At 40.7% G+C, this 72,089-nt stretch overlaps 3 protein-coding genes across 3 annotated transcripts; 2 read left to right on the top strand and 1 right to left on the bottom strand.

The window, feature by feature from the left end:
- Positions 1 to 3,589: 3,589 nt before the first annotated feature.
- Positions 3,590 to 30,717, top strand: AMER3 (APC membrane recruitment protein 3). The gene is made up of 3 exons (XM_075863951.1): positions 3,590 to 3,807; positions 19,098 to 21,793; positions 30,601 to 30,717. Exons 2-3 carry the CDS (start codon positions 19,114 to 19,116, stop codon positions 30,636 to 30,638), a joined length of 2,718 nt encoding a protein of 905 aa, XP_075720066.1. The 5' UTR covers positions 3,590 to 3,807; positions 19,098 to 19,113; the 3' UTR covers positions 30,639 to 30,717.
- A 24,379-nt stretch (positions 30,718 to 55,096) lies between these two features.
- LOC142760771 (putative G-protein coupled receptor 148) lies at positions 55,097 to 56,131 on the top strand. The gene has a single exon (XM_075863952.1). It carries the CDS (start codon positions 55,097 to 55,099, stop codon positions 56,129 to 56,131), a length of 1,035 nt encoding a protein of 344 aa, XP_075720067.1.
- Positions 56,132 to 69,789: 13,658 nt separating this feature from the next.
- Positions 69,790 to 70,809, bottom strand: LOC142760772 (putative G-protein coupled receptor 148). Its single transcript, XM_075863953.1, has one exon. The coding sequence runs from the start codon at positions 70,807 to 70,809 to the stop codon at positions 69,790 to 69,792; it is 1,020 nt and encodes a 339-aa protein (XP_075720068.1).
- Positions 70,810 to 72,089: the final 1,280 nt, after the last annotated feature.

Here is a 72,089-nt window from a genome sequence, read left to right on the forward strand (position 1 = left end):
GCAGCAGTGCCATCCTCCACTGGTTAGGATTTTGATGTATGTTGTATGGCTGGGTATTATGGACTCTGAATCCTCGTCTCATCACTATTTGGTCCGTTATCATCATTTGAGGCACGCTTTCTTGGTGGACCAGTTGAACAATGCCCGTATTAAGGTCAATAGGCTGATAGCTGATTTTGTGACGCGGAATGGTGATGTCTGTGTCCAGCGCTGGGATCTTGAGGCTGGAAAAGGCTGGTTTTCGGAGGTAGGATGGGGACCACTTGAACGATATGGGCATCGACGTGCGGTGCCTGGCTTTTCAGGATGGTATTGTGCGGGCACTTTTGATGTGGAGGAACTCGCAAGCTTGAGTGGTTCAAGACCTGCTTGCTGTGGTGTGGGTTGAGTCCGTCGAGTTGGTGGTAAAACTCAGTGGGGAAGGCATCGCGGGTATGTCTCCCACAAATGTAATGGTTTATTAATGATCATGACTCCACAATAAGACAGACTAGGCAAAAAACTGGATTTATAGGACAATAATCAGAAAAAACACTGTACTAGAGTAAGATCTTTGCTTGTCCTAAAAGAGTAAAAAATGGAACCCATTATTCCTGCCCTAAAGCAAATACAGGATTCTACAGTATTAACAGCCAAACACGGCGATGGTGATGATGATGATGTTGGTGGTGATAGTACAGGGAGTCTTTGCATCTGAAGTCCCGGACAGCTTGCTATATTTGGAGGAAACTATGCAAAATAGGTTATGAATCAGGAGCCTAATTCTACTGCAGAAGATTAAGAGAGGGCTAAAATTCCTCAATAACGATATGAAAGGCTGATATCACTTTATAGGTAGCTGTAACGAGGCTAACAGAAGAAAAGTACTCACTGGGTCGCTAACGGATATAACTTAGAGCTAAACCAGGGAGCAGAGTCTAAGGGATTGTGAGTTCTTAACCCTTAATCCCCTCAAGGAGGCATAGACTTTCTTTCCTACAGGGAACCCCCAGGTCAATACCCCTGGAGTAGTCGCCGTTAGCAACAGGTGGTGTGTAGATGGACTGAAGACACCAAGTCACAGTACCAAGACAGCAGGCAAAAATCATAGTCAGGCAGGGTCGATGCAGGCTAACTTAGTGTAGACTGGCAGACGTCAGCATGGGCAGCAGACGAGTACTTGTGGTCAAATATACAAGTTGAAAACCAAGTGAATAATCACATTTGCAGAAATAAGGAACCAAATGGACCTTATTGTTCAGGCAAGGAGACGTAGGGAAAGGGTCCTTAAAGGGAACCTTTCAAATGCAGTCTGAGCTGGAGGAGGTGAGTAGATTGAGATATACATTTGTGGGAAAAGAATCAGTAGAACTTGTAATTTATTGATCTAAACCCCTTCTCATTCTATGCTTAGGAGTCCAGTGAGAGGTCCTGCTCAGTGATTGACAGCCATGTCTGTATGGAAACATACGGGGAAGGCTGTCAATCACTGATTGGGACCATCCACTGGACTCCTATGAACAGGGAGTTATATCAATAAATTGCAAGTTTTACCAAATCTTTTACCACAAAACTATATAACAATCTGGTCAGCTGCTCCTGCTCTATAATATGCGGTCCACAGATAAGCTGGGACAAGGGGTTGTTTTTACGGGTACCATTTTAGGGAACATGCAATGTTTTGATCACTTTTTATTTAATTTCTTGAGAAGCAAAGTGACGAAAAAACAGCTATTATGTCATGGTTATTTTGTTTTTGTTCATTGTGTGCTGTAAATGACATGTTAACTGTATTCTGCGGGTCAATATGATTTCGGCAATACCAAATGTATATAGATTTTTAATTTTTTTTTACTTTTACATAATATAAACATTTAAAACAAATAATCATGTTATTTTTTCGCCATATTCTGAGAGACTTAACTTTTTTATTAGACGGTCTATATTGACTGGCATCTGAGGGATTAAACGGCCGGGATCAGAGCTGGTCCTCATAAAGAGGGGAGCGCTGCACAGGTTCTCGCCACCCAATAGCAAAAAGGATGGGCCCAACCATGGCTAAGCCCCCTCTCTCCAAGAAAAATAAGGGTATGGTAAGCAGATAATTACAAAGCAATGCCTATTGTCAAGGACCCTTGGGCTATGTTCTGGTTGGTTGGTATGTTTCCATTAAGAGGTTATTTATTATGTTTTTGTATTATATTTATTTTAATAAATCTTGGGGGTTGTTTATGCCACAGTTTTTGTCATGTTTGTTATCTTTGGGTGTAGGGTGTGGATGGATGTGATTCAGTATGGTAGGCTTAGTTCTTAGGCACAAACTATATCCTGGTTATATTTCTATCCATTGACAGAAAACAGAGATTTTGATATAACACATCGAAATTGTCCCATTTTCTCCAAATAAAATTTGTCTTTGAACATGAGTACAGGACAACAATACATGGGTAGAGCTTAAAACAAAGATTTTCAGTGATGTGGGGCAACAATGATCCCATATATTTTCACTGGATTTTACCAAGAGCCTCTAAATTTAGGCTAATATTCCATGACATGTACACACGTGGACATATATGTAAAGTATATGTCTACTTTACATATGATCATTACAAATATACTTAGTGATGAGCTAAGCTTAAAGAGGCTCTGTCACCAGATTTTGCAACCCCTATCTCCTATTGCAGCAGATCGGCGCTGCAATGTAGATCAGAGTTACGTTTTGTTTTTTTAAAAACGAGCATTTTTGGCCAAGTTATGACCATTTTTATATTTATGCAAATGAGGCTTTCTAAAGTACAACTGGGCGTGTTTAACGTTAAAGTACAACTGGGCGTGTATTGTGTGCGTACATCGGGGCGTTTTTACTTGTTTTACTAGCTGGGCGTTTTGAATAGAAGTGTATGATGCTGACGAATCGGCATCATCCACTTCTCTTCACAATGCCCAGCTTCTGGCAGTGCACAGACACACAGCGTGTTCTCGAGAGATCACGCTGTGTCGTCACTCACTTCCCCAGGTCCTGCATCGTGTCGGACGAGTGAGGACACATCGGCACCAGAGGCTACATTTGATTCTGCAGCAGCATCGGCGTTTGCAGGTAAGTCGATGTAGCTACTTACCTGCAAACGCCGATGCTGCTGCAGAATCAACTGTAGCCTCTGGTGCCGATGTGTCCTCGCTCGTCTGACACGATGCAGGACCTGGGGCAGGAAGTGACGTCACAGCGTGATCTCTCGAGAACACGCTGTGTCTGTGCACTGCCAGAAGCTGGGCGTTGTGAAGAGAAGTGGATGATGCCGATTCGTCAGCATCATACACTTCTATACACAACGCCCAGCTAGTAAAAGAAGTAAAAACGCCCAGATGTAACACACATAATACACGCCCAGTTGTACTTTAACGTTAAACATGCCTAGCTGTACTTTTGCAAGCCTCATTTGCATAAATATAAAAATGGTCATAACTTGGCCAAAAATGCTCGTTTTTAAAAAAACAAAATGTTACTCTTATCTACATTGCAGCGCAATAGGAGATAGGGGTTGCAAAATCTGGTGACAGAGTCTCTTTAAGGAGGGCTGACTATTGGATGAGACAGCTATGTGCACATCTCTAGTACATTTTACATTGCGGAGCCTATATGAGCAGAGCTGAAAATACATGTGCTGAGACAGTATCAGATGTGATTGGGGTGGATACCAGAGCTAGCATAGGGCAAGCAGTCTCCACATCTAAAGCACTGTTTCCTACATCACCATCTCTTGGGAGAAATCCTAGTAATCCATAAAATAAGAAAATACACTGAACCGAGAGGATCCAGCAAGCTGAACGGTGAGTAGAGAATCTCTCTCCTTCATTTATAAGGCAGATTTGGGATGGAGGGTGTTATATCTAGAAGACAGATTGCATCAGATGAGATGCTCAAAGGTAAACAACATTATCTGTATCAGAGACCATGTAATATATTATACTAGGCCTTTTATTAATCTAACCCTGAAAACTATATATTTTTTATTCCATAAATGCTTGCGTAAACCTTATTCCAAAAATGACCATGATTTTTTTTATCTGATTGATCTTATTATCTATATTTTCAATGCCCGTCATATTGATGCAGGATTCTTGGGTGAAGATAATACATTTACATCTCACATTCCTGTATGCAGCCTGCGTCTCCTTCCCTTGCACACAGCAGCAGAAGTCTATAATTACCCATACAGTTCACATGAGGGGCCCTGCACAGATGAGCGCTGCTGAAGGATGGGTTTTCCTACTGAACGCCTCCTGTTTTTAGCAGCTAGCGTGTGTTCATGATGGTTGCATTTTCATTTAAGAGCACAGATCAATGTAGCTGTGGTGAATTCTGTCGTGTGAGATTTGATGCTGCTTTCTTTGAGGAGAACAATCCTTTGTTTCTGGTGCACAGCGCGCTGATGTTCTACAGTCTGACTATTCAGTACCTGATATTGTGCAGTTTTTGCCATGGGGCATGCTATAATAAGCTATTTTATATTTTGGTGCTTGGTAAAATACATGCTCATTTTTGATTATGAGCGAGATTTGATGTCATGGTCGGCATTAGTCATTGGGAATATTTCAGTACTAAAGGGAGTAATGTACATAGTTCTATGGACCGCAGTGCATTGGACATGTACTGACTGTGTAACAGGCAGCACATCCTGTTGTCTTGTACCTTATGGAAATTAGGGCCCTTCAAATCTAAATTAGAATTTCCTTTAGACATATGTTTTGCAGCAGGTGCAGGAAATTCAACACATGAATTACTGTACTTTCCTATTTTATTTTAGTATATAATCAGTATGGATTCTTCAGAAAGGAATTGTGATAAAAGGATAAGGGACACAGTTATATTTCTGCACAGGAATAATGACCAAAGAGAGCTATCAGCATAGGAATAATAGTCCCATTGATGACACCGTGCAGGGATGATGCACACGATAATTATGGTCACAGTGTATCACTCTATACAGAGATAATGCAAAAAGGGATGTCACAAAACAAGAGAACAAGCACAGTGATATCACAGTACAAGCATAATAAACAGTCACAGCTAAGGACCGCAGTGATGTCACAAATCATGACTAAACAAACACAGTGATGTCACAGTACATAGATCTTAAACACTGTAATATTACAGGACAGGAATAATGCGCACAGTGATGTCACAGGTAGTGGCTATGGACCACAGTCAGTGATGTCATAATATAAGCATAATGAATTAATTGATGTCACAGCACAGGGATAATAAATACAGCATCATAATACAAGTATAATGCACACAGAGATGTCACAGTACAGAGATAATTAATGCAATGCAGTTGCACAATAAAGAGAATAAACACTGGTATTACTTTATGTGGCAGAGTAGGTCCTGGGCCCTGGAATTGTTATACTTCTGGTTTCTAGTATTAGAATTAGATTCTAGCAGCCTGTAGCTTTAATCTCCCTGTCACATAATTTTGTCAGATGACAACTAAGCCCCTCCCAGGTAAGGAATAATTTTACAAAATGACATTTCTCTTTATATATGAAAATCAAAACCAAAGATAAGTAAAAATGTACAAAACTTTAGAACATTATATGTACATTTTATTTGCAACGGAGGTCAATGGCATCCGCCGCATTGAAGAGGTTGACAGAGGGAGGGGGCTCCCTCTGTACCCCCTCTGCCCTCCCCGCGATGGAGCGTGGGTGGCGATGGCTTCTATGGCAACCAGGAAGCCGTTGCTAGGCTTCCTGGTTGGCCATGTACGGAAGCCCATTAGGTCCCGCCCGAGGCAGGGCCTAATACACTAACTGTCAAATGAAGAATGACAGTTACGATACACTGCACTACATAAGTAGTGCAGTGTATTGTACCGGGGATCAGAAGACCAGATCTTCAAGTCCCCAGGTCAGTGTAAAAAAAAAAAAAAGTGGAAAAAGTAAAAAAAAATGTGAAAGAAATAAAGTTTTAACTAATAAAAACAACAATCGCCCTGTTTCCCTGATCAACTCCTTTCTAATTAGAAAAAAAATGAAAACGTGAAAAAAAAAAACACATTATTTTTACCGCACGGTGAACACCGTAAAAAAAATTAATAAAGGACAATGACAGTATTTGATTTTTTGGTCATTTTGTCTCAAAAAAAATGTAATAAGTGATCAAAAGTTGCAAGTAACGCAAAATGGTACCAATAGAAACTACAGTTCGTCACGCATAAAACAAGCCCTCCCGCAGCGATACTAAAACATGATTTTTTTAGAAAGAGTATTTTTATTGTGGGAGCGTAGTTAAACTTTAAAAAAAAAACTATATAAACTTGGTGTCGCTGTAATCGTATCGACCCACAGAATGAAGTTAACATGTTGTTTATACTGCACGGTGAACACTGTAAAAAATAAAAACCGTGCTAGCATTGCTGTTTTTTGGTTTCCTCATCTCCCAAAAAATGGAATAAATAGTAATAAAAAAAAATCGCAGTACCCCAAAATGGAACCAATAAAAATGACAGCTCGTTCCACAAAAAACAAGCCCTCACATAGCTTCGTCACCGGAAAAATAACACGTTATGACTCTCAAAACGCAATGATGCAAAATGATGCTAAATGATGGCCCAGACAAATTTTTTAGGTCCAGTAGAATTTCACTAAATACCCCACATGGATGCAGCGGAGATGAGGACACTTTAGGGCCTTGTGCTGCTTATAGGGCTAGTGAAGAAGTCAAAGATTAGGCAATACTGGAGCGCAGATATTTTGTATAATACCCAATAAACCCGGCCTGTGCATAAAGGATTGGTTCAAAGCGTACCACACCAATCCATGGATTATTCATTCACCCCATTATTACATCATCCTATTATACCCTGATGTACTCCGCACAGCTTACATATACCCTGATGTACTCCGCACAGCTTACATATACCCTGATGTACTCCGCACAGCTTACATATGCCCCCACTGAAATACCAGTAAAACAACAAGCAAAATCTGCGCTTCAAAAGCCAAATGGTGGTCCAACTGAGCCTGGCAGTGTGCCCAAACGGCAATTTATGACCACATATGGGGTATTACTGTATTCTGGAGAACTCGCTTAATAATTTATGGGATGTGTGTCTACGGTGGTACAAGCTGGGCACAACACATTGGGCACTGAAATGGCATATCTGTGGAAAACGGCAATTTTTAATCTGCAACATCTATTGTGTACTCATTTTTGCAAAACACTTGTGGGGTCAAAATGCTCACTACACCCCTAGATAAATTCTTTGAGGGATCTAGTTTCCATAATGGGGTAATTTTTCTGGGGTATACCACTGTACTGGTACTATAGCTAAATGCAACATGGTGTCAAAAAACGAATCATGTAAAATCTCCACTCCAAATACTAAATGACACTCATTCCCTTTAGAGCCTTGCTGTGTGTCCAAATCGCAGTTTATAACCACTTGTGGGGTATTTCCCTACTCTGAAGAAGTTGCTTTACAAATGTTATGTTGCTTTTTCTCCTTTAGTTGTTGAGAAAATGAAATTTTTTTAACTAATGCTACGTATTACTGGAAAATAATGTCATATTTCGTTTTCACTGCCCATTTCTAATAAAATCTATGACACCTGTGGGGTCAAAATGCTCACACACCCCTAGATGAATTCCTCAATGGGTGTAGTTTGCCAAATGGAGTCACATTTGGGGAGTTTCCACTGTACTGCTACCTAAGGGTATGTTCACACGTAGTCAACAAAAACGTCTGAAAATCCAGAGCTGTTTTCAAGGGAAAACAGACCCTGCTTTTCAGACGTTTTTTTACCAACTCGCATTTTTCGCGGCGTTTTCGCTGCGTTTTTTACGTCCGTTTTTGGAGCTGTTTTCATTGGAGTCTATGAGAAAACAGCTCCAAAAACGTCCAAAGAAGTGTCCTGCACTTCTTTTGACGAGGCGTAATTTTACGCGTCGTAATTGCCGTACGACGCGTAAAATTACGCGTCGTGTGGACAATACAGCGTTATACCCATAGAAAGTAATGGGCAGATGTTTGACGACGTATTTGAGACGTATTTCCAGACGTAAAACGAGGCAAAATACGCCTCGTATACGTCTGAAATTTGGCCATGTGAACATACCCTAAGGGGCTTTGCAAAAGCGACATGGTGCAAAAAAAACAATCCAGCAAAATCTGCTCTCCAAAAGCCAAATGGCGCTCCTTCCCTTCTGAGCCCTGATGTATATTCATACAGTACTTTATTACCACATATGGGGTATTTCCGTGCTCCGGAGAAGTTGCTTTACAAATGTTATGGTGATTTTTCTCCTTTATTTGATGAGAAAATGAAACATTTTGACCTAAAGCTACGTCTTCGTGGAAAAAAATAAAATTTTTCATTTTTACTGCCCAATTCTAATGAAATCTATGAAACACCTGGGGGGTCAAAAGTTGATTTCCTCTAGGGGTGTAGTTTCCCAAATGGAGTCATTTTTGGGGGGTTTCCACTGTATTGGTACCTTAGGAGCTTTACAAATGCAACATTGTGCAGAGAAATCAATCCAGCAAAATCTCTACTCCAAAAGCTAAATGGCGTGCCTTCCCTTCTGAGTCCTGCCGCTTGCCCAAACAGCAGTTTATGACCACATGTTGGGTATTTCCAACTCTGGAGAAGTTGCTTTACAAATTTTGGGGGCTTTTCCTCATTTATTTGTTGAAAAAATTAAAAATTCTGAGGTAAAGCTACATCTTATTGGAAAATAATGTAATTTTTCATTTTCACTACCCAATTCTAATGAAATCTATGAAATACCTGTGTGGTCAAAATGCTCACTACACCCCTACATGAATTCCTCTAGGGTATAGTTTCCCAAATGGAGTCACTTTTGTGGGGTTTCCTTTGTTTTTGCACCACAAGACCTCTTCTAACCTGGCATGGTGCCTGAAATATAATTTAAGAAAAGGAAGGCCGAAAAATCCACTAGGTGCTCCTTTGCTTCTGCGGCCTTTGTTTCAAGCCCGTAGCACACTAGGGCCACATGTGGGCTATTTCTAAAAACTTCAGAATCTGGGCAATAAATATTCAGTTGTGTTTCTCTGGTAAAAACCTTCAGTATTACAGGAAAAATTTATTAAAATGGAATTTCTGCAAAAAAAATGAAATTTGCAAATTTCCCTTCCATTTTGCTTTAATTCCTGTGAAATGCATAAAGGGTTAAGAAACTTTCTAAATGCTGTTAAGGGGTGCAGTTTTTAAAATGGGGTGATTTGTGTGGGTTCCTAATATATAAGGCCCTCAAAGCTACTTCAGATCTGAACTGTTCCCTAAAAAAATAGGCTTTTGAAATTTTCTTGAAAATGTGAGAAATTGCTGCTAAACTTATAAACCTTGTAACGTCCTAGAAAATAAAAGGATGTTCAAAAAATGATGCAAAACATAAAGTAGACATATGGGAAATGTTAACTAGTTACTATTTTGTGTGGTATAACTATCTGTCTTACAAGCAGATACATTTGAATTTAGAAAATGCAAATTTTTGCAAATTTTCCCTAAATTTTGGTGTTTTTCACAAAAAATATTGAATTTATTGACAACATTTTTTCACTACCATAAAGTACAATATGTCACGAGAAAACAGTCTCAGAATCGCTTGGATAGGTAAAATCATTCCAGAGTTATTACCACATAAAGTGACACATGTCAGATTTAAAAAATGATGCTGTGTCATTTGGTCCAAAAGTGGCTGCGTCCTTAAGAGTTTAAAGAGGCTCTGTCACCAGATTATAAGTGCCCGATCTCCTACATAATCTGATCGGTGCTGTAATGTAGATAACAGTGGTTTTTATTTAGAAAAACTATCATTTTTGAGCAAGTTATGAACAATTTTAGATTTATGCTAATTAGTTTCTTAATAGACAACTAGGCATGTTTTAACTTTTTACCAACTGGGCGTTGTACAGAGGAGTGTATGATGCTGACCAATCAGTGACCAATCAGCGTCATACACTTTTCATCGTTCCAGCCCAGCTTCTTTCACTGCACACACAGCATGATCATGCTGTGCTGTCACTTACTCACACACTAACTTTACCGAAGTGTCTTGAGAGTGAATAGACATTGCCTCCAGCCAGGATGCGATGTCTATTAAAACTCCCGACACTTCAGTAAAGTTTCTGTGGGACTTACTCACAGCACAGCGTGATCTCGCGAGATCACGCTGTGTGTGCAGTGAAAGAAGCTGGGCTGGAACGATGAAAAGTGTATGATGCTGATTTGTCAACGTCATACACTTCTCTTTACTTTGCACTATGCACTTTTTCATGATATTGTATACCAACGTATATGTGGACATATGATCGCTATGTGAACCCTCTCACGATAATTGTCTCAACGTTTGGCGGGCCTTTTTCTGTCATCTGTGGTGATTCATTTTTAAACAGCTCATGTACTGATTTTTTAGAATTTATGAAATAAAGTTTGTTTTATCTTTTGACTTATAGACTCCATGTTCTCTTTTTTTGGTGCAATCTTTACAATGCCCAGTTGGTAAAAAGTAAAAACACGCCCAGTTGTCTATTAAGAAACTAATTAGCATAAATCTAAAATTGTTCATAACTTGCTCAAAATTGATCGTTTTTCAAAATAAAAACCACTGTTATCTACATTACAGCGCCGATCAGATTATGTAGGAGACAGGGCACCTATAATCTGGTGACAGAGCTTCTTTAACACCTTAAATGCCGAGGTCAATCGCGACCCCTGCATTTAAAGTGTTAGGGTATGTGCACACACAAAATAAAAAATGTCTCAAAATACAGAGCTGTTTTCCAGTGAAAACAGCTGATTTTCAGAAATTTTTTAATCAAACTCACGATTTTTGCTGCGTTTTTAACAGACGTTTTTGGAGCTGTTTTTCTATAGCGTCTATGAAAAACTGCTCCAAAAACATCCCAAGAAGTGACATGCACTTCTTTTTCGCGGTCGTTTTTTTTACGCGGCCGTTTTGAAAAATGGGCGAGTAAAAAACGCCCTGTCGGAACAGAACGCCGTTTTTCGCATTGAAATCAATAGCCAGATGTTTGGAAGCGTTCTGCTTCCGATTATTCAGGTGTTTTTAGAGGCGTAAACGCCCCAAAATACGCTTGAAAACACTGTGTGAACATACCCTTAGAATCAGGGGGGCGCCCCCTGAAACAAGCCATCGGGCCCCCCCCGCGGCACTATCGGTCGTTAACAACGGTTGTTATGGCAGCCTGGGGGCCTAACAAAGGCCCCCAGGTCTGCCATCTTTGTACTCCTTTGAAGCTCTGCCTCCGGTAGGGCTTCAAAGGAGACTGTCAGAATCACGATATACTGCAATACATTAGTATTGCAGTATATCAAGCAAGCTATCCAACGATCGCTGCTTCAAGTCTCCTAGGGGGACTAATAAAAAAAGTAAAAAAACGTTAAATAAAGGTTTTTTTATGTTCCAAAAAAATAAAGCATTACAAGTTTTAAAAAAAAAACCTTTTGACATTTGTTCCCTAAATCAATGTTAAAAAATATAAAAGTTAAAATAACTGGTATCACCGCGTCCGTAAAAGTCCAAACTATCACAATATAGCGTTGTTTAACCCACTCGGTGAAAGTCGTAAAAAACTATATATATATATATATATATATATATAAATAAAACACACAAATTGCTGGTTTTTGGTCACCTTAGCGCACCACAAAAATGAAATAAAAAGTGATCAAAAAGTCACATATACCCCAAAATGGTATCAGTGAAAACTACAGCTTGCCCTGCAAAATTGAAGCCCACACAACGCTAAATTTATGGAAAAATTAAAACGTTATGGCTCTCAGAACATGGCGACACAAAAGATTTTTTTAATTTAGCAAAAAGTTTTATTTTTTTAAAAGTGGTAAAACATAAAACAAAACATAAAAATTTGGTATCGCCGTAATCGTATCAACCTGTAGAATAAGGTGAAAATGTACGCCTGATGGACGCCATAAAAACAAAACCCCTAAAAAAATGCGTAATCGCTGTTTTTTTGCCCATTTCACCCCACACATAATATTTTTCAGCTTGCCAGTACATTATGCGGTACAATAAATGGTGCCATGAAACCTACACCTTAGGGTATGTTCACACGTAGTCAACCAAAACGTCTGAAAATCCAGAGCTGTTTTCAAGGGAAAACAGACCCTGCTTTTCAGACGTTTTTTACCAACTCGCATTTTTACCAACTCATTTTTTTACCAACTCGTTTTTGGAGCTGTTTTCATTGGAGTCTATGAGAAAACAGCTCCAAAAACGTCTGAAAGAAGTGTCCTGCACTTCTTTTGACGAGGCTGTATTTTTACGAGTCGTCGTTTGACAGCTGTCAAACGACGACGCGTAAATAACAGGTCGTCTGCACAGTACGTCGGCAAACCCATTCAAATGAATGGCCAGATGTTTGCCGACGTATTGTAGCCCTATTTTCAGACGTAAAACGAGGCATAATACGCCTCGTATACGTCTGAAATTTGGCCGTGTGAACATACCCTTAGGGTATGTTCACACGGCCAAATTTCAGACGTATACTAGGCGTATTATGCCTCGTTTTACGTCTGAAAATAGGGCTACAATACGTCGGCAAACATCTGCCCATTCATTTGAATGGGTTTGCCGACATACTGTGCAGACGACCTGTTATTTACGCGTCGTCGTTTGACAGCTGTCAAACGACGACGCGTAAAAATACAGCCTCGTCAAAAGAAGTGCAGGACACTTCTTTGGACGTTTTTGGAGCTGTTTTCTCATAGACTCCAATGAAACCAGCTCCAAAAACGGACGTAAAAAACGCCGCGAAAACGCCGCGAAAAATGCGAGTTGGTCAAAAAACGTCTGAAAAGCAGGGTCTGTTTTCCCTTGAAAACAGCTCTGGATTTTCAGACGTTTTGGTTGACTACGTGTGAACATACCCTTAGAAAAGCTGTAGCCCTCTGCCTGCTAAGCATTAAATATAGTAGTCACTGAACGAACAATGATGAATCTTGACAAATTGCCCGGTGCTCCACAAGTTTCATGTCAAGTCTGCTGGTCCTTCAGAATACTCCATCTGTTCTCTGCAGCCACCATATGTGATTCCTCTAAAGACCAGATCTTTTTTTTTGTTCCATGTGATAACTGTGATTTTAGATGAAAAAACATTAGAATGCCATGCACATTTGGCTTCAGGAACATTTCATTACAAGAATTTATTTAATTTTCTTTCTCTATGTCCATTAGGTTTTATTCTACTGGCTATATTAAGTTTTATCCTAGGACATTCTTCCTGTTTTACCTGAGATATTTCTTATACTTATTTTTTTTATTTATTTACTTCCAGGTGCTTGAACAGAGATTTTCATCACTAACATTAATTCCTGTCCCCAATGGGGCTCACAATCTAATTTCTGTCTTCCATACACACACATTATGGCCAATTAGGAAGACAATTGACCTATTAGTATGTGTTTGTAATGTTGGAGGAAACCAGAGAACTTGGAGAAAACCCACCAACAAGAGGGAGAACATACAAACTCCATGCAAATGTTGTCCATAGTTGGATTTCAACCTAGGACACCAGTGCTTTAAGCCAACAGCTAACCACTTAACCCCTTCCCGCTCCTTGACGTACTATTACGTCATGGCAGCTGTATCGTTCGCGCTCCATGACGTAATAGTACGTCACGGGAGTAACGGCCGTTTCGGCCGTCCTCCCGACACATACAGGAGCTGTGACGCTGCTGTCTTGTTCAGCAGCTGTCACAGCTCCTACAGCGGGGACCGATCGCTGTGTCCCCGCTGATTAACCCCTTAAAAGCCGCGTTCTATAGAGATCTCGGCTTTTTAGGGGTTAAGCTGCTATCGCCGGCCTGCTACACAATAGCGGCCGGCGATGGTGACTATGGCAACCGGACACCAAACAATGGCGTCCGGCTATGCCATAGACGGAAGCCTAGTGGGTCCTGACAACGTCACGACCCACTATGCTTGCTGTCAGTGAGTAGCTGACAGTTCTAATACACTGCACTACGCATGTAGTGCAGTGTATTAGAATAGCGATCAGGGCCTCCTGCCCTCATGTCCCCTAGTGGGACAAAGTAATAAAGTAAAAAAAAAGTTAAAAAAAGATGTGTAAAAATAAGAAAATAAAAGATTTAAAAGTAATAAAAGTAAAAATCCCCCCTTTTCCCTTATCAGTCCTTTATTATTAATAAAAATATATAAACAAACAAATAAACTATACATAATTGGTATCGCCGCGTCCGTAACGGCCTGAACTACAAAATTATTTCATTATTTATCCCGCACGATGAATGCCGTAAAATAAAATAATAATAAACCGTACCACAATCACAATTCTTTGGTCACTTCACCTCCCAAAAAATGGAATAAAAAGAGATCAAAAAGTCGCATGTACCTAAAAATGGTACTGATCGAAACTACAGTTCGTTACGCAAAAAATAAGTCCTCGCACGGCTTTATTGATTGAAAAATAAAAACGTTCTGGCTCTAAGAATAAGGTAACACAAAAAGTGAATGATTGTTTACAAAACGTATTTTATTGTGCAAACGCCATAAGACATAAAAAAAAACTATAAACATCTGGTATCGCCATAATCGTATCGCCCTGCAGAATAAAGTGAATATGTCATTTATAGCGCACAGTGAACGCTGTAAAAAAAAAGAATAAATAAACAATAGTAGAATTGCTGTTTTTTAGTCACCACGCCACCTAAAAATAGAATAAAAACTGATCAAAAATCCGCATGCACCCCAAGAAAACTACAATGGATTACTCAAGGGGTCTAGTTTCCAAATTGGGGTCACTTTTGGGGGGTTTCCAATGTTTTGGCACCACAAGACCTCTTCAAACCGGACATGGTGCCTAATAAAAAAGATGCCTCAAAATCCACTAGGCGCTCCTTTGCTCCTGAGGCCGCTCCTTCAGTCCATTACCGCCCGAGGGCCACATGTGGGATATTTCTAAAAACTGCAGAATCTGGGCAATACGTATTAATTTGCGTTTCTCTGATAAATCCTTTTGTGTTATAAAAAAAATGGTATAAAGAGGATTTTCTGACAAAAAAAAATGTAAATTTAACCTCTACTTTGCTCTAAATTTTTGTGAAACACCTAAAGGGTTTATAAACTTTCTAAATGCTGTTGTGAATACTTTGAGGGGTCCAGTTTCTAAAATGGGGTATTTCATAGGGGTTTCTAATATATGGGTCCCTCAAAGCAACTTCAGAACTGAACTGGAACCTTAAAAAATAAATAAATGAGGCAATACTTCGCTTCTTACATTATACTGATAATGAGCCGTGCCCACCCCGAGATGACCCCAGTTTTGACCGTTTGTATAAACGGAGACCCCTATTAGACCGTTCCAGTGCCCGGTTTTCCCAAGCATTCACCCCCGAGAAGTGTATTTCTATTGATGAGTCCCTGGTACATTTTAAAGGGAGGGTTCAATTCCGCGAGTACCTGCCGGGTAAGAGGGCAAGGTATGGCGTGAAGATGTATAAGCTGCGAGAGTGCATCAGGGTATACCTACAGGTTTAGGATATATGAAGGAAAGGCCACCCCCAAACCAGACTGCATCCTGGACTACAATAGGTACATGGGAGGGGTGGACTTGTCAGATCAAATCCTGAAGCCCTACAGCGCCATGCGGTGTGGTATAAGAAGCTGGCCGTGCACATCATATAGATGGCTTTGTACAATGCGTACGTGCTACGTCGATGTGCAGGCCAGACGGGAACTTTCCTGGAATTTCAAGAGGTGATTATCAAGAACCTAATCTTTAGGGACCAAGAAGGGGGGGCACCCAGTACTTCTGGAAGCGGGGCCACACACATCATACCTGGGCGGCAACACTTTCCAGGAGAAGTTCCCCAAACTGGCAAGAAGGGAAAAAGTCAAAAGAGGTGCAAAGTCTGCTAAAAGAGGGCGATAATGGATGACACAATATATCAATGTGACACGTGTCCCGAATAACCAGAGCTCTGTATGAAAGCGTGTTTTAAAATTTATCATACATCCCTTGGTTTATAATTTACCCAAATTTTACTTACCCTGATGCACTCCGCACAGCTTATCCCCCCTCGTCTTTCCCCTCTGGGCCCTGCTGTGTGCCCAGGCAGCTGATAACAGCCACATGTAGGGTATTGCCATACCCGGGAGAACCCACATTACAGTTTATGGGGTGTAGGTCTCCGGTCAAAATGCTCACTACACCTCTAGATGAATGCCTTAAGGGTGTAGTTTTTAAAACGGGGTCACTTCTTGTGGGTTTCAACTGTACTGGTACCTCAGGTGCTTCTGCATACATGACTTCGCACTAGAAAATCCCCAGTAGGCCAAATGGTGGTCCTTTCCTTCTGAGCCCTCCCATGGGCCCAAACGGCAGTTTATCACAACAAATGGGGTATTGCGGCCTTCAGAACAAATTGCGCAACAGAATGGGGTATTTTGTTTCTTGTGAAAATAAGAAATTTTCAGCCAAAACTACATATTATTTGAAAAAAATAATTTTGATTTCATTCCCAGCCCAATTCAAATTAGTTCTGTGAAAAAACTATGGGGTCAAAATAGTCACAACACCCATAAATGAATTCCTTGAGGGGTGTAGTTTCCAAAATGGGGTCATTTGTGATTGGTTTCTATTGCTTTGATAGCTCTGGGGCTCTGCAAATGCGACATGGCACCCGAAAACCAATCCAGCAAAATCTGGACTCCAAAGAACACACAGCGCTCCTTTCCTTCTGAGCCCTCCCATGGGCCCAAACGGCAGTTTATCACCACAAATGGGGTATTGCCGCACTCAGGACAAATTGGGAAACAAAATGGAGTATTTTATTTCTTGTGAAAATAAGAATTTTTGAGCTAAAATGACATATTATTGGAAAAAATAATTTTTTTTTTAAATTTCACAGTCCAATTCAAATAAGTTCTGTGAAGAAACTATGGGGTCTAAATGGTCACATTACCCATAAATGAATTCCTTGAGGGGTGTAGTTTCCAAAATGGGGTCACATCTGGTGGGTTTCCATTGCTTTGATACCTCTGGGGCTCTGCAAATGCGACATGGCAGCCGAAAACCAATCCAGCAAAATCTGGACTCCAAAAAACACACAGCGCTCCTTCCCTTCTGAGGCCTCCCATGGGTCCAAACGGCAGTTTATTGCCACAAATGGGGTATTTCTGCACTCAGGAGAAATTGGGCAACAAAATTGAGCATTTTGTTCCCTGTGAAAATAAGAAATTTTGATAAAAAATTACATCTTATTGGAAAAAATGTCATTTTTTTAATGTCACAGCCCAATTGAAATAGGTGCTGTGAAAAAACTGTGTGCTCAAAATGCTAACAACAACCATATATGAATTCCTTGAGGGGTGTAGTTTCCAAAATGGGGTCACTTTTGGTGGGTTTCCATTGCTTTGATACCCCTGAGGCTCTGCAAATGCGACATGGCACCCGAAAACCAATCCAGCAAAATCTGGACTCCAACAAACATATAGCCCTCCTTTCCTTCTGAGCCCTCCCATGGGCCCAAACGGCAGTTTATCACCACAAATGGGGTATTGCCACACTAAGGACAAATTGGGCAACCAAATGGGGTATTTTGTTCCCTGTGAAAATAAGAAATTTTGATCACAAATGACATTTTATTGGAAAAAATGACATTTTTTTCATTTCACAGCCCAATTCAAATACGTGCTGTGAAAAAACTGTGCGGTCAAAATGGTAACAACAACCATAAATGAATTCCTTGAGGGGTGTAGTTTCCAAAATGGGGTCACTATTGGGGGATTCCTACTGTTTTGGCACCTCAACACCTCTTCAAACCTGGCATGCTGCCTAAAATATATTCTAATAAAAAAGAGGACTCAAAATGCACTAGGTGCTTCTTTGCTTCTAGGGCTTGTGTTTTAGTCCACGAGCGCAGTAGAGCCACATGTGGGACATTTCTAAAAACTGCAGAATCTGGACAATACATATTTAGTAGTGTTTCTCTGGTAAAACCTTCTGTGTTACAGAAAAAAAAATGAATAAAATTGAAATTCCGCAAGAAAAATGAAATTTGCAAAGTTCACCTCCACTTTGCTTTAATTCCTGTGAAATGCCTGAAGGGTTAAAAAACTTTCTAAATGCTGTTTTGAATACTTTGAGGGGTCTAGTTTTTAAAATGGGGTGTTTTATCAGGGTTTCTAATACATAGGCCCCTCAAAGCCACTTCAGAACTGAACAGGTACCTTAAATAAAAGGCATTTAACATTTTCTTAAAAATATGAGAAATAGCTGTTTATGTTCTAAGCCTTGTAACGTCCAAGAAAAATAAAAGAATGTTCAAAAAACGATGCCAATCTAAAGTAGACATATGGGAAATGTGAACTAGTGACTATTGTGGGTGGTATAACCGTTTGTTTTACAAGCAGATGCATTTAAATTCTGAAAAATGCAATTTTTTCAAAATTTTCTCTAAATTTTGCAATTTTTCACCAATAAACACTGAATATATCGACCAAATTTTACCTTGAACATGAAGCCCAATGTGTCACGAGAAAACAATCTCAGAATCGCTTGGGTAGGTTTAAGCATTCCCACGTTATTACCACATAAAGTGAAATATGTCAGATTTGAAAAATGGGCTCTGAGCCTTAAGGCCAAAACTAGGCTGCGTCCTTAAGGGGTTAATCTCCTACTATGCAATAGATTTAAAAAAAAAAAAATAATAATAATATATATATATATATTTTCCTGAAAGAGATAAACAGCATTCTAATTATTTTGGTGCACAAGTAGGACAAGTAGGATTCCACTCCGTAGCAGCTATCAGTGTAAAACTCGGCACTCAGTTGTTTTAATAATTGTATTTTTATTTTGCAGTGCACAATGTATCTAAACATATTCAGTCTAGCAAGACCTTCATTAGAGAGTCGGATTGCTTTAGTAGGTGGTGTTATGAGAAGTATGAATACAACGCTCTGGCATCCGTCGCTAGAGAAGATAGACGCCTATTTTCTGTAGTGACTAATATTTATTACTTATATCATAAAAAGGACTCCACTGTTTAAAATATTTTCTAAATGTGTTTTGCTTTATTTTCAGAAATATATATTTCAAAATGGAGCTGATTCGTGGCAAGACCTTTATAAAAAGTTATGCCCAACACCCACCGGAAAAGGTACTAACAGTTGTATATAAGGGAAGAAAGAATGTAGAACTTCAGAAAAATGTAAATGATTGTGATATTCGTGGAAAGACTTTTATAAAAAGTTATACCCAAAACCCTCCAGAAAAGGTACCAACAGTTGTACACAAAGAAAAAAAGAATGTAGTACCTGAGAAAAATGTTAATGAATGTTATAGCAAAAAGAATGCTGTACAGACACAAAGAATGTCTAATGGTATTTGCACAAAGGAGGCTGATAATGTCCGCTGTCCAAGGTTTCTAAGAAAAAGTAAAACACATGACTGTGTTATAAAAGATGAGAAGCCAGAGAAACTTTCTGGTCAAATGGCACCTGGCCGGATACCAAACAGTCTCAGTTCCCCAGGCCTTGTAGAAGATCAAGGTGGAAAAAGAAATGATATAGAAGCCAACAGACAAGCGACATGTAAACAAACCATGATAGACTATAGAAACTTTGTGCCTCAGATGCCTTTTGTACCATCTGTTGCAAAATCACTGCCAAGGAAAAGGATTTCTCTAAGAAAATCCAGAAAAAGTTTAAGGAATATATTTAATTTAAAGAAGAATAAGCAACACGATGTCATATCAGAAGATGAGAGCCAGCCAATGGTGTTTAGGATGAAAGAAATGAATGCAGGTGAAAAACAACATCAACTAAGTATTAATGAGATGCCTTCAGATGAGTTCCTTCTTCACGATTGCCCTGACCGTGACATGTACATTGATGCTGTCGAGTCTTTCAAAGCACTTTGTGAGGATGTTGCTTCTCTAAAAAGTTTTGACTCCCTTACTGGCTGTGGGGAAATTTTTGCAGACGAAAGTGCCTCTTTTATTGATATTGAATCCAGCCGAGTCACATTTATTTCTAAGCCAAGTTCCATAGCTGCCAGTTTTCAAGGAGGAGTAGAGCAACTTGCCTCCCCAGCCAAATCTGAGTCTATTGACTTCTCAAGACTACGTGGCCACATGACTTCATCTGCAACAAGTGTATGTTCAAATGTACTTTCTGAAACTATGACATCACCAGTTTGTCATGAAATAAATAATGAAGAAATGAATGAAAGCTTGTCAGGAGATCAAGTTTCCAACTTATCCTACAATGATCTGATGTCTTCTAGTGAGAATATTCATGACGCTGAATCACCAATGTCCACCAGTGATGAGGGGTATTATGACTCTGCACTGGATGAAGGCAAAAATGAAGTGGGCAATGTTAGACCATTTCCACGGGATAGTTACAGTGGAGATGCCCTGTATGAGTTATTTTGTGACTCATGTGAAAAGAAGCCCTGGCCTGTTCAGGACTGTGACTTGTCTGTGCCTAGTCATAACATTGACAACCCAACATCCCTATATAGCTTTTGTGTGGGATCTGAGGAAAATATGGCCTCTCAACCAGCTTTAGGACTTGATGGAGAAGACAGTCTTGACAATACATGGAAAGGAAGAGAATGTTTATTAAAACTATGTGACACTGAGCTGTCTTTAACTATTGGAATGGTTAACTGGTTAAAAAAGACCGGAAAAATAACAGAAAATGATATTAGTGATCAAATTGTCACTTGTAGCTCAAAGGAGCCCATAGACATGAGCAATGAACAAGGCAACTCAGCTGAAGAAACCACAGCAACATCTGGAGACAACAAGAGAGAGACATTTTTACATTGTGAATCTGTCATTACAGAACCTACCGATCATGTCAATAGCATGATAGGAAATATAGACCCTTTATCCAACACATTTGCTCTACACCCAAAATCTACAATAGGTTCAGATGAGAGCACATCTGAAAAAAATGCTTCATCTGTAACACATTTGGATTACATTGCCTTACACAACCTATCACCAAAGCAAAGTATATTAATTAACATTATTGCATATAAGAACCAATTAGAATTATCCAGTCCATACACTAATAAAATGTTTTTTTGTCAAATGCCAAATTTCATAGATATCCTTTCTTTTGAAAACCATCTAGATCCTTTGAAGCCATTGAGCCTTCAATGTCTTACATATTCTGTATCTGAAAATAATAGATGGTTACCTGATATTCTGCAGTTGTGCGCTGCAGACATCCCATCACTGGAAGTATTATTTGGCAACGAGCGTATACTGCATAGTATGGTTAAAATAATGCGGCCTTATGAAATTGCCATAAATATCAAGAACGCAGTTGAAAAGTTAAGTCCTATTCAACAGACTTTACAATCCATAACTGAAAATGGAGTAAATAAGAACACATTTATAACCGATACTAATGAGCTACAACAGGCAAACCGCATATGTAGGACAGAATTTGACCAGGATTTTATCAGTAACCAACAATGCATAATAAAAACATCAAGATTGCTTCCAAAGGAGAGACAAACCTCCAAGGATGCGGGTAAACCAGGATTCCGACCTCTTTTTAAATCAATCCACTCATCGGTGATCTCTCGTTGTTCCTCAGTTTTATACAGAGTTCACAACTCAGAAGATGCAGTAATATTTTTTGACAAAAAGTATAGTCCATTACCCAGTAGTAATGATGACCCTGCACAAGATTCAACTACTTCATCGAAATACACAAAGGATGGTTTTCTCACTTCTACAACTTTCACAAGGGAAAATGGTGAGTATACTTTTAATAAACCAGGAGGTGAACTCTTTGGGTCACTATTAGTTTTAGCCTTAGGGCTATAGAGGGGTGCAGAGTCTAAAGGATTATCCATTCTGCACCCTTAACCTCCTCATATAGGTGTAGACTTTCCTAGAGTGAACAGCAGGTTGCAGTTCCCTGAATAGTCTCCAATAGCAACAGCTGAAAACAAGCCAGAAGCACAGTACAGAATCAGTAGGCAGAATCGTTGCCAGAAAAGGAGATCTGGACAGGCAAATTTTGGCATGTTTGAGGATACAGTGATAAATGGGAACAGGTAGAAGCAGGTAGCTCGCCACACATGGTCAAGACAGGTGGGTTAATAATGAGTAGAAAAAGCGAAAGCCCAGCTTTGCAACATAAATCAGAAAACCTATTGCTCAGGAATTAAGGGAGGTGAAGCTTAAAGGGGTTATCCGGGAGTTTTTAAATTTTGCAGGGGAGCAGGAGAGAGTATGAAATAATAAACAAACAAGTTATCACCATTTGAAACTTACCTCAATCCAGCACTGACACCCCTCTCTCTGCCGCTCCGGTCCTGGAAGCTCGGGCTGTGGTAACGAATCGTCCACGACTCACGAGGCCAGCAATTGGCTGCAGAGACACATGATCGATGAATGGCATGGGACCGGAGCAGTGGCGAATGGGTTGTCATCGCTGCAGCGGCGGGCATTTTTTTAAAAGGTTAGCACTTGTTGGATTATTTTATTTTATGCCCTCCCCTCCTGTAAAATTTGACAAGCGGCATACAGGCCAAAAAGTTCAATCTTGGTTTTGAGAATTTTGTTTCTCATGGTCTAAGAATTTTAAGTGTTTTGGGACAAACTCCAAGTGAGCTATTACTGTATGTGCCTTTTACTATGTAGTGTCTTCATCTGCACACTCTACCATAAAGGCCTGATTGGTGGAGTGCTGCTGAGATGTTTGTCTTTCTGCAATGATCTCCTATTTCCACAGCAGAACTTTGGGGCTCTGTCAGAGTGACCATCGGGTACTTGGTCACCTCCCTTACCAAAGCCCTTCTCTATAATTTCTCAGTTTTGGCTTGGTGACCAGCTCTAGGAAGAATTCTGGTGATTTCATACTGTTTCCATTTAAATGACTATGTTCTTCAGGACCTTTACTGATACAGAAAATATTGTATACCCTTCCCCAGATCTCTTTCTCAATCTTGTCTTGGAGTTGTACAATTTCTTCATAGTTTTTGCTCTAATCTGTCAACTGTAAGACTATATCTAAGCCAAATTATGTCCAATTAGTTGGATTTACCACAGGTTGAATCTAATCGTGTTGTAGAAACATCTCAAGGATGAATGATTGAAAAAGAATGCACCTGAGAAAACTTGAGTGTCAAAGCAAAGGGGTCAGAATACTTATGTAAATGTGATATATATTTTTTAATTTTTGAAAATGTTCATACATTTTCGCAAACCTAATTTAGTTTTGTCATAATGGGATATAGTGAGAAGACTGATAAGAAAAGAATGTCTATTATCCAATTAAGAATAAGGCCTAATGGTCTTCATGTTCTTCCATTCAAACATCAAATGTACCACAAGCAGGGGCGTCGCTAGCACCGGACCTCCGGGGCCTCGGGTCCCGGATCTTTGGCCCGCTGCCCAGGGCAACTGACGCTACAGAGGTCGCGATTGCGACCGGGCAGCGGTCGCGATTGCAACCAGGCTGAGGGCCCAATACTTCTATAGAAATTTACTATAGTAACTCGGGCCTATGTCATAAAATACACGTCCCCTATTACTATAGTAATAACACTATATTAACAAGCCATGACGAAGGACGTGGTATACGTAGGCATCATCAAAATGGTTTTTCCTTGCATCTGGAAGTTATCCTTTTAAAAGAATTTGGAATAAAATTGGAACTGTGTTTCCATTTTAAACTTCATTGCGCTGGATCATTGTTCTCTTTTTTTCCAGTAATACCACTATACTTACCCTCCTTCCCGAGCGCAGTGGAAGTCCTGACGTCTTCTTGCGTCATGACGTCACGACGCTGTGCGCCGCGCATGACGTCACGACGCTGGATGGTGTCGGGACATCCGCTGCACCAAAGAACTGGGTAAGTGTGACATCATTACTGCCTGCTGGGGTCCTGTATCTAAGCCTGCCTTGTAATAGGCTTAGATACAGGGTCCAACAGACAGCATCACACATGGGCTTAGATAAGCTTACCACCTGTGTTACTGTAAAAGGGGGTGGGGTAATAGCGGGGTTCACTGGTTAGTGTCACCCGCTATTACTACCTCCTTTATAATCAAGGCCACTAGGGTTATGCTTAGTTCCCCTACCTTTCCTTTATACTAACGTCGCTCTGCTTGCTTTTGCTGCTACTCAAGGGAATAAGACCGTATAGTAAATAGATATTTATTAACATACAGTAATCACTCTCATATATAAAATACAGTAACTAATCACAGTACAGTATAAACACGGTATCACAATCCTAATTATACCGCCACCCACTTACCTAAACATACATAGAAGTTACGTTACAACACAATACACATAAGTTACTTGTAATTCTCACACGCTCACTATCTCTGTCCCACTCCCTCCTAATATAACTGTCCCTGTACACTAAGGGTTAATCAGGTAAAGTATTAACAATGGGAAGAGTTAAATGTTTCAAGGGTTAACCAGGGATACAACAGGGGATGCGCACGTCAGCAAGGGGGTTAACTCAGGGACTGCAAGGGGTAGTAAGTGTCAACTCAGGGACTCGGGCAGCAATGGTTTAACTTTAGGGACAGCAATGGGTTAACTTTAGGGACAGCAATGGGTTAACTTTAGGGACAGCAAGGGTTAACTTTAGGGACAGCAAGGGTTAACTTTAGGGACAGCAAGGGTTAACTTTAGGGACAGCAAGGGTTAACTTTAGGGACAGCAAGGGTTAACTTTAGGGACAGCAAGGGTTAACTTTAGGGACAGCAAGGGTTAACTTTAGGGACAGCAAGGGTTAACTTTAGGGACAGCAAGGGTTAACTTCAGGTTGCAGCAAGGGTTAACTTCAGGGACTCAGGGGCACCAAGGGTTACTCTGGGACAGCAAGGGTAAACAGGGACTGACAGAGAGAGAGGGAGAGTTTAAAGTGTAGCCGTAGCTACACTGATACTTAGCGTTTTCCATTGGTGGAACATGGGAGCAGAGGCAGGAGCAGGAGACAGGAGCAGGTCGTTGGAGGAGAGAGGCAGGACAGGAGAGGTGAGCCGGTCCATGGTGAAGCAGGTAGGTAGCTCTCGTTGGTGGTGTGGTGGTGTAGACTCTGCTGCTGAGCATACCCACGCAGGACTATTTAATGCTGCCGGTACGCTCGCAGCGGGGGACGAGTGGCGCTCGCTCCCGGCTAGCATGGGTCGGCATGGTGATAATATATCACCAGCCGACTCATGAGCACCCGCGCGTAATCTCGTGCGCGTGCGTAATACCGCAAGATCGCGTGCGCGAGACCGTCCGTGCGCACGGGACATTTGAAATGAAGACAGGAGATCAAACTATCTCCTGTCTCCATGGTGTCCAAACAAAGCAGGGCAATGCTAATTGCCCAGCTTTGTTTACAACTGTATTCATGACCAGGGCTGTGTTTCTACAGCCCTGGCTCATGAGACATTATAAGTATTATATATGCTGTGTGTGTGTGTGTGTGTGTGTGTGTGTGTGTGTATATGTATATATATATATATATATATATATATATACACGCACACGCACACACATCCATATATATATATATATATATATAGCAGATATAAAAAAATGGCGACAGCACCCTGCAACACTAATGCCACCTAAACCACTATATATAAATAGATATGCACTAAAGCTCAATCTACCTACAAATAGGGAGGTTCTTAGTGCACATTTTGATCAAAAAGTGTTAGCCCACCTGCCACGACAAGGCGACCTCTGTAAGGTGGGAACCTACGCTGCACATACACCCAGAACTGGGACTAAGCCTACATATATACCTGGGGATGGTAGGATCCAGCATTGAACTGATTAAAATCACCCAGGGCAGAGTGGGAGGAGTGCAAGAACAACAAGTGGAGGCAGTCACTAACCCCACATATATGGATACCATAAACACAACAAAAATTGAACAGCACATTCCAACTAAATGATACAAAATACGCAGGTGCAAGAACACCTGTGACTGCAGATATACAGCAGATATAAAAAAATGGCGACAGCACCCTGCAACACTAATGCCACCTAAACCACTAAATATAAATAGATATGCACTAAAGCTCAATCTACCTACAAATAGGGAGGTTCTTAGTGCACATTTTGATCAAAAAGTGTTAGCCCACCTGCCACGACAAGGCGACCTCTGTAAGGTGGGAACCTACGCTGCACATACACCCAGAACTGGGACTAAGCCTACATATATACCTGGGGATGGTAGGATCCAGCATTGAACTGATTAAAATCACCCAGGGCAGAGTGGGAGGAGTGCAAGAACAACAAGTGGAGGCAGTCACTAACCCCACATATATGGATACCATAAACACAACAAAAATTGAACAGCACATTCCAACTAAATGATACAAAATACGCAGGTGCAAGAACACCTGTGACTGCAGATATACAGCAGATATAAAAAAATGGCGACAGCACCCTGCAACACTAATGCCACCTAAACCACTAAATATAAATAGATATGCACTAAAGCTCAATCTACCTACAAATAGGGAGGTTCTTAGTGCACATTTTGATCAAAAAGTGTTAGCCCACCTGCCACGACAAGGCGACCTCTGTACACTAAGGGTTAATCAGGTAAAGTATTAACAATGGGAAGAGTTAAATGTTTCAAGGGTTAACCAGGGATACAACAGGGGATGCGCACGTCAGCAAGGGGGTTAACTCAGGGACTGCAAGGGGTAGTAAGTGTTAACTCAGGGACTCGGGCAGCAATGGTTTAACTTTAGGGACAGCAATGGGTTAACTTTAGGGACAGCAATGGGTTAACTTTAGGGACAGCAAGGGTTAACTTTAGGGACAGCAAGGGTTAACTTTAGGGACAGCAAGGGTTAACTTTAGGGACAGCAAGGGTTAACTTTAGGGACAGCAAGGGTTAACTTTAGGGACAGCAAGGGTTAACTTTAGGGACAGCAAGGGTTAACTTTAGGGACAGCAAGGGTTAACTTTAGGGACAGCAAGGGTTAACTTCAGGTTGCAGCAAGGGTTAACTTCAGGGACTCAGGGGCACCGAGGGTTACTCTGGGACAGCAAGGGTAAACAGGGACTGACAGAGAGAGAGGGAGAGTTTAAAGTGTAGCCGTAGCTACACTGATACTTAGCGTTTTCCATTGGTGGAACATGGGAGCAGAGGCAGGAGCAGGAGACAGGAGCAGGTCGTTGGAGGAGAGAGGCAGGACAGGAGAGGTGAGCCGGTCCATGGTGAAGCAGGTAGGTAGCTCTCGTTGGTGGTGTGGTGGTGTAGACTCTGCTGCTGAGCATACCCACGCAGGACTATTTAATGCTGCCGGTACGCTCGCAGCGGGGGACGAGTGGCGCTCGCTCCCGGCTAGCATGGGTCGGCATGGTGATAATATATCACCAGCCGACTCATGAGCACCCGCGCGTAATCTCGTGCGCGTGCGTAATACCGCAAGATCGCGTGCGCGAGACCGTCCGTGCGCACGGGACATTTGAAATGAAGACAGGAGATCAAACTATCTCCTGTCTCCATGGTGTCCAAACAAAGCAGGGCAATGCTAATTGCCCAGCTTTGTTTACAACTGTATTCATGACCAGGGCTGTGTTTCTACAGCCCTGGCTCATGAGACATTATAAGTATTATATATGCTGTGTGTGTGTGTGTGTGTGTGTGTGTGTGTGTGTGTGTGTGTGTGTGTGTATATGTATATATATATATATATATATACACGCACACGCACACACATCCATATATATATATATATATATATATATATATATACACGCACACGCACACGCACACACATCCATATATATATATATATATATATATATAAATAGGGACACTTCCCTTTACAGTTACTAATGATTTTTTGTGTATTTGTGTTTTCTTACAGGTTCGGTTGTTGGACTACGTCCGATTCGAGGTCTTCGATTACGGTTTTTTTTATTTTCAATAAAATGGTTAATGAGGATTGTGTGGGGGTTTTCTATTTCAATAAAATATATTTTTTCTATCTCTTTGTATTTTCTTTTAAACTTCATTACTACCGCCTTAGTAATGGCCGTTGGCTGATTGACAGCGTCCATTACTAAGGCGGGGCTTAGTGTTAGCCGGTGCAGAGGCTAAGGCTGGATTCACACGAGCACATTACGTCCATAATGGACGGAACGTATTTCGGCCGCAAGTCCCGGACCGAACACACTGCCGGGAGCCGAGCTCCTAGCATCATAGTTATGTACGATGCTAGGAGTCCCTGCCTCTCCGTGGAACTACTGTCCCGTACTGAAAACATGATTACAGTATGGGACAGTTGTCCTGCAGTGAGGCAGGGACTCCTAGCGTCTTACATAATTATGATGCTAGGAGCCCGGCTCCCTGCAGTGTGTTCGGTCCAGGACTTGCGGCGGAAATACGTTCCGTCTATTACGGACGTAATGTGCTCGTGTGAATCCAGCCTAACACTAATTCCATTATTACCCCGGTACAAACCGCCACCAGGGGTACTGGGAAGAGCTGGGTATGATCCAGTACCTGACCATCTGTAGTGATGGTTAGGTACTGGGGCGGCCACGCAGGCTGGTATTATTAGGCTGGGAAAGTCTAAAAACAGTGGTCCTTCCCACCCTGGTAATGCTATGCTGCTGCTGCTATGTTGTATGTGGCTGGTTATAAAAAATGGGGGGATGCCACGTCATTTTTTTATTTCAATGGAAGAAACATCATGGGGTCCCCCCCATTTTTGATAACAGCCAGATACAGCATAGCAGCAGCAGGTTAGCATTACCAGGGTGGGAAGGGCCACTGTTTTTGGCCTTTCCCAGCATAATAATACCAGCCTGCGGATGCCCCAGTTCCCGAACGTCACTACAGATGGTCGGGCACTGGATCATACCAGGCTCTTCCCGGTACCCCTGGTGGCGGTGGGTAGCGGGGTAATAATGGGGGTTAGTGTTAGCCTTTTCACCGGCTAACACTAAGCCTCACCTTAGTAATGGACGTTGTCAATCAGCCAGCGGCCATTACTAAGGTGGTAGTAATAAAATGTAAAAAAATACAAGGACATAGAAAAAATATTTTATTGAAATAAAAAAAAACACACAACCCTCATTAACCATTTTATTGAGAATAAAAAAATCTGTAATCGAGGTAGTACTCAAATCTGACGTAATCCAACAACCGAACCTGTAAAAAAACACAAATACACCCAAAAAATTAATGACGCATAAAAAAAGCAAAGCAATTCTTAGAATTAACTTTCCTAAGTCCAGCGATGGAGCCTCAATGTCAGCGAGCTGGGCCCTATATCTAATCCTATCATGTGTAATACTGTCCGCTGAGCCAATGTATCTAATCCTATACATAGCTATAGGGTCGTAGTGCTATAAATATGATGTCTCATATTCATATATATATATATATATATATATATATATATATATATATATATATACACACACACACACACTCACACACACACGTACATGCACGCACACAACACATTTTTGTTGGGGGGGGGGGTGAACATAAGTTAGTACAAGGATACTTACTGCTGGGGCCCTGTATCTAAGTCTATCATGTGTGATACTGTCTGCTGGGCCATGTATCTAAGCCTATCATGTGGGACTACCTACAGAGGACTCCATGACACTATCTACAAGGGGGATGTATGGCAGGGAGACTGTGTGTGGAACCATACAGGGTGGTTGTGACACTATATACAGGGGGGCATTGTGTGGGGAACACTCTACAGGTGTCTTTGATTAGAGCCCCGAGACATAACTTTGATTGGGGCCCCAGAAATGCCAAATTTGCCCCTGAGGGTTAGTACTAGGATACTTACTGCTGGGGCCCTGTATCTAAGGTTACATTCACACGAGTGTGACAGATTTCCGTGCGTAAAAAACTGTCCGCGTGCGTTGTGTTTTTGCCTCAGTGTGCTTTGCGTGTGGCATGTGTTTTTCACACACATGCAAGCAGTTTTCTTTTTTCACTGTAATTGATGCGTGAAAAACGGACAACACACGGATGTCGTCCGTGTGCTGTCCGTGGTTTTCACGCACCCTTTGACTTCAATGGGCGGCTAGGTGCGTGAAATACACGAATATAGGATATGCAGTAAGTTTCACGCAATAGACACTCGCTGCATGAAAACTCACGCGTGCGTCAATAGCTCCCATTGAAATCAATGAGTCCCTGTGATGTGCATTGTTGTAACGCACAGCACACGGGCGAGAATTACACTCGTCTGAATGAGCCCTAGGTCTATCATGTGTGATACTGTCTGCTGGGGCCATGTATCTAAGCCTATCATGTGTGATACTGTCTGCTGAGACAATGCATCCAATTCTATCTGGCAGTGTAGCTATAGGAGCCTTAGCGTTATAGATATGCTATCTCCGATATGTACGTAAAATTTTTTCGGGGGGGGGGGGGGAGTGGGGGGAATATATGTCTCGGGGCTTGTGCCCCTGATCTTTTAAGATCCTAGCCACGCCCCTCACCACCAGATTATCCTATAGAATTAATTTAGCTCATACACCTCTAATATATGTTAAATGGGAATTCACATAAATTAAATAAGGTTTTTTCTTCTCTTACAGGTTTATTACTAACAAAAAACAAGAAGTGGAGTATATGAGAACCCTTTGAGCAAAGAAGATGACTACTGTGTAATAGATGCATATATACCATGATGATACTTAAAGTGTAGCTAAATGTTCGACAAACTTCTGGCATGTCATAGTGACATGTCAGAAGTTTGTATTGGTGGGGGTCCGAGCACGGAGACCCCCACCAATCGCTAGAACGAAGCAGCTGAAGTGCTCGTGTTAGCGCTTAGCTGCTTAGTTTCTGTTCTGCTTTTTCCGGAAAGTCAATGTATCGGAGTACAGGCTCATAGACTTTGTATTGAGTCCGTACACCGATACATTTATTTCCGGAAAAAGCAGAACAGAAATTAAGCAGCTGAGCACTCACACGAACGCTTCAGCTGCTTCTTTCTAGCGATTGGTGGGGGTCTCAGTACTCGGACCCCCACCAATACAAACTTCTGACATGTCACTATGACATGTCAGAAGTTTGTCGAACGTTTAGCTTCACTTTAAAGTTATTCTCCGGGCAAAAGCTAAAAAATACAACTACTGCTCTGGGTGGACGCGCCTATCCCAGCTTTAAATTCTTACCTCCATGGTCTCCTTTGATCATAGGATTCACAGATGTTTTCTGGCAGGAATCTAGATCCTTTAGCCTACCTGAATGCTCATGTCCCAGGTTGCATTTGTCATGACTCAGTAACTATATAGGAAGTTATTTACTGCATGCACACATGCAGTCACTTCCTATACACGTTCTGGGCCATGACAACCACGATCTGAGTGTACAGGCAGCTTCAAGGAATGCTATAACACAATCATGGATCCCCTGATTGGTGGAGACCATGTGATTACATTTTGGGGCTGAGATGACCACCACTTCAGGCAATAGCAGTATTTTACATTTTTGCCCAGCGTATCACTTTGATATTTCTTTTTTTATTATTATTTTTTTTTAAAGGGGTTATCCAGGAAGTGAAAATGTTTTCTTAGGGGCTGTGAATGAAATAAATAAAATAAAAAAGCAAGACTTACCTATCTTTTGCTCCCAGTGACCCAGTGCTGTCGCTCCGGCAGCAGTCCCGGTGCTTGTTTACATGCACGTAGCATGTGACCGCTGCAGCCCATCAGAAGGCTCAGCAGGGCTCAGCGGCCATATGTTGTATTTCTGGCATTATGCCAGAAATACGATTCATCACTTATGAGACCCACTGAGCCCACTGATTGGCTGCAGCGGTTACATGCTACGTGCATGTAAACAAGCACCAGGACTGCCGCCGGAGCAACTGCACTGAGTCACTGGGGGCAACTACAGGTAAGTATTGCTTTTTTGTTTTATTTACTTCATTTGCAGCCCCTAAGAAAAAATTTGAACTTCCCAGATAACTCCTTTAACTAACAAAAAAACAAAGTATCCACTAAAATAACCAGTTTCAATATTTGGACCATTGTAAATATGTAACTGTGCTAGCACATGAATGACTCCCATCCCCATAATGATTTATATTATTATATTATGATCATATTGTGAAGTGATGCCTTCGACAACTTTGAAGTACAGACTGCCTTGGTTGCCTGTTGTTCCTAAATATCTTTGTAGAGTAGAGATTCAAATTGCCTTTTTATTGCTTTTTCTACATTTTATTAGAAACTACACAGTAGGTTTTTTGTTTTTTTTACTTTTATATAATTTTACTATGTTTAAAGATATCAGTGGTTGGAGATGTGTGGTTAGAATAAGTAGTTAGAATGTTTCTGATACCAAATGGGTTAAAGTGAATGTGGACATCTACCCACTCTTCCTCTGGTGAACCTCCCATCTCTTTTGATACGTTTACATGCAAACATTTTGTAATGATTTTCTAAATTTGTATGAAACACTGTATTTGAACCTATTATTTGCTCTGATGCTGCTATAACTACATTCAGTGGTCACTTTATTAGGTACACCTGTATACTTGCTTGTTAACACAAACATCTTATAAGACAATCATGTAGAAGCAACTTAATACAGATATGGTCAACAAGTTCAGTTCCTGTTCAGACCAAATAGCAGAAGGGGGTAAAGGAACTCAATCTGATGGCCTTTAAACGTGAAAGGATTGCTGGTGCCAAAAAGCTGGTTAACATGTCTCAGTAACTTATGTTCCATGGGAATTTCCACATATAATAATTTCTACAATTTGCAACCAATAGTATACTAGACAATTACTAGGCATTAACACCTTGTGAAAGGACATTAGACAACTTTTGTTAGATGGTCCCCCAACGATAAGCTGAATATAGGCTATCCTTCTGGTGAAACCCTCTGAAATCAGCAGCACCACCACCACAGGGGAAATGAGGCATTACACAGTTCCAAATCAATGGAAAGTCTGTGTAATGCTGGGACCCCCAGGGAGAGAGCCACTCCCTGTAGACTCTCTCCAATCTGGCTAATTTGATGATGGTCCTGAATAGGGAATCTCTACTGCTAATTCAGAATTCTCCAATACAGCATGTGAATCAGATTGGACCAAGTTGACAGAAAGGTGAAAGACTCTTTAAAAAAAACATGTGCTACATAAATACTATGCAGAAGAGTATTTTTGAATGTACAGCATGCCAAACTTTTACGTGGATGTGTTATAGCAGCAGTATACCACACCGGGATCCGCTCAAGTCAACTTTAAACTGGAAACTGAGGCTACAGTGGGCACAGGATCCCCATAAAATGATAGTTTGGATTGGAGATTGGACACCTGGTGGAATAAAATTTAGTTTCTGCTACATAATTAAGATGGTATAGTCAAAATTAGTTGTAAACTACACAAATCCATGGATCTATACTGCCTTATGGTAATAGTTCAGGTTGATGGTCATGGTGTAATAGGGAATATAATGTGATGGTGTATGGAAATATTTTCCTGGACCCCTTAATAGCAATTGAGTCCTGTATGGATGACATTTTGTTGCTGTTATTGTTGCTGACCATGTGCATCCCCTTATGACCACAGTCTACCCATCTACTAATGCCTACTTCAAGCAAAATTAGTTCTATGTCACACAGCACAAGTCATCTCAAGCTACGTCCACTAAGATGTAATTGAATTCAGTCTACTTCAATGACCTGCACATTTACCAGATCTCAGTGTCAACTGTATAATTATGTAAACTTAGACCAGAATTTCTAAAGAATATTTCCACCACCTATAGGATTCAGACTACTCTGATTGCATGACAAAGTCCTATGCTAGAAAGATGTACCTAATAAAGTAGCCACTAAGTGTATATAAATATGGGAACAGCATTTCTGTAATGCTCTAATGTACAGAAAGGAGGAATAGAACTACCATGCCACACTAACAGATATACACAATACATTAACAAATCTCTAAAGTGCATATTTCTCAGTATCCTCTAAAACTATATGGACAAATGTATTGTGAAACATTGAATTCAGGTATTTCATTCAGTCCCATTATACAAAAACAATAATGTGTAATTCGTCTGAATGGGTTGTTCTAAAGAGCTCACTGAATTTGAGCGTGGTACTCTAATATGAAGTCAGATTCCCTCCTAGATATTACACAATCAACTGTGAGCAGTTTATTGCAAAGTGGAAGAGCTTGGAAAACCACAGCAACCCCACATAAATATACAGAGCGGGGTCGCTGAGTGCTGAGGAGCATAGTGCATAAAATGTGCCAACGCTCTGCTGACTCAATAACTGCAGTTTCAAACCTCCCCTGGCAATAAATCAGAACAAAAACTGTGCCCTGGGAGCTTTATGGCATGGGTTTCCATGGCCAAGCAGCTGCACGAATCACACTTCTCTATCTGGCAATCTGATGGACGAGTCTGGGTTTAGCGAATGCTAGCAGAACATTACCTGCCTGACTGCATCATGCCAACTGTAAAGTTTGGTGGATTAGGAATAATGCTATGGGGTTGTTTTTTCAGGGGTTGGCCTAGGCACCGCAGTTACAGTGAATGGAAATCTTAATGCTTCAGCATACCAAGACATTTTGGACAATTGTAGGCTTCCAACTTTGTGGGAACTGTTTAGGGAAGACCCTTTTCTGTTCCAGCATGACTGTGCCCCAGTGCACAAAGCAAGGTCCATAAGGACATAGTTGGGTGAGTTTGGTGTGGAAGAAGTTGACTGGCCCATATAAAGCCCTGATCTCAATCTCATCGAATACCTTTGGAATGAACTAGAATAGAGATTGGCAGCCAGGCTCTCTCGTCCAACATCAGTGTCTGACCTCAAAAATGCTCTTCTTGATGAATGAGCAAAAATTCCTATAGACACACTCCAAAATCTTGTAGAAATCCTTCCCAGAAGAGTGGAAGCTTTTTTAGCGCCAAACGGGGGACTAACTCCATATTAATGCCTATGGATTTAGAATGGGATGTCATAAAAGTCCATGTAGGTTCAATGTGTAGGTGTACCAATACTTTTGTCCATATAGTGTACATGCTTGCTAAGTGCTTCCTTTTTTTTATTATGAGGTTTTGCACCACATATTGTACATGTATAAGCTTTTATTTTAAGCATATGCTTAGGGTATTCGCAAAGAGAAAATAATGACATTCTACAAAGTGTCTGTGTAAAGACTATGCCTCCAAGAATTAGATTCTGCAGTACATACTGTGGACAGACACTGAACCAGCAGGGACGACAAAGTATTGGGAGCTTAGTGCCCTGGTTAATTCTGAATATTAATGGACTATTAGACATATAATAAGATAGACAAAGTATTTGCAGAATCACTTTAAAATATATATATATTTATTGATTTATATCTGGATGTAACCTGTAAAGTTATGTACAAAAGTGCATTTTCATATAGACGTAGCACGTTCTTCCTGCACTATTCAATCTATAGTCAGTTTTATCAGCATATACATTGAACAATGAATGCAAATATCATGTTGCCTGCTATGGTTTTGTATAAGATTCGTAGCAAGTTCTATAGGTACATGCTTGCCACCAAATATTTTATGCTCCTTTAAGGAGATAGAAAATGTTATGACAGACTAACATTCCATATTTATTGATGTTGTGTCAAATGAATGGAATTAAATAGCATTTTTGTGCCATAGTAGATCTTCCGTTCAGTGAATGTATTAATAAACAGAATGTAACATTTTAACATAGTAAGCAACTGGATGTTTTAACTTTTTTATATTAAATATGATTTCAAATCAATGAAATGTAAATTTATGCTCATTTTATGACCTAAAACCAATAAAAGCTTTTACAAAGTATATCATTTCCATGAAAGCTACAACAGGGTGGTCAAAAATGGTTGGCTATTATAGTTTTAACATTTGGTGTTAGCCTAGTTGGTCCCAGATTTGGGCTGATTTATAGCTGATTTATTAGGGTATAGTCACACGTTGCGTAGTTTTTCAGAATTTCAGTTGGACACCGAAATTCAGTATTAAAGTACAGTACAAAGTTACTGAATGGGGTTTTAACAAACTTCATTCACTCACATAAAAAAAAATCTTAACCGTCATGTTCCATCATAGTTCTCATGTCTTCCTATGTGGGAGAGGGGCCACTAGGCCCGATCAGGGTTCAGAAACTGCAACCTCTGTACCCCTATAGTTAAACCTCTAATAACACCTAGAAAGACCTATGTAAAAGTTAGTTTCAGCAACTTACTTCAATTGAATATATCTGATACAGGATTCTGATCATAGGGGATGATATTTTTGTACACACATCTGTCTTTTTTCATTAATAGAAGGATATCAACAGAAAATGACAAAGGGAATGCCAGCTACATAGGATAAGAGCATAGAAGGAGAAACAGCTTTTCTTTTCATAGGAATAGGATGTATATCTCCCAAAATTATTCTTACAGTGACAGTGGACAAAAACGTGTGGCGGAATGAAAAAGGTGAAGGATCAACGGCGCTCCTCCGAGGCTATACGTTTAGTGAAATGGTGTTGGTTGCCGGCTGCCACCCACTGCAGTTCCTCAGTGATAAATTCCTTAGTACCGGGGACAGAGCATGTAGAAGATAAATGAGCGGGAAAAAGGCAGTGTAGTATCGGGTAATGGCGCCAGGCTCAGGAGGACAAGGAACGAGGCCAGGTGAGTTTGATCAAGGTAATCTTTTATTGGAACGACAACGCGTTTCTGGACCAGACTGGTCCCTTCGTCTGGTCAGTTACAATGTTTGCACGTGTAAGGTGCTTATATATGCAATAAAAAACGGGAAAGAACCGGTGCACAGCAGTTGATTTTTCATTTAAAAGTTTCAATCCCGCAACAGCTTTTGTGATTTTAAATGAAAAGTCAACTGCTGTGCACCGGTTCTTTCCCATTTTTTTTATTGCATATATAAGCACCTTACACGTGCAAACATTGTAACTGGCCTGACGAAGGGACCAGTCACCTGGCCTCGTTCCTTGTCACCCTGAGCCTGGCGCCGTTACCCGATACTACACTGCCTTTTTCCTGCTCATTTATCTTCTACTGCACAAAAACTGAACATCTAGCTTTTGCACATAGTAATAGGGCTCAACACACCCTCAAAGTTTCACTTACTGGTTCCACACTGGTCCACATATGCCTGGGGGTCTTTGCAGGCGACTTCTACAGTCCCAGGTTCCGGCAGCAGTTGTCATGACCCAAACAGGAACCTGTATAGGAAATCCCTCTACAGCCAAGGATCTGACTGTGCCAGCAGGCTGCAGGAGTGGCACTTCAGGCATAGTCATCAAGTTGGTTTTGACTAGAATTCCTGGTCTTTTGTTTAGATCTTAAGACTATGATGGGTTCATGATTTAATTGTATGTCTGTTCTTCCTATTTTTCCTTCAACTCTGCCAAGAACAATTGCCTTTTCAAATGAACTGGAGGCTTTAATTCTATGTACAAAAATGTAAACATTTTAAATCAGCACAGATTCTCCCTCACAATTTTAAATAAAGATGGAGGTGTATTCGTATGGTGGGGTGGGGTGGGGTGGGTTAGGCCAGTTAGGGACAGCGACTGATATGCGGTTCTAAACATCGCATATCAGACAAAGAAAGACGTTCAACCCAGTGCTCATGGCGAGGGCATGGTACTGGGAGACACCTGAGGCTGGCACAAGAGGTGGCATCTATGGCCAGAATGGAGGTCTATTGTTTAGCTAGAATTATCTGTAGCTACATTTGTAGCTGGAATGGGGCATCTGTAACTGGAAAGGTTCAAGAGAAAAATTTGTGATGCTTGGTGTCAGTGTGTTCCCTCGTCAGGTTTATGTCGCCCTGACACCCTGTTTGTCTTTAGTTCCCCTTCCATGTATGTCCATCCTGTGGTACTCCCTGTTGGTGGGGATGGGAGAGTACTCATCATGGTTCTGTCAGGAGGAAGGCAGAGGGATCAGAGGGAATCTAAACAAGAGGGCTCTAAAGGGGGTTGAAAAAACAGCAGTTGAAGAAGTTGGAGTGAAGAAAATATTACAAGAGCTCAGACTGATATTCATTCATTGTGATAACAGACCATACTAATAATTCCATGCGTACACCCAAGTGTTCCCATAGGAGGCAGCGCTGATTGAAAAGCAGAACTGTATATTGCTTAGTGAGTGTTATGAGCTGTGCCTTGCAGTCGTGGTTGCCAATGGCAAAAGGTAGCAGTTGGCCCCCACTGGGACCCACCGTTCGCTAGAAAGTACCAGGGCCACACAAAAATCAATTACAGGGCAACTGACAGTGGAGGCTCCATCAAACCTCAGTACCAGTTTTCTGTGATAGTGGTGGCCTTTACAGTGACACACAGAGACCCTTTTTGTAGGCAAAAGTCACAGAGGACATGTACTTGCTGCGCAACAAACCAGGGGACTCCCATGTGGTCGATGTCCCTACATTTGGTTATAACTTGCCTTCCATGTGGATAAGTTGAAGTTGTTATGTAAGAAAAATAAGTTGAATTTCTAATAAACAATACATTGTCGGAGATCTGCAATAGAGTATTAACTAGCTTAGGTTCCATCCATTTCATCATTGTAAAGGGGCAGGAGTAAATTCAAGCAAAATATCCCCAAAGTGGTTCTGGATTGGCTAACATGGACGTCACGCCAGCATGAACAGCATATGAACAAGAAGGACCAAGAGTGGGAAGGGTTTGTTTTTACATTTTCAGCATATTAAACTTTATAGTTACATCCCGGAAAACCTCTTTAACAAAGAAATAAATTATATGCTGCAAGTGTATTAGTATCAGTGCATGGATGTTAGTTGCTATTATAATTTCTAAGAAAAAACAAAAAAATTCCTATTGTTGCAAATGTAGTAGTGTCAGTGTGTCACTGGCACTGACTCACAGCAAGTTACATAAGCCTTAGGGTATGTTCACACAGCGGAATTTTTGCAACGGAATCCACTTTCATTTCAATGGGAGACGGATGCTTCCGTTTCCCGCTAGCTAATTTTTTTCCCAAAGCCCACGGCCCCCCGCACCACGTCTATAAAAAGTTACTATAGTAACTGGGGCCTATGTAATAAACTACAAGGACCCTTTAACTATAGTAATAACAATATACTTACCCTCCTCGTTCCCAAGCGCAGCGCACAACGTCGCGATGCTGGGTGGCGTCAGGACCTCTGCTGCGCCCAGAGCCGAAGAGGAGTATAACATAACTGTCTACTGGTACCCTGTATCTAAGCCTACTATGTGGTAGGCTTAGATACATGGCCCATCAGACAGGATCACACATATGCCATGTATCTAAGCCTACCATGTGATCCTGGTGTCACATGGTGTGATCCTGTCTGCTGGGCCTTGTATCTAACCCTACCACATGTGCTACTAATGTTTTTTTTTGTGTTTGTGCTTTTTTTTAACACGTTCGGATGTTGGACTACATTGTATTCGAGGACTACTTCGATGATGACTTTTTTTATTTTCAATAAAATGGTTTTCGAGTGTTGTGTGTTTTTTTTTTTTATTTTAATGAAATTTTTTTTCTATATCTTTGTATTTTTTTTAAACTTTATTACTACCGCCTTAGTATTGGACGCCGGCTGATTGACAGCGTCATTACTAAGGAGGGGCTTACTTTTAGCCGGTGAAAAGGCTAACACTAACCCCATTATTACCCCGGTACCCACTGCCACCAGGTGTTCCGGGAAGAGCCGGGTACAATCAAGTACACTACACTTCACTAAAGATGGTCGGGTACTGGGGTGGCCGCAGGCTGGTATCATTAGGCTGGGAAAGCCCAAAAACAGTGGGCCTTCCCACTCTGGTAATGCTAGCCTGCTGCTGCTATGTTGTATCTGGCTGATTACGAAAAATGGGGGAAGACCCCACGTAATATAAAAAAAATAATAATAATAATTAGAAAAAACAAATCTGGGGTCTCTCCATTTTTCATAACCAGCCATAAACAACATAGCAGCAGGCTAGCATTACCAGAGTGGGAAGGCCCACTGTTTTTGGGCTTTCCCAGCCTAATAATACTAGCCTGCGGCCGGTCCAGTACCCGGACATCACTGCAACTGGTCTGGTACTGGATCGCACCTGTCTCTTCCCGGTACCCCAGGTGGCGATGGGTAACGGGATAATAATGGGGGTTAGTGTTAGCCTTTTCACCGGCTAACATTAAGCCCTGCCTTAGTAATGGACACTGTTAATCAGCCAGCAGCCATTACTAAGACAGCAGTAATAAAGTTTAAAAAAATATAAGGACATAGAAAAAATATTTTATTGAAATAAAAAAAAAACAGACAATCCTGGTTAACCATTTAAGGCCTAATTAACACGAGCGTATTTCATGTCCATGTTACGGCGTGAAAATAACGCACGTCACACGGACCTATGCAAGTCAATGGGGCTATTCAGACATTGTGTTTTTCATGCAGCGTGTGTCCACTGCGTGAAACTTACTGCATGTCCTATACTTGTGCGGTTTTTGCTCATCACGCACCCATTGAAGTCAATGGGTGTGTGAAAATCATGGACAGCACACGGACGCACATCTGTGTGCTGTGCGTGATTCACGCAACCGTTGCTAAAGAAATTATTTTGAAAAAGAAAAACACCTCCCTCAGTTTATTTTGCTGACGTGAAACGCGTGACATAGTGATGACATACGCGCGTAAAAAACGCAGACACGCACCATACACTGATGTCACACGGAACTGCAACGCAGGAAAAACGCAGCGCTCTTTACGCTCGCAAAACGGACACGTTCGTGTGAATAAGGCCTTATTGAGATAAAAAAAACGCAGTCATCAAAGTAGTCCTCAAATCCGAAGTAGTCCAATAACCAAACTAGTAATAAAACACAAACACACAAAAAAGAATATTAAGACATAAAAAAGCAAAGCAATTATTTTACTAAGCTTTCCTGGTACCTTGCTCTGGAGCCAAAATTTCAGCGAGCTGGGCCCTATATCCATAGCTATAGGGTCAAAGTGCTACAGATATGCTATCTCATATATATATATATATATATATATATATATATATATATATATATATATTGAAGAAAATCCCACAGCACTCCGTGTTAGTGAAAAAAATGGTGGTTTATTAAGCCAGCACAAGCTGCAACTTTTCCGTTCTGCTATAGGACCTTTGTCAAGCATAGTGATACAAGCAATGTGTGAACCATATATAGTGAGTGTCTCATTAACATAATGAGTAAACATTAAGACAGTATATATAACAAAACCATACTGATATACATTCAAATCCGACACTTTTAAAAAGATTTCTAGTGATAAATTGCCGGTGTTTACACCAGTGAATACAAAATTACAAAAACATTATTAAAACATGCAAAATCTGTATGATTGTCATGAAATTGAAAATGCAACAATATGTGTGTGGGTGGAGAACATCCGACCACTCACCAATCCGGGCTGGTGTATGTAAATTCGTGAAAGGAGAGGCAGGTCTGTTCCACGTGTTGAATCCACAAGCTCATTAGAGTCCTCTCCCTTCTACTGCGCATGCTCTCATAAAAAAGAATGAAGACTGGAGTTGCAAAGCAACAATTGACACTCAAGCCAGTTAGTGAGTTCCGCACAGCAAGCAATACAGGAAGTAGAAATGAGGTGTGTCAACTCGCATCTGAATCTGCCAGACTGCAATCCAGGACTGATATTTAAATTATGATGACCTAATATCTGAGACAGAGCACTGTACAACATAACAGTGCTACATTTATGATATTGGTAGTCCCCTTGGGGTAAGAAACGGAACTCATATAATGTATCAAGATGGTCGAACAATTTTTATATGTACATCTGATTATGTATTACTGGACTAGCAGGATTAGTCGGGCAGATGTGGATGCACATCATTATATCCCGGTACATGTAGAGCTGGTGAGTGGTCACGATGTTCCAATGGTTATCTGAAAAACATCAATAATTTATATGAATAAAACATTATTCAACAAGATTGTCACAATTAGGCCTGATTTACACGAGCGTGTGCGTTTTGCGCGCGCAAAAAATGCTGCGTTTTGCATGCGCAAAAGGCACTTGACAGCTCCGTGTGTCATCCGTGTATGATGCGCGGCTGCGTGATTTTCGCGCAGCCGCCATCATAGAGATGAGGCTAGTCGACGTCAGTCACTGTCCATGGTGCTGAAAGAGTTAACTGATCAACAGTAACTCTTTCAGCACCCTCGACAGTGCATTCCGATCACCATATCGAGTAACCTGTTTAAAAAAAAAGAGGTTCGTACTTACCAAGAACTTCCCGGCCGTTGCCTTGGTGACGCGTCCTTGGTGACGCGCCTCTCTTGACATCTGGCCCCACCTCCCTGGATGACGCGGCAGTCCATGTGACCGCTGCAGCCTGTGCTAGGCTTGTGATTGGCTGCAGCTGTCACTTGGACTGAATTGTCATCCCGGGAGGTCAGACTGGAGGAAGAAGCCGGGAGTTCTCGGTAAGTCAGAACTTTTTTTTTATTTACACGTTCACGTATATTGAAATCGGAAGTCACTGTCCAGGGTGCTGAACCAGTTTAACTCTTTCAGCACCCTGCACAGTGACTGTCTCCTGCCGTGTTCGGTCAAAACGAGTTCGGCCGAACCCAGTAAAGTTTGTTTCGCTCATGTCTAAGACACTCTGTTCGGATGTTTGTAAACAGAAAAGCACGTGGTGCTTTTCTGTTTACATTCAGTTTGACAGCTCTTGCGCGAATCACGCAGTTCGCACGGAAGTGCTTCCGTGCGGCATGCGTGGTTTTCACGCACCCATTGACTTCAATGGGTTCGTGATGAGCGAAAAACGCACGATTATAGAACATGTCGTGAGTTTTACGCAACGCACTCGCGCTGCGCAAAATTCACGCATCGTCTGCACTGCCCCATAGAGTAATATAGGTGCGTACGACACGCGTGAAAAGCACCCGCGTCGCACGCGCGTATATTACGCTCGTGTAAATGAGGCCTAAATATGAATTTTTTTGTTGTATAACATGTATCACATACCGCATGCTATTACATGCATGCGTGTATAAAAACATTCAATAAGGAGGACATTGCAAAAGCCATGTGTTAATTAATTCAATCTCGCCACATTAAATTCGATATTAAGGCCCATAGGATGTAAGGAACCCAATAAATGTATCCATTTAAGTTCACATTTATGTAAAAGTCTGTGTCTATCTCCCCCCCTGTAAGGAATGGGAATGTGTTCAAGGATCATAAACTTCAAATCCTTCTCTGAGTGCCCTAAATCACAGAAGTGTTTTGCCACTGGCAAATCACGTCTCTTTTTGCGAATGGAATGCCTATGGTTGTTAAGGGGAATGTGTCGCTAGAAAATTTTATTTTTTTTGTTAAACAGTTAGTGTATAAATGATCAAACATTGTTCTAATTTTTTTAATTTTTTCACGAGTCAGGAAATATTATAAATTAGATTCTAATTTATAACATTTCCCAGTGCTGGTCACTAGGTGGAGCAATTCCCAAAATTGCAGCATTGGCATGTGGTAAAGCAACCACATTGCTTTATGCTGCAAAATTTGAGAATACACACTCGCTCTAGTGAGCTCACAGAATCCCCCCTCCCTTATCCTGGCTAGTGCCAGGAGAAAGGAGGGGATTGAACGGTCAAACCTCCTACACTGTGTGTCGCCATTTTTTGAGCTAACACACAGTGTAGTAGGTTTACATACAGTAGTAATCACACACTAAAACATGTACATACACAGAAATAACTTACCTGCTCCTGCCGCCGCCGCTCCCTCCGGTCCGTCCGCTCCGTCTGCTCCCTCCGCTCTAAGTGCTTGCTTCAGAACACAAGTCCGGAAGCCACGACCGGAAGTAGTAATCTTACTGTCCGGCCGCGGCTTCCGGTCCACAAGGAAATGGCGCCGGACGTCGCTCGGCCGAAGACCTTCAATTTGGACTGTGTGGGAGCGGCGCATGCGCCGTTCCCACACAGACGGCGTACAGCATAGTGAATGGAATGGGTCCCGTTCGCATTCACTATGGGGCTGTATGTGCCGTATTCCATGTCTGTATGTGTCGTTAATCAACACATACAGAGATGGAAAAAAAATGGCAGCCCCCATAGACAAGAAAAAGTTAAAAAATAAAAAAAAGTAAAACACAAACACACAAATAAATAAAACATTTTTTATTAAAACACTAAAAGCAAATTCATATAAAAAAATTTTTTTCGTGACACTCGTCCTTTAAAACGGATTTTAAAATCGCAAGTGGTTTCACCCACATAAAGCAGTAAACAAGGACACCAAAAAACATATATAACCCACCCAGTATCACAAGTAAGAAATTGTTTGATTTTATGTTGTTTGTGGGTAACAGGATGCTCAAAAAAGTTTCCCTTGCACATTAACCGACAATTAACACATTGTAGGCAAGGGAAATTGCCCATTTTTCTAGATGTGAGGAATGTTTGTTGGTCTGTCGCACATGTTATCCCACCTACGTTGTTAACCAATTTGTCCCGTAAATTCTGTGGACGTCTGTATGACATAAGAGGTTTGTTCTTGAATGGCCCAATATGTTTGTAGCTATTTTGTATGATGTCCCAATGTTTATTAACAATTTTCGTCACCTCTCCACTTAAATCGTTATATGTGGTAACAAATGGGATACGTTCATGTTGTTTGGAAGATTTTGTTTCAGTGAAGGTACCAGCGTTGGAAGAAGATGCAATCTTGTCCCTATACGTACGTAATAATTTCCTGGGATAACCTCTTTGTGAAAAATTAACCACCATCTGATCTAATGTTTGATCTAGTTTGACTCCATCATCGACAATACGTGTAGCTCTAAGCATTTGGCTGTGTGGAAGAGACCGTACCATTTTTTTAGGATGGCAAATCTAAGTAACGTATTGCGATCAGTCTGTTTCGTGTAGAGACTGGTTTGAAATGCATTGTCTGTAATGTCCACCAAAACATCCAAAAATTGAATGGTGGTGTTAGAATATGTAATAGTGAACTGAATATCTGGGTCTATGTGATTAAAAAAAGAATGAAAATCATGTAACGATTCTGCTGTATCCGTCCAGATGAGTAATCTATGTACCGCCACCATCTCAAAACATGAGTGAAATGGTGGGATACATAGATCGACATCTCCTCAATCATGTCCACAAAGATGTTAGCGTAGGTAGGCGCCATGTTGGAGCCCATGGCCGTACTTTTCTCCTGCAAATAAAATTTGTTGTCAAAAGAAAAATAATTTGAAGTGAGAATCAAATCCAATAGAGAGATAATCAGTTCACAACATGGTGCACTATATGTAGATGTAACAAGTCTACGCCTAACCTCTTCTATGCCTCTATGGTGTTGAATGGAGGTATAGAGGGACACCACATCGAAGGAGACTAAAAATGCTCCCTGAGGTGGTGTCACTTGTTTTAATTTAGTGATGAAGTCAGAGGTGTCCCTAATATATGATCTAGTGTTGATGGCAAAATCACGAAGTGTCCTACCAACAAAGATGGATATGTTGTTCAATAGAGAGCCCCTGCCCGAAACAATTGGACGCCCTGGGGGCTTGATCAAACTTTTGTGTATCTTGGGCAATAGGTATAAATAAGGTGTTGGAGGATGTTCCATGATAAGGAACTTCTTAAGGGCAAGATCTATGAGACCATTATCGTAAGCTTGATCCACTAGGGCTATAATCCTCCTGCTGAAATCAATCTTAGGGTCAGAGGGCAATTCCCTGTATACACTAGTATCATGTAGCTGTTTGAATGCTTCCTCCATATAAGTGGTAGTATCCATAACCACGACTGCACCACCCTTGTCAGCGGGCCTGATGGTGAGGTCGTGGTTATGGACTAATTTATTAATAGCCAACATTTCGTCTGTGGTAAGATTAGGATGTAATAAATCGTTATCATGACAATTTAAATGTAAAGCCTCAATATCATTTTTAATCAATGTCACAAAGGTTTGAATGGGATGTTCCATGCCTGGTGGCTGGAAATTGCTCTTATTGCGTAATCCAAACATGTCAAGGCTGAAATCGCTGTTGACAATATTAGGATTAGCAGTCATGTCACAAGTGTCAAACCAAACCTTCAATTTAATGTTCCTGAAGAACTGAAACAAATCCAGATCCAGCTCAAACCAGTCCATCTGTTGGCTAGGGCAAAACGACAGACCTTTAGATAAAACCTGTAACTGTATAGATGTTAAAGTAGTGGAAGAGATATTTACCACCGTTTCTGCAGATGAGTCAGTTTTGTTGTGTGCATTCCTCATTCCTTGTACTCTTGAGTTCTTCTGATATCGGGTTCTTCCTTGGTCTGTTCCTCTTTCTGCCTGCTCTCCTGGTCCTTTTTCTGCCATAAGCGAATGGATGTCGCCTAAAAAAACTTTCTGTGGTGGGCATCTGTTCCTGATGGTGTGTCGGCTCGTTGGAAAATTGATCACGCTTAAACCCACGCCATATATTTACAGTGGGTGGTCCTCAACTCATTTTTCACTCTCAATATCAGTAAATTACTTCTAGCACAGAGACTATTTATGCCACCAGTACCCCCACTCCCCTCTTCCATGAAAGACTCCCTAGTATAAAATTACAATGGGAATCCCCGGACTTAAAATACTGGGACCTGACCACTTATTAGTCTAAAGTTGTACATTAAATTTTTTGGTGTGCAATATGATAGCATCCTGATATGTTTTATCTAATAAATTATTTTTAGTATTTTCAAAAATATACACTAGGTGTCGCCATTATGCCTGCGTTTGAGAAAGCAAAGTTGTTAGCTGAATCCATTGTATGTTGATATATTATTTTTTACTTATTACAATTTCGTCTTTTACTTATTATGAAATTATATTATGTAAAAAAAAATATGACGCATTCAAAGTCTACATTCCTAGATTCCTTACATTCCTATGTGGAGTTGACCATTGTTACTTCAGTGATAGAGAGTGCTATAGTATAATTGGCCTACAGTATATGGACTCCTTATTCTTCTAGGAGCATGGGTTGACTATATGCTGTTTTAATGACCTTAGTGTAAGGCCCTGTTCACACTGAGTTTTTTTAAATGTTTTTTGACTCGGAAACCGAGTTGGAAAATGTGCCTAAAACCAGCCAAAAATGCCTCCCATTGATTTCAATGGGAGGCGGACAAGTTTTTTTACCGCGAGTGGTAAAAAACGCTCGCGATAAAAATAAGCGACATGCCCTATCTTCGGGCGTTTACGCCTCTGACCTCCCATTGACAATGGGAGGCAGAGAAAGCGTATTTCCTGGCGTTTTTGCCCCTAGCACTCAATGGGCGCGAGCGAAAAATGCTGCGAAATATGTGGCAAACGTCGTGCAAGCAGATGAAAATCTGCCTCAAAATGCCAAACTTTTGCCTGCAAAAAACTCCAAAAAGACCATTAGATAAATCACTATAAAAACCTTTAACCCCTTAATGACCAGCCTATTTTAAACCTTAATGGCCAAGCTATTTTTTACGTTTTTCCACCGTCGCATTCCAAGAGCTATAACTTTTTTTTTTTTGCATCGACATAGCTGTATAAGGTCTTGTTTTTTGCGGGACAAGTTGTATTTTTTAATAGCACCATTTTTTGGTAAATATAATTTATTGATTAACTATTATTAACTTTTTTTGGGGGGAATAGAAAAAAACCTGACATTTTGCCACTCTTTTTTGCATCCTAAATCTACGCCGTTTACCGTGTGGTATAAATAACACAATAACTTTAATGTAGGTGACAGTAATGCTTTTTATTCAAAAAAACTATCTATTTTCACAACGTTAGGAGCGATTTTGGTTTATGCTAATGAGTTTCTTAATGCCCAAGTGGGCGTATTTTTACTTTCGACCAAGTGGGCGTTGTACAGAGGAGTGCATGACGCTGACCAATCAGCGTCATGCACTCCTCTCCATTCATTTAGACAGCAGAATCGCGTTCTTACTAGAACATGATCTGCAGCCACATACACAGCGATTCTGCTTGATTAACGTTAATCCAGTGTCCTGATAATGAATACACATGATCATCCAGCCTGGACGTCATGTGTATTCAGAATCCTGACACTTCTGAATCTTTTCTGTGAGATTTCCAGCACGGGAAACGAAATCTCGTTTATCTATGCAGGAGATAGGACACTTATAATGTGGTGACAGAGCCTCTTTAACAACAAAGGAGTAAGCTATTAAAAATGTTTTTAATACGTTATATCAAATGACCTTTTATACATTAAATCTGGCAGTTCCCCTTTAACATTCAGCAAGCCCATCATTCTAGCTCTTTTTAATACTACAATGTGTAATTGTAACAATGTGTTTGCATAGAGATTAGGATTGGTCCAGTGGTACAGCTGAGAATGTCCCTATTGTAGTCAAATTTAGTTTTGTGTTGGCTACCAGTTGTATCCATCTGAAACTCTTATACAGGCCTCCGAATAAACAGGAGAGGCTTCTAGCATTGTACAGCTGATTCGCAGGATAGACTTCCGGCATCACAACAGTGCCAAGGCAATCAAATCGTCCGCTCTTCTGGCTGTGTCTCCTGCCGTCCCTTTAAAAACTTCTGGTGGGTGACATGGCCACATTCATCACATGGCAACAATCATCATTTCAGGCAGATATAAGATGACTGCCTTAGACCCACCAAATTGTTACAAGAAACAACCTCTGTGCAACACTTTGTCAAGAACTTGATGTGACACAGATATTCGTCAGGATTGTGCATCCCTCACCATGTCTCCTGTATGTGTTCACCTAAGGTCCATTTACCAATAGCAATTTTCTAAACCAATGTCTAGTGATCAGTGGTTAGAAAAACCTTTTTAAGTATCTGATAGACATTTCCATGGTTATGATCTCCGTACATATGGCACCATTTTAGAGACCTCATTCAATCATAGCGGCATTTGTATTGTAAATTTGTATTGTAAATGTCAAACTATAATAGGCTAAAATTGTTGGAAACAAACTAATTGTCGGTTGAAAACGAACTAATCACAACAATTATTCCTCATTGTAAACGGGACTTTACTTGGTATAAAGGATGTGGAATTTAAAGCCTATGTACACTTTTGAACAACATTTTTTTTTAAATAAATTCATGTTTTATCTGATTTTAAAAACTTTTGAAGAGATTTATAAAAATAAAAAAATATAAAAAAATGTTTTATTTCTTAAGATACAGCTTCTATGTATCCTGTATACATAGAAGCTATAAGTCAAACCCGCAGGGAATCGTCTTTGACTGAACAATGCAGCTTCTATGTATACAGAATACAGAGAAGCTTTTGTTATGTCCATGGCCACAGACAGTCGTTCCTACTCACCAGCCGACGTCCGTGGCCATGGACTTTTTAGTGCTGCCCGGTATCTCCTTCCTAGGAGACGCCAGCACTCACTTCTGCTCTGCTGTGTCCCGTAGGGTACGTGCGCGCACTCGTGCCCGGACTTAAAGGGCCAGCATGTAAAATATTACCAATTAACCCATGAAAACCCTGCACTATAAAAAGGGCTCTGCCCTTTCACTCCTTGCCTGAGCATTGTTGTGTATTCCCATGTTAGTCTTAGCAAATTTTCCCTTAGTGTTATCCTGTTCCCAGTGTTCCCGTGCCCTGCTACCTGTATCCTGTATCCCATGTTGTGTTTGTACCTGAGCCTTAAAGTGTTGGAGTCGTGTTTTGCCACCTGTCATGCCTCCTGCCATACACCACGTCAGGTGTCATCTGCCACACCTCATATCATCCGCCACATGTGGCGTCATCTACCTTCAAGTTTCATCTGTGCCCAAGCTTCGGATACTGACTGGACTATCACAGGTACTCTTGTACTAGGACTTTGTATATACTGTTGTTTGGCCAGCTGCTACTCCGCTACGGCAGTGCGGCCTAGTGGGTCCACATACCCACGGATCGTGAGAGCTTTATCTTAAAAACTTTATTATTTTTAAATGAAAATCCATTTAAAAGTTATTTAAAAGCAGATCAATAATGGATTTATTAACACAATATGTATTCAAAAATGTACATAGGTGCATCGTTCACTTTATTTTCATTGATTATGCAATTTTGATGTTTCAATGTCTTTTCTGCTCAAGGAATTATGTAATAGATGTTACTACAGTGTATGTTGTTCCTATTACGAACTGTATTGTTATTACTTGTTTTCCTATGTCCGCTGTTTGTGGACTATTGTTCTTATATTTGTTTTGTTCCGAAAACTTAATAAAAACCTGTGAAAAACAAAAATGTACATAGCCTTTCAAGTGGTTTGTGCTACAATCTCTTTCTTTATTGTGCAACATTTGATAGACCTTACATTTGATAGACCTTACATTTGATAGACCTTACATTGAAAGACCTTACATTTGATAGATCTTACATTTGATAGATCTTACCCTTGATAGACCTTACATTTGAAAGAACTTACATTTGATAGACCTTACATTTGAGAGACCTTACATTTGATAGACCTTACATTTAATAGACCTTACATTTTATAGACCTTACATTTAATAGACCTTACATTTGAGAGACCTTACATTTGATGGACCTTACATTTGATAGACCTTACATTTGAAAGATCTTACATTTGATAGACCTTACATTTGATAGACCTTACATTTCTTAGACCTTACATTTGGGAGACCTTACATTTGATAGACCTTACATTTAATAGACCTTACATTTGATAGACTTTACATTTGATAGACCTTACATTTGATAGACCTTACATTTAATAGACATTACATTTGATAGACCTTACATTTGATAGACCTTACTCTTGATAGACCTTAAATTTGATATACCTTACATTTGATAAACCTTACATTTAATAGACCTTACATTTGATAGACCTTACATTTGATAGACCTTACTCTTGATAGACCTTACGTTTGATAGACCTTACATTTGATAAACCTTAGATTTAATAGACCTTACATTTGAGAGACCTTACATTTGATAGACCTTACATTTGATAGACCTTACATTTGATAAACCTTACATTTAATAGACCTTACATTTGAGAGACCTTACATTGGATAGACTTTACATTTAATAGATCTTGCATTTGATAGACCTTACATTGAAAGACCTTACATTTGATAGATCTTACATTTGATATATCTTACATTTGATAGATCTTACACTTGATAGACCTTACATTTGATAGACCTTACATTTGAAAAAACTTACATTTGATAGACCTTACATTTAATAGACCTTACATTTGAGAGACCTTACATTTGATAGACCTTACATTTGATAGACCTTACATTTAATAGACCTTACATTTGATAGATCTTACATTTGATAGACCTTACTCTTGATAGACCTTACACATGATAGACCTTACATTTGCTAGACCTTACATTTAATAGACCTTACATTTGAGAGACCTTACATTTGATAGACCTTACATTTGATAGACCTTACATTTAATAGACATTACATTTGATAGACCTTACATTTGATAGACCTTACTCTTGATAGACCTTACATTTGATAGACCTTACATTTTATAGACCTTACATTTGATAGACCTTACATTTAATAGACATTACATTTGATAGACCTTACATTTGATAGACCTTACTCTTGATAGACCTTACTCTTGATAGACCTTACACTTGATAGACCTTACACTTGATAGACCTTACACTTGATAGACCTTACATTTGATAGACCTTACATTTGATAGACCTTACTCTTGATAGACCTTACATTTGATAGACCTTACATTTGATAGACCTTACATTTAATAGACATTACATTTGATAGACCTTACATTTGATAGACCTTACTCTTGATAGACATTACATTTGATAGACCTTACATTTGATAGACCTTACTCTTGATAGACCTTACTCTTAATAGACCTTACATTTGAGAGACCTTACATTTGATAGACCTTACATTTGATAGACCTTACATTTAATAGACATTACATTTGATAGACCTTACATTTGATAGACCTTACTCTTGATAGACCTTACATTTGATAGACCTTACATTTGAGAGACCTTACATTGGATAGACTTTACATTTAATAGATCTTGCATTTGATAGACCTTACATTGAAAGACCTTACATTTGATAGATCTTACATTTGATATATCTTACATTTGATAGATCTTACACTTGATAGACCTTACATTTGATAGACCTTACATTTGAAAAAACTTACATTTGATAGACCTTACATTTAATAGACCTTACATTTGAGAGACCTTACATTTGATAGACCTTACATTTGATAGACCTTACATTTAATAGACCTTACATTTGATAGACCTTACATTTGATAGACCTTACTCTTGATAGACCTTACACATGATAGACCTTACATTTGATAGACCTTACATTTAATAGACCTTACATTTGAGAGACCTTACATTTGATAGACCTTACATTTGATAGACCTTACATTTAATAGACATTACATTTGATAGACCTTACATTTGATAGACCTTACTCTTGATAGACCTTACATTTGATAGACCTTACATTTTATAGACCTTACATTTGATAGACCTTACATTTAATAGACATTACATTTGATAGACCTTACATTTGATAGACCTTACTCTTGATAGACCTTACTCTTGATAGACCTTACACTTGATAGACCTTACACTTGATAGACCTTACACTTGATAGACCTTACATTTGATAGACCTTACATTTGATAGACCTTACTCTTGATAGACCTTACATTTGATAGACCTTACATTTGATAGACCTTACATTTAATAGACATTACATTTGATAGACCTTACATTTGATAGACCTTACTCTTGATAGACATTACATTTGATAGACCTTACATTTGATAGACCTTACTCTTGATAGACCTTACTCTTAATAGACCTTACATTTGAGAGACCTTACATTTGATAGACCTTACATTTGATAGACCTTACATTTAATAGACATTACATTTGATAGACCTTACATTTGATAGACCTTACTCTTGATAGACCTTACATTTGATAGACCTTACATTTGATAGACCTTACATTTAATAGACATTACATTTGATAGACCTTACATTTGATAGACCTTGCTCTTGATAGACCTTACTCTTGATAGACCTTACACTTGATAGACCTTACACTTGATAGACCTTACACTTGATAGACCTTACACTTGATAGACCTTACATTTGATAGACCTTGCTATCATTACTATCACCAACTGCCCCTGTGGTGTCTATCTGTCAAACAGTATTATCCCTCTCTTTTGGTATTATGAGGTAATTGAGTTAAGTGTATCTAAAATAAACTATTTATCAACGCAATGTTGATCTTTTGGTTTTCAAAAAATGTCTGAAGCCGATTGGCTGCTACAGCATTTGTCTTAGAACTTTGTAAAAATCCTCAGACCTGATACAGGGACATTTTACCTTTATATATGTTCCATATGCTGTGTCTACAGTTCTTATATGTAAGCAGACACAACATCCCATGACATCAATACGCACTGGGAATTGGTTTTGTTAGCACCTAGTAAGAGGTGCTCTATACAGCACCCAGCTATAGTCACTCCAATGGATGAGACTCAAAAGTCTCAGTGGGAGGAAGGTGGAAAAACTGTATTGGATCATGATTGCCTCTCTACAATGGAACAAGATTTATTTTCATAGCCGGATCTGTCAGACCAGCCCATATCAAATGTAGATATGGAATTCTTTGTGGATAGTAGATGTCAAAGAGATGACAAAGGTAACACAAATGCTGATTCTGGACACAGCATAACATAGTAGAAGCTAATCCCCTACCAACACCTTACTCAGCACAAGTTGCTGAATTGGTTGCACTTACAGGGGAATGTGAACTCTCAAATGGAAAGAGAGTAAATGTCTATACCGACTCCATTTGCGCATCTGGAGTGGTGCATGATTTTGGTGCCTTATGGATAATGAGCAAGTTCCAGGCAAAAAAGGCTCATAGTCTTGTTATAGTGAGGTAAACTCCTTACAGACTATAGCGCCTCCTGTAGTTTGTAAAAAGCTTGTATGCTTTCATCAGTGTGTTTGATAGGCTCAGAGAAGTTGTTCTTTATCAACTCATACAGTGGGGCAGCTATGGAAAATACCTTGCCTACAATATCCTATATGTCCTTTGTCTCTTTACTCACCACTTATTTTGACCTAGCATCCTTATATATTGAAGGTTACAGATTTAAAAGTTTCATCCAAAGATGTCCTAGGTATTCATTTTTTAACTATATTATTCATAGATTTCATTGGATTTCATTACTCTTGTTTTTATGAAACGCAAGCAAATACCAATTGGTAGGTCATTCTGGACTGAAGGTAAAGTATGTGAAATTTTGAGATACCTAGGATCCTCTTTAGCAAATGTGATTTCTGCTGTGTTGAAGCCATAGTCATCAGACTGTAAATTGAGAAGTTCATATATGGTTTTAATAGTTTATGGAGCAAACATGACCATGGTAAGAGGTTCATAGTCAACAGGAAGGACAGATGGATAGATGTGTTTTTCTCTATTTACTCTCACTAGTCATTTGACCTTGATGGATCCAGTGATGGTAAAGATAACATACTTTGAGAAATGCTGCATTATCTTGGTAACAAGAACATGCATCACGCTTCATTTCAGACATTTACATAGGGACAAAGCAGAGGCATCACCATTGTGACCAGCTAACTTCTGCCTCTTCTACATGTTTTCTTCTTATCATCAGATGATATGATGACAGGTGCAGTAGACATAATCAATATTTCATTACCAGAGACAGCTAAAAGTTTTAGTTTAGTCAGGATTATGGCTGAGCATACATATCTTGTGCTATATACAGTTGGATATGTGCTTGGTCAAGCGGATATTCCATCTGTTGCTTTGCTGTGGCAGAGGTTGGAACAGACAGAGACCTGAAACAACAGCTAGACACACGCTGCTGTGGGATTTCTAGTTTTGTGGAAATAGATTCAGCCATCATAGACGTTAGCAGGATCTTTGTCACAAGTATCTGGATTTTTGGGCATGAGCTTTAATCCGAAACAATATTCTTCATCTGGAGGGTACCTGGATCTAAAGAACTGACATGAACTCTTCAGGCTGTGCTGTGTCACTGATGTCACAAAGAGACGTGGACAATTTTTCCCTAAATGTGGCCAGCCTGTCTCCCTATTTGCATTCAGATTGGGTATTGCTTCCTTTTCACCTGGAAATCAGGATGTTTCTGCTTCCTACTACAATCTGCTTTGTAGCTGCCATTTCAGTGACACCGCCAATTCTGTTTTCTATCTTTTCCAACTTCAGCTTGCGTCAGGAAACTCGGTTCCTGCTACTTGGAAATGCTCTGGTTTCAGATTTAATATATCTGTTTTTGTACACTTTGAACAGCATTTGTAACATGATCAACATACATATCTCAAAACACATGTGCGTGCTGCTTCTGTTTTCACTGGCTGTATCCTACGGTGGTGGAGTTCTGACAGCAGGAGGAATGGTGGTGGACACATACCTGGCAATCCTGTGTCCTCTACATTACTTGATCCTTCTACCTCCATCAAGAACTAAAAAGTTCATCGTCTTGCTATGGTTCTCTTCATGTCTTTTTGCTGGAATCTTGTTTTTAGTTTTGTACTTTACTCAAAAACCTGTTCCCTGCCAATATGATTTTTGTTCTCTTCCTGTCATACTTCTTATGACGTTACATGGTGACCAGACGATCAGGCTGATCCATATTCTTTTTATTATTGGTTTCCTATTATGCTTTTCAATGATTTTGTGCTGCTACATATTCCTGTGTTATAAAACCAGGGAAAGTGGTTTGTGGAAAGGTGTTTCCTCGAGGGCGAGTGTCACGTTCTTGATGCACCACATCATACTCGGGTTCTACTTCTGTCCTCTTCTTCTTCTGTTGGCAGAATCCATGTTATACATTAATGAGGTTATAGGTCTAAAGACAGGAATGTTGATCACACTAACCATCTGTCATGTCCTAATAGTCTTGCCAAAAGGTGTGTCTCCGTTCCTATATGGGTTCAGATACAGGGAGATATATAGATCTCTCAGGCTGTTCTGGAAATTCAAGCGACACAGTCTTGTAGCACCAGCTCACGGATACACTTAAAGGCTATTGTGAGATGCAGCTACAAATCCAACTATATATAGAATATGTAGCTTCGTAATAATATGTGTCATAATTTGTTCACACTAGAGATTGCATCCTGCTCCTTTCTTTTATATTTGGAACTAGCAGAGTTACCCGGCTTCGCACGGGTCTATTTGTTTGTGTGTGTGGTTAAAAACGTTGTTTTCTACTGATATGAAGCTGCTCGTCTGTCTCTCTGAGACTGCAGTCGAGCATCAGTCTGCCGGGGAGTTTCAGCAGCTCGCTGTTGGCTGTGACGTATCTTCTCAGGCTTGAGACAGGCTTGGGTCTGTTGAGAGGTTTCAGCAGCTCGGACAGCAGCCATGCGCTTTGCTGCAAGAGTCTTTCTTCCAAGTGCAGGGTTCCTCTTTGGAGGCATGACTGGTCTGAAAGGGGTTCAATTTATGAGAATGCTGAAATCCAGTGTAAAGAAAGATGGCTGGATTGTTATGGGTAACTTGGTGTAAAACTGTGTGTATTCCAGTGAGGCTAAGAATGAAGAACCTGCGAGCTTCTATTGGCTAATCTGGGTCATCTGATGTGATATGGAGGAGAACCCTTGATGTGGAAGCCAGTGGTGCCATATTTGCTAGACTAGCAGAGTTACCCGGCTTCGCATGGGTCTATTTGTTTAAATAAGCACTACTAATTGCCTGTTCACAGCTAAAGTTAGTTTTATCCACCGTATATATTGAGGATGTTCGAGACATATTGCTTTGTCCAGGGAGAGCTGGTTTCTGTAGGAATCTCACTTTATTGCTTCATATACAAAATATAATGGTGTACACAAAAAGCCAATAAAATAAGCTAAGGGACCTTCTAAAAGGTCTTCTTTAATTTCTAGCTCAAGGAAATGAAGTGATACTAATAGAGGAAAGGGAAATATCATAACTGTATATTTGCTAACTAAAAACTTAGATTTTGCATATCTTTTTTTATATATATTGCATATACTGTACTGTATATACTGTATATGTCCGTACATCCCCCCACTCTGTGCACCCATACATTCCACAGAGAGTACTGCGTGTCCCCACTGTAGCAATTAATAGCAAAGCCCTATTATTCTAGGTGAATAAGAGGACTAGATGAAAAAAGGAATCCAGGGCAACACCTTTAAAGGGGCTTTCCCATTAGAGACATTTATGACATATCCGCAGGATACCCCTGGGACCCGCACCTATCTCTAGAACGGAGTCCCCTAAATCCCGTTCTAGCTTTTTGTACTCACGGTGCCTCCCAGCCACTTACTGATTACATGGTGGGGAGTTACGCAAACAGCGTAACTTTCTGAGCTAAGCTGTTTCCTTAACTCCCATTGAACTGAATAGTAGTTACAGAAACAGCGTAGCTCGTATGCCAAGTTGCGTCCGTAACTGCCATTCACTACTATGGGAGTTATGGAAACAGCATAGCTGTTTCCGTAACTCCCGACCATGTCCCGACCATGTAATTAGGAAGTGGCCGGGAGTCAGCAAGAGCACAAAAGCTACAATGGGGTTTAGAGGAGCCCCTTCTAGAGATAGGTGCGGGTCCCAGAGGTGTGACCCGCATCTATCTGACATTTAAGACATATCCATGTCCCTCATGTGAAAACCACTTTAATGCATATTTTACTAAGGAATTTAATGTGCATGGTAAAAGTATAATAGATACTGTATATATGTTCAGTTGTACAGTCAAATGTCTGCAAACATTAGCTGGTTTTCAGAGTATCATTAAACCATTATTCTATTGGGTGCTTTCAAGTAGAAGGGGTTCTTCACTTAGAACAATCCATACTTTTTAGAACGCTCCCTTGACAATAAGCTGATGACAAAGCCTCTCCCTGCTGCAATCAGCAATAATCTGTGGGGAAACCTCGCAGTAATTGTTCAACTTCCCTGCAGCGCCACCACAGGGGAAAGGTAGCATTACACAGTAACCATTCAGATCAATGAGCTGTGTGTGTAATGTAGGACAGGACCGAACAGGTCTACCTTCTGGTCAAGAGATGAGGATCCAGAACAGGGGACCCCACTCTATTAACTCAAAATTTCCTAAAAGTTATATGAAAATGGGTTTTCTAAACTGGACAACCCCTTTAAAGAGCATGTACACTACTGTGTTACGCTCTGTACAACCTCCAAGTTATACTTAGCCATAATAGTGCACCTATAGAAATCTCTGGGTCTCTACTACATCTCCTTATACCTCCGGTCTCATATAGAGGATGTTTTGCTGTTAGATTTTGTATGAATACAACAGACAGAAAATGTGCCATATTTCATCAGACCCCATATTACAGAGGTATTCTTCCCTGGAAATATTGCTTCTAGGGGAGAATATCTCTGTAATAAAGCACCGTATGGAGGAATCATACACTGCCACAAGTAGTGCCTACACCTCTGTAATTTGGAACTGCAAGGACCTTGTGTATCTCCATGCAGGTGCCGTGCCTCACAATATTGTCCCAAAACTTCTAACCAAGACTTCTAGGATGTGTCATTCGTGTTATAAAAGTCAAATTAGTGAACATCCAGCAGCTGAAACTCTCACTAACCGAAGATTGAGAGGGAGTAGTCACTTTCTATTGAAAGAATGGACATTTTTGGAAATTCTGTATATTTTGGGACATAGTTGGCATGTTGTATTTGCATTACATAATATCTGTTAATAAAAGTGAATGCAATACACGGTGTAGATTTAAAATAAATAATTTCTTATGATGTTATCTGTAATATATATATTTGTGCAGTAATATACCAATTTGTAAAATAAATGTTATGCTTATATGCAGTCTGTAACGCAACAGGGCCTTAAGCCTAGGGGCCACCTGGGATCACGGCACCCCTTATTATAATTATTATTATTATTATTATTATTATTAAGTGTTATGCTCCTGTGTTTGCCTCTCTACCTGCCCCCCCCCCCTTTTATGGGAGTTTTCTTGGTACTTACCTATTTCTCTAAGGCCTAGGTTGTTACCAGGAAGAATGCTGGATTCTTCTGGAATCTGCATGAGGCAAGCTGTGGATCTCCTTGATTGACCAGCAGCAGTTTTCGGCAGGAAGGTTTCTTCTATAAAAAGCTGAGCTTCGGCTGAAGAGATGTCAGTCTGACTAGAAGAGGATCTGGAGCAGCACTTCACCCTCCCTCTCTTACAACAAGTCGCTGTATTTTTTGTGTGTTGTCGCTCATTTAAATATGGGTGGACTGGGTATATTACTAATAAAAATACATTTGAATTGAACTATTTGCCTTGAGTCTTCTGACTAAACCCTTTGGTTTATGAGTTTTAATTATTTGCTATTTATGTTTGTTTGGTAACCCTTAATAAATACCGCGGCCTTATTTTTTGCAAATGATCTCTTGTGTTTTTATTTATTTATGTTTATTATTATTATTTTGGTTTATTATATCAGTGGCGCCTGTCATCCCATAACCTTTTTCATTTGTACAATAGTTGGTCTTTCTTGTGCCCAGTAATAATGCAATACATGCACATGTATCTGGTCTGCTCATGTGATTTCTAACTGCTGTCTAGGATTTACTTTTTATCAAAAGCGGAGATCTCTTTTAAATCTATACAGTTCACCATACCTCCCAACAGTCTCGGATTCATCGGGTCAGTCCCTGATTCCAGGCGGTGTCCCGCTGTCCCAGGCAGTAAGGGGGAAGTCCCGCTGTTAACTGTATCTGCGTCCTCAGAACGCAGATACAGTTAAACCCAATTCTGAAGAAGGGAACCGTCAGCTCCCTGCTTCTGAATTAGTTCAGAGTTGAGGAGCAGAGGGAGCTCCTCCGCTCGCCGAGGGCTCCCCGGGCAAAGCGCTACTTTAATCACTGTGTGATCGGGGAAGGCCTTTACGTCACGGTCCATATATGGACAGTGATGTTAGTGGCTACTCCTTGAGCGGAATCTCCGTTGCCGATGATCTGGCCATGGATTCCGCTCATAGAGGAAACCCCTGAGGTCACTGTCCATATATATGCTTGAGAAAGGTCCTGCTGGACTGAAACGTCGCACGGGTGATTAAAAAGCTGACATATGTTGGAAGTGCTGTCTCCTCATCTATTTTGTCTGTCCATATATAGACATTGACATCAGGGGCTCCTCCTGGAGCGGAATCCCTGGCCAGAGTCGGCAACAGGGATTCCGCTCAAGAAGAAGCCACTGACATCACTGTCCATATAGGGACAGTAGAATAAAATAGAAGAGAAAAAAAGAGACAAGGCACTCCTCTAATTTTATAACATCGGTACATGAACAGACAGTGAGCACATGGTAGCACAGACCCCACAAAAATAATAAACCAATAAATAACACAGACAACTGAATTTGGGCCACAATGTTTATTAATGGTAATATAAATGCAATAATAATTAAAATATATAAATAACCATAAATTAAAATCGTGACAACCAATAAAAAAAATCCAGCTTTTATAATAAAAGACAAAGTCCACCCAGCTGGGTGACAAAACCCCTCTAACAAAAATCGCGACAAGAAGGAATTTCAGAACATAAAGGGAGGTGGGTGACGGTCCATGCTCCAGAAGAACTACTTGACCACAAAGAAAACTCGCTCATTTATAGCTCAGATTCCCACCTTTTGGAATTCAAATGACCAATCAGCTGTCCCTAGGAGAAGATCTGCCATGAAATAGAAGTTTCTGGAACCTGCTCATGCAATCAGCACAGCTGAACTTGACCAATCAGTTGTTCACCAGGAAACATCTGCCTGGAGATAGAAACAACTGGAAACCGCTCATACCAACTGTACAGCTTACATAGGGGACGTCAGTATGGTAAGTACCATTCTACTACATATGAAAAAAAGAAGGGTAAGGGGGGAGAGAAATACACAGACATAAATCCATGCTAAATAAAAGACCTAAATACAAAATAAAACACATTATTTGGGGCTCGTGTGACTATGTGTCCCCCAAGCGAACAGCTCGGGGGCCCCTGTCACGAGTGAACGAAGAGGTTTTGTTTGCACTGACCTCCTTCGGTTGTGCATGATAGTCGGCACAACACAAACTTCGGGTATGTGGAGTACGTAAACTCCTTGGGTGGGCAGTATGCTGGCCTTCGAAGTGGACATATTTCACTGTGTATTTTGTTTTTATATTTAATTGTGCTCCCACAACTTGAATTTACAATTCACTGAATGTGACTAATGAGTAAAAACACTTTTAATTCGAAGCTCGCTAAAATCAGGGGTACAATCTCCACCGTGGAAAAAAAACACTGTGATAAAATAATATAACAAAGAACAAGACTGTGATTCAACAACTGATTCAGTTATGAATCCTTACGGACAAACACAAACATCATGATACATGAGGTTAGTGTGCTTGACAATTATTACAGCTAGTCACTTTCTCAGAACTCTGAAGCAACCAGGAATTCCCTCAGTGCCCTGATGCAAACCCTGTGTGATCTTGATAAGCTGTAACCTGCACCCATTCCCCCTCTATTATGACCCTACGCGTTTCCATACACACAGATTCTTCCCCACATAATTTAGTGGGCATGGACAGGTGATCAAGTATATAATAATAACACCCATCGATTCACAAAGTCTCGAATATTGTATTCTGCCTGAGTGGTCACACTACGAAATCTTTTGCCTTTTCCAATAAAGCTACAGGCTCTACAGCTCCCACATCTGTACACACCTGGCACCTTGCGGTCCAACCATGTTCCCACATGTGGTATTGGGTCAAAGCAGCTTTGGATCACCCTGTCACGAATATTTTTCCCCTTCGGAAAGTGACAGAAGGTTTCCTCGTGATCCTATCTGCTATGTCCCCATATGCACTTAGGATACTTCGTAAGAATCTCCATTACCTCTGGTTGTTTAGAGTCAAAGGTGCCTATCAACCTAGTGGCACTAGCCTCATCTTTTTGCCTAGGTACCAGTTGATCCGATCTCTCTGATCCTCTGCAGCCCCACGTGCTCTGTCTATTGTCCTTTTTGGAAAACCTCTCTGCTTAAATCTCTTTCCAAAATCATATGATTGTGCCTCAAAATCCTCAATAGAGCTGCAGTTACGACGAACCCTAGGGATCCCACGCTTAAGAGGATTTGGTGGCACTGTCCTTATGATGGACCTTAGTCCGTAATGTGCCTTCCATAGTTTTGACAATCTTTAGATCCAGAGGGAATAGTGATACCTCACTAATCTCACTGGTAAATCTAAGCCTCAAAGCATTTTTATTGAGGGCTGATACGAAGGTATCAAATTCCTGTATTGACGAGTTCCAAAGCAACAAAACGTCATCTATATATCTAATCCGTAGACCTACTGATGACGTCCATCCCGAAAAAAGAACTCCGAAGACCGCAGTTTCCTCCCACCAGCCGAGGTATAGGTTGGCATAGGTAGGGGCTGCTGGACTCCCGATAGCTGTACCACGCTGTTGATGGAAAATGCGGTCTTCGAAGATAAAAATGTTACTTTCTAACACAAAGCAAAGTAAGCGTAGAACTAAGTCATTATGGGCCATATGTTGAATACCCCTAGATCTTAGAAAGTAGCCAACTGCTTGACACCCAAGTCCACGTGGTATGGAGGAATACAGTGCCTCCACATCCAGACTTGCCAACATGGTACCTTGTTCCAAGACAATCCCATCAATGCACTTAAGCACGTCTGTAGTGTCTCGGACATAAGATGTTAAGCCCAAGACAAATGGGCGCAGAAACTACATATACATAAGTGCTTACATTCTAGGTCAAGTTATTAATGCCTGACACAATCGGCCTACCGCAAAGTGGGGGGTACCCCTTGTGAATTTTAGGCAGACTATAGAAAGAAGCCAATGTAGGAAACTGTGGGAGTAGGAAACTTAATTCACTAGAACTGATAAGCGCTTTATCTCTAGCATCTTTGACAATATACAGAAGCTCTGTCTTGTATATTGGGGTGGGATTATTCTTAAGAATCTTATAGCAGTCAGGATCTAACAAGATGTCCTCACACATCTTTTTATAGTCCTCTCTGTCCATGACAACTATATTCCCACCCTTGTCGGATGCTTTAAGGATGATATTCTGCTCTTTCTCCAAGATTACCAGCGCCTCTCGTTCAGCAGAGGAGAGGTTATTCTGTATCCCAGTAGGATCTTCATCCATTTTTTTCATCTCGTCAGATACAAGATCAACAAACAGATCAATATTGGTAAAATCTCCAATAGGTGTTAATTTTTTGCTTCTAGGTTTAAGAGTTGTAAAAGGGCTCTGTCCCGGAACTCTATTAGACTCTTTCCACAATTCCTCCAAGACATCTTACCCTTCGAAATCAGTCTCCTCCAAACCCATTTCCTGGCACTTCCTTTTATTATGATGAAACTTGATCCACTTCAATTTTCTGGCAAAAAGGTGAAGATCCTTCACCCAGGTGATAGAATCAAACTTAACAGTGGGAACAAATGATAAACCCTTCTCTAATAGTGTGACTTCTGCTGACCCTAACTCATAATCAGATAAGTTGGCCGGGATGCAAGTTGTATAGCATCCTACACTGCCCTAGTAACGGGATACTCCCCCTTATTGACGAGTGCAGCTGAGGGCTAAGGAGGCGTTCCCAGTAGCGATCTGGATGTCAGCGTCACTGGTGGGTTGTGTTAGCAGTGTTTGGCTGGTCAGATCACATGTCTGACATGCTTAGAACAGCCGCACGTCAGCATTGACGTTGCTGGGATCCGATTGGTTGATGGGGGTTCGGCCCCAGCGAAAGGGGAGGAGTGATGTCTGTATGAACTCTCATTCCTAGTATTAGCGTGCCGCTGCTGTCAGATGCCAGCCTTCGGAGTGATACCTGTGATCTGGGAAAATTCTGCGTAATCTGATGGAGGCAACAATTTCAATACACCAGAAAAGAGATTTACCTTTTGTTGAAGGCGTTCATGCACAGGTTAAAATGTTTAGCTGTATCCACCTGCGCAGGAGCGCCTTCAACAAGGAGTGAATCTATTTTTTGGTGTATTGAAATCATATATGGATAGTGACATCAGGGCATCCCTCTAGGAGCAGAATCCCTGGCCTGTGCTCTGGCTGGGGATTCCACTCCTAGGGGGAGTTCTAATGGCGCTATATACAGGGGTGGCGCTATCTTCAAGGGTGTCTGCCACTATCTACATGGACACTGTGGCGCTATATAGGGGCACTATCTAGGGGGGACACTGTGGTGCTATCTACATGGGTACTGTGTCACTATCTACAAAGGGAACTGGAACTATGGGCAACTAAGGGGGCATTATATTGTATAAGGGCAGCTAGGGGGGGCAGTATACCACATGGGGGCAGCATGCTGTATGGGGGCAGCTTTGGGGGCATTAAGCTGTATGGGGCAGCTATTGGGCAATATGCTGTATGGGGCAGCTATGGGGGGCATTATACTGTATTGGGGCATCTGTGTGGGCATTATACTCTATGGGGGGCATTATACTGTATGGGGCAGCTACAGGGGAAATATGCTGCATGGGGCAGCTATGGGGCTTTATGTGTATGGGGGAATTTATTTGTGCATTATACTGTACTGGGTCATTTGTATGGGCATTACACTGCATGGGAGAATCTGTGTGGGCATTATACTGTATGCGGGCATCTGTGTGGGCATTATACTGTATGGGAGCATCTGTTTTGGCTTTATACTGTATGGGTGCATCTATGGGGCAGTATACTTTATGGTGGCAGCTATGAGGGCATTATACTGTATGGTGGCAGCTATGAGGGCATTATACTGTGTGGGGGCAGCTATTTGGTATTATACTATGTGAAAGGCACTATGGGAGCATGATACTGTGTAGACTAAACCGGGTGTGTATGGGCGGGGATTGGGTGGGAAAAAATTTTGAAGCGACGCGCTACGTGCACTGCATCGGTTGCACCCTCTTTCTGATACTTGAAAGTTGGGAGGTGTGCAGTTAACCAATGATTGCTCCCTTTTATGTATGCATATTTTATATTATTTTGCTGGATCAAGTGAATTTTATGTCCGCCTGATTAAACAAGTGATGTTTATGTCCCCCTCCCTGATTGAACAAGTAAAGATTATGTCTCCCTGCTTCCCCAGTGACATTGGGAGAGATTTATCAAGCTGTCTTATAGTTAGAATATCCCACAGCTTCATATATTAACTGTGCACTGTATCCACCTACGCAGGAGCGCCTTCAACAAGGAGTGAATCTCTTTTTTGGTGTATTGAAATCATATATGGATAGTGACATCAGGGCATCCCTCTAGGAGCAGAATCCCTGGCCTATGCTCTGGCTGGGGATTCCACTCCTAGGGTGAGTTCTAATGGCGCTATATACAGGGGGTGGCGCTATCTTCAAGGGTGTCTGGCACTATCTACATGGACACTGTGGCGCTATATAGGGGCACTATCTAGGGGGGACACTGTGGTGCTATCCACATGGGCACTGTGTCACTATATACAAAGGGAACTGGAACTAGGGGCAACTAAGGGAGCATTATATTGTATAAGGGCAGCTAGGGGGGGCAGTATACCACATGGGGGCAGCATGCTGTATGGGGGCAGCTTTGTGGGCATTAAGCTGTATGGGGCAGCTATTGGGCAATAGGCTGTATGGGGCAGCTATGGGGGCATTATACTGTATTGGGGCATCTGTGTGGGCATTATACTCTATGGGGGGCATTATACTGTATGGGGCAGCTACAGGGGAAATATGCTGCATGGGACAGCTATGGGGCTTTATGTGTATGGGGGAATTTATTTGTGCATTATACTGTACGGGGTCATTTGTATGGGCATTACACTGCATGGGAGAATCTGTGTGGGCATTATACTGTATGCGGGCATCTGTGTGGGCATTATACTGTATGGGAGCATCTGTTTTGGCTTTATACTGTATGGGTGCATCTATGGGGCAGTATACTGTATGGTGGCAGCTATGGGGGCATTATACTGTATGGTGGCAGCTATGAGGGCATTATACTGTGTGGGGGCAGCTATTTGGTATTATACTGTGTGAAAGGCACTATGGGAGCATGATACTGTGTGGCCTAAACTGGGTGTGTATGGGCGGGGATTGGGTGGGAAATTTTTTTGAAGCGACGCGCTACGTGCACCGCATCGGTTGCACCCTCTTTCTGATACTTGAAAGTTGGGAGGTGTGTAGTTGACCAATGATTGTCCCCTTTTATGTATGCATATTTTATATTATTTTGCTGGATCAAGTGAATTTTATGTCCGCCTGATTAAACAAGTGATGTTTATGTCCCCCTCCCTGATTGAACAAGTAAAGATTATGTCTCCCTGCTTCCCCAGTGACATTGGGAGAGATTTATCAAGCTGTCTTATAGAAAGAATATCCCACAGAATTCATATATTAATGCTCTAAGGTCAAATAAAAGCTGAGCTCTGATTGGTTGCTATGGGCAACTGTTACTATACTGCTACTATAAGGGTGTGTTCACATCAGCGTTTAAGTTCCGTTGATAGGTCAGGGGAACCCATCAACAGAAAGGCAAATGGAAACCATAGCTTTCCGTTTGCTTTACCATTGATTTCAATGGAAATACTTACGTTGCTAATGGTTTCCATTTGTCTCCGTTCTGTAACGTTTCAGTTTTTTTGATGGAATCAATAGTGCAGTCGACTGCACTATTGTTTCCGGCCCAAAAAACCGGAAACCTTACGGAACGGAGACAAACAGAAACCATTAGTAACATAAGCATTACCATTGAAATCAATGGTAATGCAAACGGAAAGCTATGGTTTCCATGTGCCTTTCCGTTGAGGGGTTCCCCTGACGGAAAGGTCTAACGGAACCCAGCAACGGAACCTAACGCTGATGTGAACAGGCCGTAAAACAGCTTGATAATTATACCCTATTAATTGCAATTTTTTGTTGCCCTTAAATTAAAATGGATCAACATTTCTTTGAGAAGACACTCCGCCTATTATAACTGGTACGAATAAAACTGATATCATCAAATTCATGGAACAGCACTATTTACTTGCAAACAATCTGGACTGCGAAAACTGCCATCAACCTCTGCGTTGGATCACTCGCACCAATGTTCTGATGGATATTCTTGAAAGTGTATTTACAAGAACTGTGTGTCATCATGGGTATCCATCAGAAAGGGCTTTTTCTTTTAAAAGTCGCACATCTCTCTGAAAAAGTGGCTACACATTACTCACCTCTGGTGTTTGGACACCTCTGAAAAAGAAGCTGCACAACTGACTGGAAAAACTGAAAGCAGGGGGACATAATTTGCACAATTGACTGGAATATCCGAACGCTGGGGGACATAATCTGCACAATTGACTGGAATATCCAAACGCTGGGGGACATAATCTGCACAATTGACTGGAATATCTGAACACTGGGGGGACATAATCTGCACAACTGACTGGAATATCTGAACACAGGGGGACATAATCTTTACTTGATCCATCTACCCATCTCATTTGTGTCAAGTGAAATTTATGTCCTTGGGGGATATAATCTTCACTTCATCAATTTTGCTATTGCAGCACAGCAATCTTGGCCTGTGGTTTGGGTAACAGAATTAATATGTTGTATAGTTGCTAACATTTTTGACCATATCATAAATAATACGGACTTACAAGTGCATTTCCATGTATTTTTAAATAAAGCCCTCTTTTAGTAAAATCTTGCCCTCCTGAAAGGTAACGTCTTCTGGAGATTGGGGATGATTGGGTGACCTGTAAATGACCAATGTCACTCTCCTTGAAGTTAAATATATATGTATGTGTGTGTACTGTATATGTGCAACTTGCAGCTTTTCTCTGAACTAAGCACCTATATAACATACAAAACACTATTATTTATTTTGTATATATTTAACCTTTTCACATACTCATGGATTATAAAAATAACATTAAAATTTACTAAATAAAAGTGGTTTATCTAATATTGCTATGCAGGATTTTATTTGTACCTGGTTCTAAAGCCTGGTACCGCATCTGTATCTGCCAGTCTCCCATTGCCAATTACTTGACTCTCTAACCCTTATGTTACCCATCAATTCGCTATACCCTTTTCAGGCCGTTTCTTTGAGACCTTTACGTTTGCAGTTCCCCTTGGCTACTGCACCGCCAACTACATCCTTTGGGTTTGATTCCTCTCCAGCTAGCCGTTATTCAGGGAATCAACCACTGGACTAGCAAAAGGCATCTAAGTCCTGGGGCCAGCCGAGTAGTGGGAAAGAAGGTGCTTTAGGTGAAATTGTGCCGTTCTGTTAGTTCTATAGCTGTAAACAATGATAGTACAGTAGATCTACTTTTTCTACACCTGCAAAACAGGTCAATTTGTTGCCATTTTCGGCTTTAACTTCTTAAAAACGATCACATATCAACAGGCCCACAAGCAATTTAAAATCAATGTATTCCAATGGTAATCTGGACCTTTTAAACTAGTCTCTGTGTATCCCATCTGGATTAAATGGCCACGCATGTGCAAGGCTCTCTCCATTATGTTCTATGGGTGTCATGGAAACAGTCAAGCTGTCTTCTCGATATATAGGTGAGGGTCCCAGAGCTGGGACCCACATCTATGAGACATTTATGGAATATCTTATGGATATGCCATAAATGTCTGTGATTGGAATAACCCTTTAAATCTTACCACTAAAGGTATTCCCCAAATAAATCAAAGTAACTAATTAATTTTTGCATTTTTTTATTTATGTCACCGGCGGGCACTGCATAAATATTTCCACATACCTAATAAAGCACAATCTGAACACAAAACATGGTATGTATGTATGGCAAGAAAATAGCATGCAATAACTATGTATATCACAAATATACGTTTTTATTAGAAGAAAATACACCACATGAAAGAATTAAAAACATTTAAAATAGCATCGACATGCTACATAGAATCTCTGGGGGTAGCCACCCTGATAAGTGGCAAACAATGGAGACCCCGACAATACCACCTAATCCCCTAGATATGCAGGGTTATAGCCCTGAGGAAGCCACATTGTGGCGATAAGCGTGGGGCTTTCAGTCCCCTTCTCCCCTTTTGACATATCACGTAAATATGCTTGTTTGATGCAATATTTGTGTTCATAGATGCGTATACATTAGGATTGCATATCTAGGGGATTAGGTGGTATTGTCGGGGTCTCCATTATTTGTCATATACATAGTTATTTCATGTTATTTTCTTTCCATACATACATACCAGTTTGTGTTTTGTGTTCAGATTAATTAATTTTTGCAGCCACTGGGTAATAATGTTGCAGGAACCACAATTGTCACACAAACAGAAAATCTGAATATTTGCTTTGATAGTGTTTTCAGTCCTGTGTTTTCTGTTGAAAAATGTAAAAAAAAGAATGACATACTAGATTTTCGCATGTAGATTTCCCTACTGCGGATTTTCCCTTTGAAGTTTATAGTGAAAGAAAAATCACAAAAATATTTGATATAGAGCAAAAAGCTGCACATGTAACTAATGCAACGTGTAAACATCTTAAAATACTACAATAAAAAGCAAAGTCCCATCATTAAATATTTCTGGAAAGTAATTCGAGATTAACAAATAATCTATAGAATATCTTTATTTAATGTATTAACCTATAGACAAATAAATTACAAGTGCAATTAAAATGTTGAATGTGTGAGTTATGGGCGGACATGTCATCTACATGAATCTGAACTCACTCTGTTTCGAGAAAACCAGTGTTTTAATGTTGCAGATATCTCTCGATAACGCAGTCCATAGAGTAGGGGTGACAAGGCTCTTGGCATCATCATCATTAGTCCATTATTACAAGCTGATATCCACATTCTTGCCTCTATGCTGATTGTGCTGTTTTTGAACATCATGATTTCAGCTGTCAGGATAAAAGCAGGAACAATATACAAACACAGCAAAATGGAGTGCGTCAGTAGAGTCATTCGAGCTCTGGAGAAGCGGCTCACCCAAATTCCTGACTTCCGTGTCATTGTGTATAACTTTATGTAAAAATATGTGATCATAACAGAACAAATCATCAAGAAGAATATTGCAAAAGCACAGACTACTGTCACTAAATTATTTTTCCTCTGATCAGAGCCATAGCTCAGCATGAGGCAAACATTTAGTTTTTCGAGAGAGTCTTCATCAAATGTTTCAGACACTAAAAATGCTATCAAGGGGAAGAGTGAGGAAAAAATCCATATAGCCATTAAAATCAACCTTGTCCGTTGCATTGAAAGGAGAGAATAGTAATGAAGAGGAAAACAGATCGCTATATATGTATCAACCACCATAACAGTAAAAGTCAAAACACAACTGGAGTAGGCTGAAAATGAGAAGACAATCATTGTAAAACAGAAAACCCTGTGGACATACCACCGGGTGACATTACACATAGAGATGATTGAGTTAAACAAAAGAAAGATTAGATCTGAAACCATCACATTGGCCAGTAGAATATACCTTGTCTCTTTCCGTAGTTTCTCCTTCATTAGAATACTAACAAGGATCATTGGGTTGACCAATAAAGTGACAATGCTGAAGATTGCTGCTGGAATTAAAAACGTCCACATCATAGAAGCAGATTTAGAAATGCATTGTGAATCTTCTGTTGTGTTACTGTCGAAAGATCCATTGGATGTGATCGATGACGATGGGTTGGAGAAATAAGATGTGCAGTTCACATAATCTATAAGCATCTTTGCCTCATCATTTAGCGGAGTTCATTACCCATTTAGATAAGATCTTCATTAAATCCACATTGTCTTCAAGATCAATAAATATAGTCTGTAAAATGAAAAACAAAAAACAAAAAAAAAAAACAGATGAAGTGATACAATGTTATATACATTGGAACAGTATTTATTCATCATGGATGTTTGGCTTAATTTATATGTATTTATACTACAAAGATAGCTCCTTATGAATGTGTTCTACATAAGTATCGTCTTCTTTTCAATGCCCTCTTGTTCTGGATGACCATTGTATTGTATAGTGTACCTGTGGCAGTTCAGACAGTAGCAAGACAGGCTCGGCTGGGATTAGGCAGCAGGTAGACGTCAGTCGTGGAGTAGCAGGACAGCACGGCACTTGACCAGGATAGCATGGGATACAGGTTGCAGGACACAGGTACATGAACTGGGAACACTGGGAACTGGAAAACACTAGGAGACCATTTGCATAAACAAATTTTGGGTACAACAATAACAACGCTCAGGCATGGGAGGAAGGGGCACAGCCCTTCCTATAGCCCAGGGTGCTCCGGGAGAAATCAGCTCAATCTTCCACCTGTGTGCGCTTTGGCTCCTTGAGTCTGGACTGAGCTCGCGAGTGCACCCTGGTAGTCACTGTGGAACAGGACGGCCGTATGTGCAGACATCTCTGGAGAAAAGGGCATCGACTGGATGGAAGGAGTTTGTAGTCAGCGACCATGGACGTTACAGTATCCCCCCCTCTTACGCCCCCTCTTCTTGGGACCAGAACGAGAGAGAAACCTCTTAATGAGGGTAGCAGCATTGAGATTCTCTTCTGGCTCCCAGGACCTTTCCTCTGGACCAAACCCCTTCCAATCTACTAAATAAAAGGTTCTTCCTCTTACTTTTTTAGTCTCCAGGATCTCCTTAACCTCAAAGGTGTCTGAAGGGCCTCTGAAGGCAACAGCAGGGCTAGGAGTCTTGGTATAGCGGTTCAGAACCACCGGCTTCAGGAGGGAGACATGGAAGGAGTTGGGGATCTTGAGGTTAGGAGGCAGCCGAAGCTTGTAGGCCACATGGTTTATCTGCTGTAGGATCTCGAACAGTCCGAGGAACTCGGGAGCAAATTTGTATGATGGCACCCTCAGTCGGATATTCCTAGAGGACAGCCAGACCTTCGTGCAAGGGAGAGAAATTGAGGAGGTTCTCTTCTCCTTGTGTTTGCCTTCCGTTTCATGCGGTCGACTGTCAGTAGGATGGAGGATCGAGTCTGCTTCCAGATCTGC

The sequence above is a fragment of the Rhinoderma darwinii genome, chromosome 4 (genome assembly GCF_050947455.1).
Source record: "Rhinoderma darwinii isolate aRhiDar2 chromosome 4, aRhiDar2.hap1, whole genome shotgun sequence".
Classification (NCBI taxonomy): domain Eukaryota; kingdom Metazoa; phylum Chordata; class Amphibia; order Anura; family Rhinodermatidae; genus Rhinoderma; species Rhinoderma darwinii.

What these genes read in the sequence shown, in the direction of transcription:
- LOC142760772 (XM_075863953.1), bottom strand. Translation starts at nt 70,809, where the DNA reads ATGCTTATAGATTATGTGAACTGCACATCTTATTTCTCCAACCCATCG.
- AMER3 (XM_075863951.1), top strand. Translation starts at nt 19,114, where the DNA reads ATGGAGCTGATTCGTGGCAAGACCTTTATAAAAAGTTATGCCCAACAC. An exon ending in AACTTTCACAAGGGAAAATG is followed by an intron (nt 21,794 to 30,600) that starts GTGAGTATACTT and finishes CTTCTCTTACAG; the next exon opens with GTTTATTACTAACAAAAAAC.
- LOC142760771 (XM_075863952.1), top strand. Translation starts at nt 55,097, where the DNA reads ATGAACTCTTCAGGCTGTGCTGTGTCACTGATGTCACAAAGAGACGTG.